Genomic DNA, 63,500 nt, shown 5'->3' on the forward strand with positions numbered 1-63,500 from the left:
GGCTGAGTATCACAGCGGTATCACTTTTAAGGACAGGACAAGTAATAGGCCCAGCTTCAGCTGCTATCACCTTTCATTCGTTTGTAGTCGCCAGTTGGGTAATCATGTCACAATTCTGTTGGAAGCATCAGCCAGAATTCGATATTCCGGTAACCGGTGTTGCAATTGTTGTCATTAGAAGTTACCGACCTCAGGTGATGGAGTGCCGATCGATAAACAGGTAAGCGAATGTAACGTAAATAATAACGAAACACGAATGATAATTGTTCCCGTAGTGAAAACATTACCCTCTCCACTAATCCTCGCAAAGGCGGAGCGATTTGAAGAAGCCAACCGCATCAACACAGCTCATTGACAGACACAAGATGATTTTTTTTCAAAGAGAATTCTTGACCTGATTAGTAAATCATCTGGGCAAGATAAAGATACGCAAACAATCATGTTAATTAATCACCAGCAAAACACATTAAAGTACAAGTGTAGTTTTATAATATTTAGATAGATCGATGCATATTAGGTATTAATCTTTTCGTCTGCTTTTTGACGATGCTTCGAGGACATCGGCCTGGAAAACGGAGAACGGCAGTCTCGGAGTCGGACTGCTCGATATTATTTGGAAGGAATGATATATCTCTGGCTGTCAAGGAATCAGTGCAGTGGTCGTGAGATTCAATTGCGAGGTGACTGATGACTGGGTGGTCCATTTTAAGTTCAATACGTTGCCCACAACAACTTACCGTGGCATCATTATGGCGTCGATATCAATGGGTTTCCACCATCCTCGGAGCCATCTGAACGCTGTATTCAAATCCTCAGTTTGCCTAATTGCTATCAAAGGTAACCCTTGACGGCGTCAGGCTAAATGTGTGGCCTAATTGCTGCATATTTTCGAAAAGGATAGAAATCTCAGATGTCTATACTATAAGTATCTAATGAACGCACCTAGCAACAAGTATTATTGTCATATTGACGGTAATCAAGCGCAGATTAATTTGAATTTTCCCAAACTAGACCTGCAATCTTTCCCTTACTACTTAAATAGCTAGGGATTTCGTACTCAGTAGCGTATACATGTGCAAACAAACTAGTCTTCTTAATAATCTACCCACGCTCAAAATACTTGTTTTTTCAAACACTTTGCTTTCCATCAAGAAGGCGATGTTCTTGATGGAAAAAAGTGTTCTTGTTCAAAACAGAAAAGTTAAAAACGACACGTGCCTCACTCGTATATATATATATATCTATACACACATAATTTATTAAAACTACGCCTCGACATCGGTGTTTTTCCGGCAATACTTTAGATATCGAAATTGAACTACATACTCTCATTAAGCTAGACTTCATAAGGCTACTTCGTGTCGAACATGTGCGAGGCACAGTTTGTTTCGTCCACGGTCCACCCAAAACGTTCTCTTCGACACTGATCAGTTTTTTCTCAGTACCCTCATTCCCACCATTACCATTGCGATATATATATATATATATATATATATAATTTATCAATCACTCAGCTGATCTGCTGGAGCATTCGACCGTGTTTTACGTATTTGGTTTTAATTTGTACACATGACGAGTAATGTGTAATGCCACGCGAGAGGTTACCTCGAGAAGGTACGCAGTGAGTTTGCTCATAGGCAGCAATGTGACCTGTGATGCACGACTCGCAATTTGCTATAATGTCAGTCAAGCACCTATTAGTTCGTCCTTATCGTTTCCGCTGGCTGAAGTACCTTCGCGGCCGTTTGCATCTATACGCCGAGCGGCGTCGACGTATCAGCGCTGCTGGCTGGGCCTGTTGCAGCCACACCAATAACTGCCTACACACACGATTTTTATCATTATAATACCGTATGTGTAATTTTCAAAGTGAAGTCAAACCTACAATGAGAACTCCGCATATGGAAAAAGTCGCTATAGCTTATCATGCTGCCTGTCTATCGCCAGGGCATTTTCTCACCCTCAAAGACATCGAACTGAAGCAGTCCATAAAGGCATATTATAATACACTCAAAATGTGCCACCCTATCAAGTGCCTCGTTGCTATAATAATTAGGTTAAAGGAACCCTGTCATTGTTTTGCTCTTTAAGGTATCATGATTTTTTTGTTTAATTTCCTAAAATTGTCTTAATTACATTAACAGTCGAATTAACCCATCAGTTATTGCGCCTCATCCATAATGTCCTCTATCGTTTTTTTTACAGATACACAGATGGGGACATTGTTTAACGAACAAGCGCCATATCTCGCAATGGCATCGTGTATTTCAAACTTGATATAACCCTTCTCCATCCATCTGTCGACTTCTAAATCACACTTGCTTTCAATCATTAGCTTTGAAATGTAATGTTCTTTTAAGCTGAATTTTAAAATACTCGTCACTCACTCAGATGCCCTTATTCGTTCATCATTTACAAACGTTTAATTAACTCTAATTGTCATTTTTCGCCCTTTCTTATAGTTCTCATGGCACTTCGTAGTACGGACATCGTGTCGCTCATACGATGCTAATCGTCAGTCGATTCCCGGTTATCTTCATAATGTCTTCATTTACATCGATCGCATCGTATCAATTAAATATATAATCATACCGCTACACAATCTGATATATCGTTTTTCTTCATTTATGTTATTCCTTTTTCGTATCAACCTATAACGTATCACTAGGCTCACTACGATGAATATAAATGGTCATCTCTGTCTCGGAGGTCGCCGTTAGTAATATCAACCGGGCGGTTCGCGTTGTCCTCAGGCCGGGGCGGCACCAGCAGTAGGTGATGGTATGCCGAATGGGCATGATGGGTGGGGTGTGAAAGGTGAGGATGTTCAACAATTGCCGAGATTTGATGTGGATGAGTGCTCGCTAGAATGGGCTGAGTCGAGGCTGTTTGTAGCGGAGCATGCGGAGCGACCGCATGTGCCGGTGGAGTCTGTTGCCCATGCGTTAAGGGGGGGAGTTGCTGTGAGGAGCTGCTGTGCGAGGTAAGGAGTCCACTATGGCTTCCAGGACCAACGGTACATAAAGGACCGTTTGTCACAATACCAGCGCCAACCGACTGACCGTGTGTAGATTGAGAACCAAGTTGCAGATGCTGTGAGCCTAGCGCTATGTGTTGCGGGTAGTCGTCCGAATTGATCTGTTGGATACTACCGGGATCGAGGGGTACCGGCTCAGTAAGACCAACATTGACTAGAGGATGGCCGGTTGGAGGTGCTCGCAGGCTATCGAGCGATGGTCGCAAGCTCTGGCCGAGTTCGTCGTAACGTGGCGGATCTGGTGAAGGCGTCAGCGATGAGGCAAGTCCATCGCGGACCCCGGAATCCTCAGAGCCGTCACCTTTTCGCTTTTTCGCCTGTTTACGGTCCTTAGCTCGACGATTTTGGAACCAAATTTTCACCTGTCGCTCGGAAAGGTTGAGCGCGGTGGCAAGCTCAGCCTTGCGCCGGATCGTGATGTACTTCGAATAGCAGAACTCCTTCTCAAGTTCAAGCCTTTGGTGATCGGTGTAGACAACGCGGTATTTGTCTTTTGTTCGTGTTTTACCTGAAAACATTAAGAATCAGATTAAACTACTATCTAGACGCTAGAAGGAAATTAGTTAGCGCTATCGACAGGCTAACATTTGTCTGGTCTCTTCTAGTACGGCACCATGAGCTGTGCGCGGAATTCTATTCTATTCTATTCTATTCTATTTCATTTAACTATAACTAGCAAAACAACTATTATTTATACCACTGTTGTTTACGAAATTTGCTCAGTTTGTTTCCGTAGATGTGTTTATCGCTGTACAGTAAAAGGAGAAAGGGGCGGAAGCCGTGACAACAATCTTAAAGCACCATTTTGCCAGTTTAGCAGCACTCAATAACAAGATTCAAAGGGCGGCATTATCAAACAAGGCCAGCTGCGATCACCTGAGTAGCTTGTTGTTCATCATATTTGTTTATGGTCCGTCTGGACACAGGTCGCTAAATCTCAATGGTTTGTCTGCCTATCGCTCCCACCAAGCATGTTAAACTGCGACCGTTTAGCCAACAACTCCCCGCCCCCACCTCGCCTGTCTACTCATCACATTTCTAATCAGAACCTCGGAAAATCGATCGGGGGTAGGGTCGCGTCGATACAACCATTGTTTACCGTGTCTTCATCTTTTTTGGTTGTGCGACCGCTCATTGATCGCGAATCAGAGCTCAATTGTTTGCGGTTAGGGAATCGTGCGGTCATCCTTTGTCTAGGCGTCAGACACCGCCTCATAAGTAAACTCAAACTACAGAGAAGACTGCTCCAGTTGCTATTGAAGATGTGCGCAAACAACAAACGAGTTTATCCTTAAAAGTGATAGGCTTTCATCGATGCTCTCCTGCTTTTCGACGTTCAGTATCAAGAACTCACGGGGCTCGGTTCGATTCCTTTTTCAAGCCACAGCTCACTCAGCGAACCTTGACCCAAACGCAGGGATCTCTAACCGCCCTGGCCTTTGTGGTCTCCAGCGACGTAATGCTAGCTACATGCTAGGTTCGTCCCAACTGACTTATACGACGACCAGCGCAGTCTTCTTTCTTCTTATGTTGCGCAAGAATAGGGAGGATCCATCAAAACTGAGAGGCTCCTTCCACCGGATGAAGGTCCTCTTTTCTAGAGGCCCGCCCCTCCCTGCCTAGTGGAGTGTTTCGCTCGACACGTGGAACTAATAGCCACAGACGTGCCGGGATCATAGAATAAAAGAGGCCTCCCCGAGTGTGGTGAGTCCCAGCCGTGCGATCGGCCCACGTCAATTGCGGATGTGTGGCAAGAAGCTCTCGCTGACTGGCTCCGTGGTGGGTGTGTCAAAGAACTTTGAGGGTCGGAGTGGTACCGGCGCGGTTCGAGTGAGTTCGCGATCGCCACGCTCGCAGTGGCCGATGGGAGAAGAAGGGCGGCACCGAGCCATGTAACGGGGCCACATAATTTAACGGCCTTTCGACTGCCGGCGTAAGCCGCCATTGCTGTTTCGTTGTGGCCTGCTCAACGCCTATTCGCAGCGTTGCCGCACGTTGGCAAACGCTGCTAACTGTGCCTGTGCCTTGGGGCTGCCTCACCGAAAGTTCTAAATGTTCCTTGTTTTTTTGATTAGTTCCAAGTTGACGCTCGCCAGTTACCGCGCATACGAATGGTATCCACACTAATACTGTTGCTGGTTTTACGGTTCTATAAATAATAGCTGAGTAGTTGTTAGCTGGATGTTTCGATTCGTTCCTTCCCTCGATTCGACTACTACGTGAATCTTCGTTGGAACTATTCGAGCACCGATTATTATCTATCTAGCCGGCGTTTTTTTGTTCGCAACTTTAACCACAACGGAGCTATCGAGAGGCTATCTGTTACATACAGTTGCCTCTACCATAACAGTAGCACCTACCGTTATCAGTGCCAGCTACCAATGTATATCCTGTCATTGTAAATAGCGACATTGACCTGACTAATCGCTCCAATTTAAACGATCGGCGCGCTCGAAAAGTGACGTTCAACTCTATCGTCGTGCATCGGCGAAACGACAATTTCTCTATCGGAGAGCCAGCAGACGGTGCTGCGGCGGGCATAATGCAGCGGTTGCGGAAAGAAAAAAGACCCGCAGTCGTAGTAATAGTTGTTGTTGTTGTTGTTGTGGTAGTAATATCAGAAAAGCTGCCGCAAGCTAAAAGGTATCAGATGCGCGTAACTGGGCCGCTCTCGGCACAAATTGCCGCCCTGTCCGCTACAGCCTAACGTCCAACCGTCGGCTTCTGGCGCTACTACAGCGGTGGTAGCAGCTTACAACAAAAACACCAACAGCAGCAGCAGCGGTGACTCTAGCTTCTACTAATAAGAGCGCTTCTACTGGCTGAATTGATACACGTACCGTTTTGCCGTGTGGAGAAGGGACAGTCTGCTGTATCGGCGAAACGCGGCGGCTCCAGATCCAAACCGTAGTAGTACGCGGCGTCTGACCAAGCTCATTCTCCTATGACTGCCACTCTCCCTCCCGTCTTACTTCGTTAGGTACCTTCTTATCTCTTTTCGTTTGTATGTGTAGGCTGATTCGGGTTCTTTGCAGCTCTAAGCTCTGCTTCTTTTTGTCGGTTTTCCTTCGGATTTTTTCCTTCGGTTTCGCTGTGAGTAAATGCTTGAAGATGGCAATAGTGGCGGTATAGCGGATTCAGTTTTTGCCATATTTGCCTGATCAGTCGAATCAGGATCGCTGCCCTTCTCGTGTCACTGAACTAGAAAACGTCACTTGGTAATTATAACCCATAGTTGTTTGTTCCTGTTGCTTGCTTCGGACGAGCGCGAAAAACGAGCGTGGCCGCGGCCGAAAGGGGACAGGGAAAATTAACCTTAAGCGACGCAGATATGTATGTTTCGCACATATTTCTGTGAAAATACATGTATACGTGACAATGGCTAGATTACCACTGTGGGCGTCGTCATTATCTCCAGTGAACCATATACCGATCATCAACATGCCACCTCGGTGAGAAAGTTACGTTTAGGACAAGCGTTCACTATTAGAACCTAACTAATAGACGATTGACCCTAGAAGTGGCTATTGATAACAAACTCTATCAGTTATATTTGTATCGTCAGAAAGGTGTCTGTACGTCAATTTACAAATTAGTTAACCTCGGCGACGGTGGCGACGCTGACGAGGAGCGGGAGGAGCTCACATGCTAGACCTTCATCTAGTCGCATAGGCGCAGCAGTTTAGCAAATGGATAGAGACCGGGTACAAACTAGTTGTACCTATTTGTATTCACTGTGCTTGTTCCTGTTTGGTATGTACTCGTACAACGAGTTCGTGGTTCATATCAGAGAAACGCTAAAATAGATGAGGGAAAATTCAGTGAGAACAAGAGGAAGCTAAAATAGAGATTCATTGGGGATAGGTTGGGTCTCGGCGACAGCTGAGCGGCGACGTCTACGTAAACCCACAAAACAGCAAAAACTCAAACCGTTTGGCGATCTTACGCTGTTCCTTAAGCCAAGCAGACGGAAAAGAACACAACTATAACTGGTCTATGGGCGATAAATGTGTGGACAATGGACGCGCCATCATCGGCCTCTTGAGCTTTTAAACCGCTGATAAGCGGCAGGCTTAGGCCTAGGCAGGCCTAGGGCAGGCTATACGTGGAGGTAGTGCCGTTAAAGTCATATTGATAGTTACTGTAGCCAGTAGAGGGAGACTACCTCAGACAAGTAAGTCATCGTTACTTTCCTCGATAGCCAACGCTGCCTTTTCACCATCAAGCGCTTGGCATGCTCAACGCTGTCCAGCGGGGCGACGGCTATGTTTACTAGACGCCAAAGTTAAACCTGCTGCCGAAGCATGGTTCACACATACGTTGATTTCAGCAGCCGGGTGTAGATTAGCTATTTGACATCCAGAGTGAAACGTCCCCGCAAAGACAGGTGCGCTGTCGACGCGTGAACAACATGATTACCTACCAACACGCACGCAGACGCATAGGCAAATGAAGCAAAGCAGTAGCGTCGGCATGAGGCGTGGCCAGCGTGCATGAAACTGCGACAACGGCCTGTCTCGACAGGGCCACCGTTTAAATAATGGCAGTCGTACTGGATTGGGAGCGTCCTGGGCCCAAAAGGGAACCACAAAATGTAATCCCTTCGATTACAGATCAGTGTATCAAGACACTTGTAAGCTGCTAAATGAACTATACTCTGGGAGCGTGACTCTGGATGACGTGGTCGATGGGGGTCGCGAGTGCCAACGGACGTTTTATCCAAAACGTAGTTTTTCATTGCATCTGGGAGAACATATTTCATTTAGAGAGATGTCGTCTTAATTTAACACCGTTCTATACACTACCACGACCATTCGATAACAATAATACGCTGTTCTGATCATAGAAAGCCTAAATCGATTTTGCATTGTATAGTTAACGTGTTTTTTTTTTGTCGTTGAAATGGAGCAACTGACCGGATCTACGATCTCAGCTGTTAATATTGTTGTTAAATTTATAGCGGTTATTCACGTCGGAATGATGAAATGATCGCACACACGTCTCACGTCTGAGTCGCTCTGGGAAAGCACGTACTCTCCCCTGTAACTTATGGATATTATACTATGGTTGTCGATCATAGCGGTTCGGTTACCCGCTGCATTTGCTATACATAGTAGGACTTTGAGCGTGTAAACTAGTCGTCGTCTTACCTTCGCAATCGTTCTCAGCTACTTAGGGTAAGTTCTAAGTAATAAGAAAAATTGAACAGAGGCGCATTGATGCCATCCTGCATCTACAAAAATGAACTTTCAAACCAATCTAAAGAGAAGTATCGGAACAAAGGCGTACTTTGTTTCCTCCACCATGAATATACCCACCAATAACACCAGGATAGGGTTTTTTTTCGCGCGCCTGCTTTGCCCAGTTGCCTTTGACATTACTTTGGGACGAAAGGCTCTCACATTCAGATTTGATGCTTTCCGTTTCCAAAGTATCTTCTATTTGGCTTGAGTTCGAACCGCCAGCGCCGGGAGCGCCTGTAAAAACAGATCGAGAATATGGTAAGAATAAAGGAAAGTAATGTTAATCAACAGTTTCACTTATGCCCCCACATATATTGAATATGAGTGCGAAAAAAAAAAAGTAGATGACACCATCATATAATCATCTATAAACTTTCGAGCGTAACCTGCACTCGCTGAAATAGTTCTGGTAACCGGAAAAAACAACAGACCGAACGGGAAAAAGAATACGTGTATGCAAACTATTCTATTTGGGGTGAAATACTCTTACCGACGCAATTACTTACGCCATTACAGCGACTTTTACCCTCGTGTCCACAAAAAGGAAACATTATACTCCAAGTGCTAGTTACCGTTCTAATGTAGTCCTTAAATTCTCGGCAACATATTGAAAGGCCTAAGCTGATAGAAACAGAAGGCATATTCGGTGCGCGGTTTCCCTGGACTAATGTTGAACGTTTTCTCATAAACAACTGACACACAAATATACGAACCGGGTGAGCATGAATTTGGGGGCAGGGGCAAGTTATTTTCCGACACGGGCGGATGGTATGGCTGGAAACCCGATTGTGCCACTGGCGTCCATTGGCGATGGTAACCTGAAAAGTGGGCATTGAAAAGGCGATGTGTCCATAGTCATTGCAACAGTAAAAATAAAAAACAAAAAAACGTTTAGTGAATGAAATTTGTTTGACTGAACAAATCTATGGTTTTATAGAAGAGGCTGAGCCGAGGTCTCTTTTTGAGTATTCGTTAGAAATGTTAGTGGACGAGACTGTGGGTCAGGGTAACCCAGGCGACGACTACCGTACTTTGATTCAATTATGAGAAGCTGAGATGAACGACTTAGCAGAGGATAAGCATCTAAGTGTTATATTTGTAAATGCGCGTCTTATGGTATTTTAACCGAAATAGTAGGACTTATCGAGCCTATACAATTTAACATTGATACACGTTGATATAAAGGCAGATCTTATAGGAATCACTGCATGCTTTTCACCTACATGACGCGCTGATAGGGGAATGCGGCGACAAGGGCGAACTGTTGCTCGCCTGATTGAAACTCTCCGCTGGCGTACTACTTGCCGATAGAAGGCCTGAAAACATGAAACATATTCGAAATTAGTGAAATCCCTTCAGCTCCTGTCTCAATCCCGCTAAACTAGTACAAGCTCACAATATAAGGTTGATGTCTTATTTAAGCTAGCTTATTACTACATTGCGTACCAATCGTGATAGAGTTTATTTATATTACTTTACTATATATTACTACTACATTACATTACAAACCTCTGATCTATCGGAATCATACTTCGAATTTCGTTCAGAATTTTACTAGCTAACTATATTAAGGGGACACAATCCGGCTATGGGTTCCTATTCCGCTCTCTCCAGAACCATGTCTCTCTGAATTATGTCTCCATAGACACTGCATTCGTCCTTCTCCCGTCACTTCGAAATATACAGAATTAAGAAGAGTCTGACTCAGCATAATTTAGTCTTCTAGTTCTCTATTATTGAAGTCAATAACCCTCTTGTGTTGTTTCCTTGTTGAAGACTCGTGTAAATGATTTAACGTGTTGCGCAGTGACGGAAGATTTCTCATTGTATTGTCAGATGCAAAAACTTCAACGAACTTTAAATAAACTACCCTTTCCGTTTTCTCCGATAATTATCTTAATCTTGCCCTTAATTATCGCAGGGAGTCTGACGAGATCAGCTCGTCGAATGAGCGGTTTGTTTCTGATGTCCACTGCGATGCATATATAAGAGACCTGCTTTTTTTTTAGACGGTGCCGATAAACAGAACACATAAAATCATGGAATACGTGTAGTGTTGACAGAAGCATAATAACTGTCTTCTCTTCTATGTGACTATCTTCTAGCGGGGAAGCAGGCTCTTCGAAAAGACACAACTCCCTATTATTATATAGTTCAGAAAACATAGTTCTATGTCAAACAAATAAAAATTTTTCCTTATGCGTACCTCTTCGATGACACAGCGTAGGTAATAAATATTACATTTTTTATTAAAAAAAAAAATCGGTATTCGGGATTTTATTTTTCGGAACATGGCCAAATGAATTACGGTTTTTTTTACCCCCCATAGCCGCCCTCTCCATGAATCTCTGCGTTCACCTAACCGTAAAACGATCACGTGGCCGCGTCAAATGCTAGCGTGGTAAAAACAGTCCCGGATAGACCCTGGACAAACTGAATCTGATCAGGCCCTCGCCCATTCGTTGATATGAGTGACTTTCCCTATCGAGCATTATGCTAGCTGGATGCTCGCTACCTCCACACTGCGACGCATAGAGTTACAGACCGACCCACCATTCGGTGGTTCGATCTCCGTGGCAACAGTCATGGAGGCTTCGTTTTTGTGAGCAGTTCGACAGTTTACCACTAGATAGCTATTCTTGTCGGCGGCTACTATTTGCTGTAAGGAAGACCCGCAGGGAACCATCGTGGGGAGCCCTGCCTGACCTTTGGCTTGAACGCTCAGCGGGGGAGTATTCGAGATGCACGAGATAGTGCCGACGCCGGAGACACTGCACATGTTAAGGGAGACAAAGAGAGGGGAAAAGAAAATGTCTGCTATAGATATCTGTCTGCTAACGGACAGAGCCAAGCCGTTGCCGACTAAGACATGAACTAAAAGAATCGCGCCACGGGGCGGCGTTTTTGTCTTTTCCTTTTTTAACAACGAGGACAGCAGCCACCAGCGTCACCACGGACAATGAAACGCCTCTCGGCGGTTCGCCGTGGGTAATGGCAGAAGCGCTTCGCTTCTGTAAACGTTCCGAACCGCACGCTTACTTAGATCAAGCAGCAATAGCGTCATCGACTTCTGCGATGATTTCTTTGTTCCTCGCTCACGCTCACTCCCAGACGGGTGAGCTAGTTCCCCAGACCTGTGCGTTGCCTCCCTCGCCGTACAAAATGCGTGACTGTCCTCTTTCGACGCAGTCAGCATGTGCGGCTGCTATAGGAGCAGCTATTGCTGCTAAGGAGACGCCAGTGTAGCCTCACCGCTTGCAGCGCACAACGGCTTTCGCTTAAATGGGAACAGTCAATAAGTGTTCGCCCCGCTGCCATCGGTTGCATAAGTTTTGGCCACGTTTAGCCACCACAAACATAATTATTTCAGTCGCTGCGGCGGGGCGCCTGCAGCGATCATGTCGTTGTAATCATGTGGCTCAGACCCGTCACCATCCATTGGTCGGATCCATCTGTTCGTGTGTCCGATCACGGATCAGAGATCACTGATGTACGGCGCTGCTACTGCTGCTGCTGACCTGGGCTGCTCATTCGGCTGCCGTTTCAGCGCCAAGAAGCCGGAGAAATGGTTGCGCGGGCGGCTTGGGGCTGCAGAGCATCAACGTCGCCTTGTCTGCAGTGATCAGATGCGATCCTTGCTAGCCTCATTGATCATCTATGAGGCCACTTTTCAAAGTCTCCCCAACAGGCTTCACTGATAGCACAGCAACGGCGTCAGCAGAAGTAGCGGAAACAAGACTGGCTGCTTCGACTGTGTGATGCTTTTTTGACAACCTCGCGCGTCGGAGACGAAAAAGTAAGAAAGAGAGGGCTGTCGAAGCAGCTAGATATATAGTTCTTCTACATTTATTTACAAGTTTGCTTATGCCCTATCTATTTATTTACAAGAAAACCAAAAACAAGATGCAAATCACTACACAAAGACCGAAAATATATTGCTTATAATTTTTATATACTGAGCGTAATAAGTTGGGCATATGTAATAATGGCAGGTCCCAGTGCGGCGGTAGCAGGGTAGCGCAGTATCTGTAAAACGCCCAATTGATTACTGAGATCGTATGCAAAACCATTTTACTTTACTCGACGCATCGCGGCGTCAATTAGATACGCGATCTGTCCTTAAGGAACCCTCGGACGAATAGGTACAGAACGTTAAGGACATAGAATTAATAACCAGTACGCTGTTACTAACAAAGTTATCCATTAGACAGGCTTATGATAGAACTGTTGTTTGTATAACAGAATCTGGTAGGGGTCAATCGTCCCGTCGGGTTGGATGGCACATGGCAATACCCAGGCGTCAAACAAACAAAGAAGCGCTTGGCTGGACGGCAACGCTATCGATACGTCGGGATTCTTAGCGTCATATCGTGACAGAAAATATACCTCGCAGATCAAATATATCGTGGAACCCTTTTTTCGTATGTTGTGGTAAAAATCGATCTCGTATGCCATCATTGCTCTCAACTCACTGCCTCAAACAAGAACTCGGCTTTCAAACAACTTCCGAAAGTCGAGTAACCTTTTTAGCTTTCTTATGTCCAGGATCTGAAGTCGCCTGCTGCTGTTGATGATACTACCCCATTTATCAATAATATTTTGTGTCTAATATTTTCCTGCCTGTCGCAGACGAAGAATTGAAATCGTGGAGATTCACTGAGATTTCCAATTCGGACCAGCCATTGCATACATGGGTCGATTTTTGCTTAACCCTATCAGTGACCATGTCTTCCACTACAACTACGGCCACCGGTTCGTATAACCATTGACACCTGCTGCCTTTCGTCATTTTCAGCTATAGATAGTTCTCAGCCTGACAGGAACGGTCTCTCTAGAAAGTGCCAAACGGATTCTCCTTCTTCTTTGATTTAGAGCGAATAAAAAAGAAATAGAAAAAGATACAGTCGATATAACGCTCAGGTAGAGGTGGGGTTGAAAACGTTGGCTACATGTTTTCAGGGATTTGTTACTGCCAAATTTTGCCGGACGAAGGACGCGTCCGCCGACGGCTAATTCCTGCCGTTGCCTTGCTTCTGCCTCGCTGTGACAGATATCTTATGTGTCTAGCCCTTATCATCCCGATCGCCACATGTGGGCCTGCCATCACAGCAGACTGAATAAATGATGAATGAGCATTACCGGGCGTTACGTCAGCTTTATAGTCTCTCTGTCGTCGGCGTTACTGCTATGCTTGTTCATTGCTGGATGCTCATTTGCGGCCGCTGAAACTGACTGACCTAGATGGTTCATTTTGCTTTTAGACAGCCGGGCGCAGAAAGGTATAAACAGACACATAAGGACCTTACTTACTATAGCTAAGCTGTGTCCTTATTTGAATAGATAACAACAATATCTAGACGTAATATTGGCTCAAAATAGAGAAAAATACTTAGCCGTTAGGCTACCTGTTTCGAACGTCAGATTTGCGCTCTCGTAGCAATTTAATAAGCGAATGTACATAGAGAAAACACGCAGCAAATAGAATGATTCGATTGGTGAAAACATTTAGTTCTATGCAGTAGTAGCAGGTCATGGCTGATGACGCTCTTTTGGAGTATATATATATATATATATATATATATATATAGGTACATTATTTCCATAGGTACGAACAGGGTTGAAATTTACCACTAAGGGAGATGTCATCATTTAGCTGTTATCTTTCTCAACAACCCGCATATTAAGTAGGCCTCTTAGCCTACTGATTACGTTCTTGAAGTAACGACATAGGTAGCAGTTCATGGCACTGTGAATGAATACACATATATTTGTTTTTGCATTATCTAATAACTACTGCGTTTTTATCTGATTCAAATATATGGCGGTAAACCATGTACGCAAAAAATGAACGGTCACGTCAACAGTGAAAGTTTATGGAAAATCCGCCATCTAGTCAAGCGTGTTTTGGTACGAATCATATATACGTCGAAACTCCACCACTTCACATGTATCATACTTAACAAGGACGAAAACACACTGTACATAGATAAACTGTAACGCTACGAAGTCTTTTGACCGCTCTCAACGCTCGACTAACCTTTTACTAAGACTGGTGCTCTCCGTGACGCAGCCGTCTGCTTATGTCGCCGTATCTCGTTTGTTTTTTTAAACGTTTGGCGCGCATAAGTTTAGCATAGCTTTCCGCTTTCCCTCCTACTTCCCATAAAAGCTAGACACCGTTCAATTTTGAGTTATGCATACGTGATACAATGCGGTGCACACTTAGATATTCGTGCGCCTCTACGTATGTGTCTGCATGTGTGTGTGCATGCACTTATGCTGAATAGCACCGCGATCTCTCTCTCTCTCTCTCTCTCTCTCTATATATATATATATATATATATATAGAGAGACATATATATATATATATATATATATATATAGACAGATAGAGGGAGATAGATAGACAGATAGAAATAGTTACTTAGCCAGTACCGAACAGTTCTCATCAACGAGTCGAATCACCGCTGCCGTCATTGCGCTTGAATAGTTAACCAATGAACTTAACAGGGCAGCAACTGAAAATGAGCTGTCCACTAGCGAAAGAAAAGGTCTGTAGCAAAAAGCGTGGGGCGCCGGCACGATAGCGAACAGGGAATAGCAGTCACACCAACAGCTATGGGGCAGTCGCAGAAGATGGCGATGCCGCTGCGCCAGCAGCAGCAGAAGTCGATGAAGAAAAAAGCTGAAAAAGAAGAAGAGATTGCTATAGAATCCTACCGCGACGATTTTACGAGCTCACTTGAGCGTCGGCCGCGACGACGCCGATCAACGAAAGCCAACAAGACCAGCTTTGTCCATCACCAATGTAGCGATGACTACGTGAAGGCTATCTCACTGACCGATCATGGCAGGTAGTCACTGGTTTCCGAGTGGGGGGAATTCACGAACAGATCCGCGGCGTCGACTCAACTCGAAACAGCGAGAAATTTCGCGTTCGGGATTGACGCGTCGACGCACGCGTGGACGGATGGCCAACGCGGGGCGGGCAAAATTGAAGAACGCAAGCGATTCGAACGGTTACCGCGACCAACCACGTCAATAGAAACAACGGTGTCAGTGGCTAAATTCACTGAGAAGAGAGGTCCTTAGCCATAACAAGCTCCGACTTGTATGCAGCAGCGGTATCTTATTGGGCCTATGATGACAGCTAGGGACGCTTGCTGTCAGGCGAGCTCCGTAGGTAGGTATGCAAAAGAAATAGGCACTGAATAATTAATATATTTATCATAATAACTAATTAAGCATGGTTACAGTAAAAAAAAAAAAAAAAAAGTGAATCTAACCTCGATCATATACGGCAGCTTCGTACATCCCTTTCCAGTAAAGGGCAGTTGTCGACGACACAAAAATTGAGCATTTTAGTCCACCTTTCGTCGGCAATTCAAGGCGAAATCAATGAAAAATTGTATCGACATTGCGTCCCCTGATTTTGGGCCGCAAAAACATGTCAGTCACGTTAAGTTTGTCCGGCCCGTTCTTTAGTTATTTATTTTTGTTTAACAAAGAACTATAAGAATTACACAGCATTACATTTAGATAAAGAAAAGCAATGAGTAGCTTTTTTTAGCATTCTATAGTTTTAACCCAAATGGGCTATGCTTATTTTGGGATCGAAAAATTCAATTTTTCATTACCTAATTTATTCCAGCGCCCCATATGTAATGCCCAAGTTTGAGCTTACATAACGAAGAACATTCTATTTTGATGCACTTATAACAAAACGTATCAATATGTTGGGCTCTGGGCCTTCCGACTTTACATTCGAATGGTCCTGGGTTCTAATCCAACTTTCTTAGGCTCCTCCCAGGCGACATTAAAGCATACTATTATTCAATTATTTGATCACAATCCCAGCCAGCCAATGGCAAAATAGATCAAACCTAATCGGCATCATTGCCTTTGTGTATTATAAATCCGCCATCAGCTAACAATGGCGTGACTACACCGACCTGACGACCGCCGCCACCGCCGCCGCCGCCACCGCTGCTGCTCAACGAAATCAATGCAGATCGTACGTGCGCTTGCGTTTAGGACACAAGGCACCCTGCTACCTTCAACTTATAGCACTGGTGATATCGAACAAACTTTGACAGTGATTCATTGTAAATTTCTTTACAAGAAGAATCATGCAGATGCATGAGAGCAAGAGGCAATTTTAGATACTCGTTTCCTAAACACGACCAAGAGCTACAATGGATACAAGTTTAAAGAGGCGATTTACCTATTTAGTCAGAGATTTTGCTTTATTGGCCTTTTTTCGACGTTTTACACTCGTATAGCTCTTTTCCTACCGTCACTGTCTATCCTTGTATCTATTCGCGCCGCAATGCACCTCGGCCAAATAAGCTGCATTTCCCGTATGCATCTGGCTTAACTATTGCACAATGCCGCCACTTGAGACTCATTCATTAATAACAACAAAGGGATATTTTATACATCTTGGGTATTTGGACGGCTTTACAATGAAGCTTTAGCGCCAACTAGGTGGCTCCATTTTAGATAATTCACCCCAAAAAGTCATTATTTAAACTATGTCCTCTCTAAAAACAGCCAAACTAAACATCTCAGCTCTTGTACGCTGCATGATGACATTGAGCTATGGCCTTTTCTCTGACGATGTAAAATATGGGTCTATGAATGGTTCGCTCCGGTAGTTCACAGAAACTAGGCCTTCCTTCGAGAAGAGTGAGCCAGCTCCGAGCCTTCGCTGTCCCAGGTTCCACATCGCAGTTACCGACGACGAAATGAGCAGCTTGAACGTAAGCGGGAAAGAAGAAAATATCAAGGGAAAGCGAAAGAATGAAGGAGAGTGCGCGACGGCCGAAGGAGTGCCACTCCGGGAGCCCGGGCTTCATTCCATAAGCACACACACACACACACACACACACACACACACACATACATACGCACACACACACACACACAAACACACACACACACACACACACACACACACTAACTCACACGCATTGATAGATACCTAAAGCGTCCTAGAAGACTCACGTTCAGTACATGTAGGGGTGCATAGCCCGAGGCGCTAGCCCCTGTAGCAACGACTAGCCAACCAATACAGCTCAGCTCTGCGCATTATGCTTTCGCCGCTCGCCCCCTAAACCAACTTTCGATCTGCTTGACAGGTTCTGGAGGTGGCGCTCCCTGCCAGCCCATATTTCATAATAGGAGTCGCCGGCTGGGAAGACGGGGCAGCCAAAAGACAAAGGAGCCGGAGACGCGTTCAGGCTGAATAAGGGCAATCGGACGAAATGACAAAACGAATAGTCATCTTGGCCCGTCTGTGCAAGGGCTGCGTACTCAAATACTTCGGACACAATATATCGGTATTAGTTATTCAAGCGATTAGTTAGAAGAAGTACAAACTAATGGAAAGAGGAAAACGCTGTTTGGAGAGTGTCATGCAGCTAATAGAATGTGTATGTACATCTTGTTCGACACATGTAAACGATTTAATATTAGAGCAGTATCTCGAATGATTATGATGTAGAACGACGGCGGAAATTTGTGCCAATGTGCCAAAATGTAAACTTGTCCACAGTTAGAGGAATTTCGCAGTTCATTGAAGCAACAACGGTCTTAGTTTTCTAAGAACTTTTGTAACGACATTTCGATGTTAACGTTTGGGCGAAAAGCAAATTGAAGGTCTCTGGCGTTGTTGAAGCAGTGGCTTTCATGATAGGTGTTCTCGTCCCTCTCGGCTAGCTCAACTCAATTGAGCAACACATTAATCTGCATAGAGTATTCGTTTACGGGAAAAGTCATCTTGTAGAGAAAGGATATTCCGATAAAACAGAAATAAGCACAACCAGAGGCCGAGGTTGAGTTGGAGTGACGCTGCTGCTATGTGTCTGTTAGAGGGCAAACCTGAATTAAGACGACGAACCAATTCGACCGAAGCGAAGTAACGGGAGCTTCGGTGACGGGTTTATGACTGTGCGGAGTGTCAGGCCTGGTTCAACCGGATCGAGAACTCACGACTACTTTCTACTCAGATAGCTGCCTAGCGAGAAAGGTAGGTAGGCGCAGGCTGCATAGGGTAGGCGCAGGCTGCATAGGTCGCTGTCCCTGCACCGCACAGTAGTGGCATTGGAGCGCAATAGTAGCAACTTGGCAGTTCAACCAACGGGTCGGACGCTACCTTGCAGACGACGCGCGTTGCATACGACTAGCAGCGGTGAAGCGACCCGATCTCCCTCCAGCCGGCTACTGCGAGTGGTTACTTGGCGTTGCCTTGTCTTCCTGTTGTAGACATATATAATGCCATGCTATTATTATGGTCGGACCGTATGTGAACGTCGTATTGTGTACACTGTGCTGTCCTCAGATCGCATAGTACGATGGTCTGCATGGCGTTTGGCATAGCTTTATCGACCTTGTATGAGTAATGACCGTGTTAGTGGCACGATGATTTTACTAGTTGTGAGCGAGCGTTCCAACGCGCGCTATAGAGAAATCTATAATACCTTGTCGCACAATCATGAGGATACGGACGTCGTTTTTGTTGCATCTGCTACCAGCACGGCTGGCTGGAGGATCTTGGGCTACAATAGATTATATAGGAAGAACTTTCTTCCATAGCAAACTTATAGCAGCGTCGACACAACCGGGATGCAGTTAGAAGAAAAGGCAGGTCGCATGCGTCTGTTTCATATAGCACCATGAAACTGTTTGAGCTGTAGCTGTTAGGACACCCGGCGTCTTCCTAAGCTACTTCTATAGGTGAATTCGTGGCAATGTCCATTTTAGCGTCGATGGGTACGAAAGCGGTAAAGCAATGAGAAAATCCTCTCGCTGCCGAATAACAAAAAGGCTACGTTGAATATCCACTATGTTGTTAGTCCATTTTGGCGATGCTAGGTCCTATGGGACACGGAGAAGACTCACAGCTTCTGGGTCTGCCGCTGGACTGGTGTCGGGTGAGGCCACAAGTTCTCTAGCTCTAACCAGCCAAATCGACAGGTTACTCGGCGATAGGACCGATCCGTCGAGCGGTACTAAAGCACTTCTATATAAAGACACAACTCGACATGATACCGTGTCGTCAACCAACGATTGCAACTTTTTACTGTGAACATCTATCTGTACGTATGAATATCTGTTTCGCTTGTGGCTCACAATACTCACTAGATGTGGCGCGCAAATTAAGCCAATTTCCAAAGCCAATTATATTGGTAGAGTGGAGAACCACGGTGGCCAAGACCACTTTCGTTTTTAGATGTTTATAACCGGTGCAATAACATGATCCTATGCGCCAATTCTTCTTGCCTACGCGGCCTGTCGGTTCTCCGGAATTGGACAATAAATTGAAGTTATGCTAATTAGAGTGAACCTTCTTGATGTAGGTGTACATATGTGCGCGTGTGTATGTACCGCGTGCGCGGCAGTAGCTATATCGATCTGTTGTCCAGTGCTAATCTTAATTTCGAAAAAATTCGCGCGCATCCACCTTGTGGTTCTTTTTGCCCTTTGCTTCCCTTTACAACCTTAATTCTAGGTCAATGTACAACGAAGTGGCGCACGCAATCGCATGTACACTACTTTCGACACGTTCTAACGCGTTTACCTATATGCTACAAGTAAGATTGTTGATGAAACGTTCGTTATTCAATCAAGATGCATATATTATCGCCTCGCTAAATAACAACAACAATAATAACAATACGAGCTGCAATTTGTGAAGAAATAGAAACTTGTTAGCGACAGAACTTCAAAGAGTCCTCAAACAGACATTGTTGCAAATTCAGTTACACCACGGTATTTATTTCCTCATGAACCATTGCAACATGAACAGTATTGAAATCACTTAGCAACCGACTTTCATGGCGTATTGCTTAGCAGGGACTTTTATCGAAGCGATGAGCATATAAAACATTAAAGCCAGAGACCTTTTCACTAAAGCAGATGGATCAAAGCTTCATCGAACCGATCGGTCCCGTACTTCACTATTCTGTTGAACCGTAACAGTGCAACCGGCGTCGCATAGCGCTTTCCAAATTGCCCTGGAGGTTTTTCAGTGACGGGTACATATATCAACAATATATTTATTATATAAAGTAAACTAGAAAGGGCATGACCTCGTAATAGCGTCGTAATACGTCGCGCCGCGGTATTTGCAAATGAAGTTTGTTTAGTATCAATGACACCTGCTAGATCTATTCCTAAAATAGGGGTCTCTGTGCTTGTGATATGAGAGATGCCCCCTATGGGATATTTGTTCCCTTTTTTGCTGAAGCTTTTTGTGTTATATGCATGCATAGATTTTCGTTGTGGAACTAGGCACTATTAAATAGGTCTTATTCAACAACGACCCAACGGTGTTCATCGCCTGTTCACCTTCGACCATGGCCACAGCTACCAATAGGTCTTCGGATGGATTCTGCTTATGTTGATGCCACCCAAAGCCTTATCAACCGCAGACTAGTATTGGTTAGCCACCAATCAAAGAAACCAAAAAGAGATCAAGATGGAGACGCAAACGGAATCGGCGTGCTATCTGTAGATCGTTGGACCGATCGTTTCGTTAGGAAAATACATCTGACCGGCATGGCCGCATTTCTCGCTCACCGGCCACTACGAGGACATCGAACTGGTAGCTGTTCGCTAGTCGGCTAAACAGGAGATACTCAGGAATCTGTTGTTAGTCTTCCGGGTTCAGTTCTGCGAAGCGCAGTCTTCAACTTGCAGAATGGATCATCGTGGTTGCTCCCGCCGTTCCTGTTGCGCTGATGGTTTCCCTCCATAGAGAGACCCGAGTGTACAAAGGCACACAAACACATTCACCGACAGAAAAATACATACACGCCCACACATACATGCAGAAAGAAAGAACAGGTTCCGCCTTTTGCTGTTACGATGGTGGCGTTCGCATTGTTTTGGTTACGGGATCATCAATGCCCCTAAACGTGTGTTATCCGATCAGCGCGCTGTCGTTCTCTTTTTGTGCTATTATCTTATGTAATATTCGTTTGAACATTTTTAGCTTTTTACATTATCCGTCGGAACCAACAGTCGTACAGGTTCGGAACTCTGTCGAGTCTCCTATGTATAGCGCTAAATCGTAAACAGTCTCGTTTTAAGGTTTCAACAATCGAAGGTATTGAAAAGATCACGACGAGGATTATCACCGTTGCTACATAAATGTTGACACGTATATCCATATGTCAAACAATGCATATTGTTAATTTCGACGGAAGAGAAATTGCCATTAAGAACGTGCGGACTAAAGCAAAATTCTATTTCAGAGAGCTTGTGTGTACTTTCAACGGTGCACTTAGTCTATGTAATATAAGCTGCTGTCTTAATGCTGCTCCCTATAGTCAGTGTTCGTTTTAGAAATAATATGGGAACAGCAGTTCGCAGCACAGATCTCGGTTTACTCATTTCTGGCTTCCTAAGTTTAGCTGGGGTCTGCCTTTATGCTAGGCGTCGATAGTACTAGTGGCGGCAGGCAATAGGTCCTACTTGCATTCATAGTATGATACACACACATATGTACACACGCGTAAAGGAAGGAAGTAAGACAAGGCAAGGCAAGGTAAGGCAAGGAATAAGGGATGAAGACCAGGGTTCCGTCTGGCTGGACCCAATCGTCGACACAGAAGTACCTCTGCTGCCTGGGCTTAGATACATCCATACACCAACGTTGCTCACAGACACAGTGTACTTACATTGCATACGAACACACACACACAAATATATATATATATATATAGTACAAGGATGCATAGTAAATGGGTATCGCATAGGTGCGCAGTGTTCTCCGTGCGCGCGTCTCCATGTTTCTGGTGATGATGGCGACTGTAGGGTGGCGCTGAGAAAGCAGGCATGTGCTGTGTTGAGACATATAATAGCAACGGTGGTAACAATGTTGGTCGAAGTAGGATCAGTGAACTGGTGCTGCTGGGTGGGTACATTAGGAAATCGCATAGCTCATTGCATGTCCGGTACTATCGTAGCCCTATCCTGGCCTGAAGGCCAAGCAGGCGGAACCCGGGTACCTGGCATCCGGTAGGCTAATGCTATTGACGCTGCTGTTGAATCGTCGCTGCAGTCCTGCTTGCTGCTGATGGCAACGCTGAGCCGCTGTCGCGCAGCCCCACCAGGGGACCAAGCGGGACGCCAACGAACAACGGCGAAAGCGACAACAACAACAACAACCCAGAGGCATACTTACACAGCCTGGCTCGCAGGCAGGCAGACTGGTTTGCTTGCTGAGTGTTAGGCAAGTAAGTAAGCAAGCATACGAACTGCCGGCGCGGCAGCAACAAACGACTAGAGGTGAACATGGATGGATCGAGACGCACGAGAGAGCTATGGCTGCTAGCAAGTCGCTAGTCTCGAAGATTTACAACTTTGCTACGGGCAGCAGCGGCAGCCAGAGGATCGGCAGAGCAGCACGGTGCCGCGCCGGTTCACGGGGACGATCGACGGCTTTCTAACAACCAACACCCAAGCAACCGACTGCTGCCTTACTCCTGACTAGTTTTCTTCCATCTACCCAACTGCTACTCATGTCACTACCCAGCAAAACTCAGTCAGCAGCTCCTCATAGCAGCCGCGGTTGTTAGTCTTGCCAGTTTGGCTACGTGTTCTCGACGAAGGCTGCAGCCGAGTCTGCTGAGACAGCCTACGGTGCTAAGACGCAAGCATGTGTCTAGTGTGTGTGCCTCCCTAGTTTGCTTAGGCCTTGGCCTGGACGATGCCGCCGACGGCTGAGCCATTCAGCCGGCTTAGACAGAGCCCGCAGTAGAAGTATCTATGCAACCGCAGCAGAAGTACAAGTTTCGCGCAGAGGACGGAATACTGCATCGACAGAAGGGAATAGGACGCCAAGTAGGGAATTGGAGGCGGCGACTAAGAAGGACAAGAAGAAGAAACGTGAATCGATGTTGCTGTCTTGCCGATTGGTAACACCCAGTAATCATGCATGTAATCTGTGTCCCGGAGGCAGAAACGTACTTCGGCAAGATATGACCGAGTGTACAGATCTGTTGGGTATGCTTCGGTTGTTTACTTCCGACGAAGGTCGACTGAATGTAGTCTCCGGCTTCGTATCCCTGCGGACTCTAACAGTCAGAGGCTCTCTTGAGTTTTTTTTGGAGCCATCTAGAGCGTGGCAGCCGCTTCATAGAGCGCCAGAGCACTAGCCGGAGTCAAGCGTCTCGAACGCTAGAATTTTATTCATTCGTGAAGTTGTGGCTGGACAGTCGTGAGATCGACCCGGTCCTGCTAAATCGTTCATCTATATGATGGCGGAATACAGTTTAATAGCCGTCATCGTAGACGGCATACGATTTAGATAGATTGGCAGATCGTAAGCCGACTCGAGAATGTCGTACCGCCCTTATAGATGTATTTCCAGTGTTGTTTTCTCTTCCTTTGGCTTTGAATCTCTCAAATTGGAGCGCCCAGTAGCCCAGATCCGTAGGCTATCACTGCAAAACTTCATGGACCACTGCTGCCACAATTCATCCACTTATCCTTCTGATACCCAGTAGCAGAGCTTAAGGTATGGTCGTGGCTGTACCCATGGCGGAGACCTCATCGGCATTTCAGAGGTGGGCTGGACGATGCGAGCACCCCACTCACAGCCGTCGACCCGCTGGCGCACCCCTGACGAAGACGATTGGTTGAATAGGCCACATTCTGATCAGGACCAGGATCGCGGCGAATTGCTTTACTAGCATTGTAGTTGCTGCATTGTATGTGTATAGAGCTCTTTAGCGGAACGGTGTTCGGTTTGCTGGGTAGACCGGTGGCGATGGTTAGACCATTACGCCAGTAACAACAGCTTCTGCAACTTCTTCTTTTGCCGCCAGAACTAGCGCCATAGAATGTATATAGAATATACACAGGACACAAAAAGGGGTAAGTACATTCCAATGTACACATGCGTATAATCCTCGCCGTATTTAGCCGCCTCTGGTCAGCAGCAAATGCTCGCTGCACTATCGCACAGGGCCTACCCCATCACTACCTTCCCGTTTGTCGGCCCGTCCTTTGTCATCCTACTGCCACCGTTCCTGCTGTTGCTGTTATAATAGGAGCAGAACACTTACGACGAGATGTGGCCGGTTGCGTCGCGCAATAGATCCACGGCTCCCGCACTCACTCATAGCGGGACTGAGCGCGCGGGCCAACGATGTATTCGCTATTCGTCTATACTTCGAGGAAATAATCGACATAGCAGATGAATTGGACACAGATGATGAACCTTATCAGATAGACTAGTTTACAGAGACGGATCAACAGACAAACATACCTGTCCTGCCAGACACCAGAATACACTGTGTTTGTGCAAGGCTCACAAAGAGCTAGGACGTCGCCGGGTCAGCGAATAACATAGTGGAAAAAGACATCACAGCTTCGAGGGGGTGGCTGGCTGGCTGGCTGGCTGGCTGGCCAGCGATCAGTGGCAACGAAGACCGATACTATATATCATGGTCGATGGACAGTCGATGATCAGCGACCACAGTAATGGAATCGGCTCCGACAACCGGATTCGCCATCATTCAGACTGGAGCAAATGACGTAACAGGCTCATCAGCAGCGTCCACTTTTAAAGCTCGAAGACGTTTGATATGCGGTTGCTTCCAGAAATAACATTTTGTATGTTTTGCATACCTGTTTCTCTATCTGTGTGCCTATCTGTCTCTATTTTCTTGTCGCCAAACGTGACATATCGGCATAATAATGTACCCAACGAACGATATGCGGAACGAATGCGCTTCAGCGGAAGTTAGCAGACATTGGCCCGGCAAGATAGACCTGTAGTAGCGGCCGGTCATAAATAAACATTTTTAAATCAGACAATGGCTGGCCTTCCTTTTCGCCGCTGAGCGCTGGTTGGCGACATCGAGATATGGCGCGGGCAAACAAATACATCACTGACGTTCGACGCTCGTTTACAAAAATAACGAGACAACTGTAGAAGTGTCAGCAGCAATCGTTGTTATGGCCACAACAGCCGTAATACATACATTAATAAATCAATATGTCTACATCTGTGTGTTCGTCGTCTCGACTTTTGCGTAACAGACGCCCACTGATGTAGCAGCAGTTACTGCAACTATGATAGCTACCGCCGATCGATACTACGGAGGAACAGGTCCGACTCTTGAGGTGGGAATAATTCGGATTTTGAGGGAAAAATGTTTCATGTTTGGGATACGATTCGCTTTGGTTGGCCTATCGCCGTTGATCAAGTCAGTGTTTTGTTTACGGCCTGTTACTGTAGTACGTTGAACGCTCCTACAAAGACGCGGCCGTACTGTTGCGTTCGGAAAATCTGCTTCGTCGTCTGCTGAGTTGTGCCGAAAATTTTCAAACGGCGTCGCAATTCTTGTCTTGTCGGATTGTGTTGGCCGTACATAATGAAAATGCACCGATGTGCTAGCCATGGTGGCCATCATGGTTCGAACCGGACCGTAGCAACTGCTGCTGTCTTGGAATGGCTGATGTTGTCGAGGGATCGAAAGGAGGCGGTATTCGAAGAAATTCTTGGCCAGCCTCTTATTTTTGGTTTCATTATAGGTCTTGTGGCCGCTTTGTTCAACAATAATGAATTAGTTAAGCGATAGCCCAACTTTTCTGTTGCATATATATATGTGTGTGTGTAGATATAGCAGGGACAGTGTCGAAATTAATGTGTAGCTCTATACATAACGTCGTGCAATATGTGGACAACAAAAACTAACATCACACCCTTCGATAGATGTCTATCAACGATACAGACTGGAACATGTCGTTCAGTTGCTACGTTGCCTAAAATAAGGACAAATCGAATGACCATCCAAATTACATGAATCCAACCGTTGCGGTGGCTCAGCGTTGAAAATATTGCCGCTGAAGGAAGGATTAACGACAAATCGACAAAGACAGCAATTTTCACTAACAAACAGGGCACCGGTTAAAGGCCGGAAACGAACCTAAAGTAGGGTAAGGGTGCCTGCCACTGTAATTAATAAATAGCTAATTAACGATTCCCCGTCTTGTTGCAACGTTGCTTGCTTTTGTCATACAAGTCTACAGTAGCACAAATCTTCCGGTAGACGGTGAGCCGGGCAAACTAATGTGGGGCATCGAATGCGCAATACTGAAGAAGACGAACGCAGTATATGTTAGGTTTCCAATATGTCGTTATACAGTTAAACCAGTTTTGAAGAATAAGAAACTGAGCTTACGGCTCTGCGAATGTTTCCGGCCAGTCAGCAAAGGACTACTTAGAGGAAACGCAGATGAGATAACCTGTAATAGCTACGATATCATCACTGAGTTACAGGATACCTAATCTCGTGCGTAATTAGCGAGTATAAATGCGTCAAAGACTATAATTATGTGAAAATAACCACAATGATAATCAGATTGCTTCTACATAATCTGCGTGCTGCTCGTCCTAGTGACTGTAGTCATTCGCATGGAGCAGCGGCTCAGCTGTTTCGATAGACTTATCCATCCAAATAACCACTCAAGTACACCAAGTTTCATATATATATACACACACACACACACACACACACACACACTCATATATATATATATAGCAAGAACCTCTATATATGCGGGCTCTCGACCAGAAACTGCTCGTCGGCGCCACTGCGATAGTGCTCTGATGCTATTTCCTGTCCAAATCAATGCGCGTCGTTTTCGTCGTCCACGTTAGACTCATTGATTCAAAACGACAGATGTCGGGGGAGGCGCCGGCTAGTGAGCCAACGGTGACGAACGTCTTAGATTAGAAATGACAAGGTCAGCTCAGACTTGAACCGGGGCCTGGCAAACAGCTTTCGGTCGGTCGCAAGGAGCGAGACCTACTAGAACGCCACCACTGTATCAGTTAGGAGTGCCGAGAAAAGGCCAGGCTGCAGAAGCAGCAGACGAAACAGGCCGTACACTCTTTACAAACAGAGAGTTAGCAAGACGCCGAATAGGGCAATTGTGTAGTGGGTGATCTTTTTTTGGATTCTTTTTTCTTTCAACCACGTGCTATGCTATGGGAAATCTAAAACTCACAACCCTTAGGAGAAGCAACACTGACGATAGGAATCGTCGCTGTCTCTATTAACCCATGGTGTGCGAAAATAGTACCGATACGTTTAAGGCACTTGTCCGAAGGGTCTAAGGCCATATGCATAATTAGATTGTACCTGTGATTCAAGTTACCTTTAAAACCTTGCCAAACAAATAAGTCAAACATGAAATTACATGAGCCAATTTTGCCATTGATCTTCTCAAATAATAAAAGCTAATTTCAAAGGTATCACTTGAAAGGGCGTTTGCTTTCAAGATAGAAGTTGCAATTCCTGGACGTTTCATACTCTGTCCCTTTTCTCGTATGCGACGAAATCGAGGCCATTCATTTTGATTGAACCCGTACCATGACAATATTACAGCATCGAGGGCGTACTTCCACTGAAACCTCGATTTCTTTAGGCCGGACACATCGCTGGCGAGAGCTATACCATCGGCGTCGCACAGGCAAACAACGTGCACAAAGCATTCTCTACACGAATTCAGGCGTTCCATCACTTTTGATGTCAGGAGTCGGTCTCATAGTTCCTCGAAACGCCGTCTCCCAATATTTCGTATTCCGCCAGCCATGTAACTCAATTAGAATCGCATATTTACCATTCACAAATCCAGCAAATATTTGTAGTAGTGAGGGACTAAAAAGAATTGTGATTGTCAAAGATGGACTCCTTGCCGGGGAGTTACCAGAATGAAGGCGGTCGTACACGTCACGAGCTCCAACATTACCTCACTGATACATACTGGAGCATATGCATTTTTGGCTACAAGCAATCGCCAGTGTGAGTCTGAGCTACATAATGACCATAACATCGATTCTATCATAGTCTAAACGAGTTACATACAACTGACGAGCTCAATGTGGTGCACCTCCCCAGTGACTGAATGAACATTCACATCATTTCTCCCGGTCCTATCTTCCTACTGAACCTAAATTACTTCCTTTTTGCAAGTTCAGAAACGAAATTTGCTACTGCGAAGAACTACTGATAGCAAACGATCGCAGGACTCTCCTGCCATATAGCCGTAGAACATCCATTCATACGTGAAGCACCTACACACATATACAACCATAATGTGCTACCTTATGAAGCCATTATGAACGAGTCCGACATTGCCCTCCCCGATAAAGCTGAACCTTAAAAACGCCACATGTTTTAGCAGAATCGACTTTCTATTGCCCGACATGCACACATTTAAAACAGCCACATCGCGCCCCCATTCCCCCTCATCGGTGATCACAATGGTTCTTCTGATCAAACGAATTGTTGTAATAATTATAATAATAATGTTGCATAGCAAGGGGGTATTGCTTTTAAGCATACGTGTCCGTTTATGTTTTTTAAGGCAGTTACTTATAGTACGAGTTCTTCATAAAGTGAAAAGATCGATTTTTCAATCTGGCAGTAGTATACCATGGTGTCTTTTTTTTTTTTAACTTAAACTTTACTTCTTTGCTAACTTAAACTGTAGGGATCAAGTTGTGATTGCAGCCGTAATAGGCGCCAATAATTGAGCCAGTAGCCACTTGTAACGAGGCAAGGTACTTAAAATAGCTGATACGGGCTCGGCTATTGAAGACAACAATGCCTGGTCTGCGAAGAGCCAAATAAAGTTAATCAGTTGGCAAGTGCGTTACTGTTCGATTGTTTTCCCTTTGTTTGGTTGTTTTCGAAAAAAGTGCAGATGTGAGAAAATCAGTTGAAGGTCATATTGTTCCTGTTGACACCTCGACACTTCGCCAGCCGAAGCTTTTGAAGTCTTCAACAGTCCATTGTTCGGAGCATGATAGCGTATCTTTATAGTATGAATATGTAAGCGGATGCTTGAAAAGGAGTTACATGCAATGGGAATGTCTGCCATGACCGCAGCGTATATTGGACGCTTTTATGCAAATCATTTGGTTTCTTTTTTGCAGTATTTAAACGGCAGTTTCGTTACGTCCTATATCTTCCATTAGGATCAGCTAACAATTAAACATTGATTGCTTAGATCGTAATCAAGTAACGATTAGACCTTGCTAATTATGCAGAAGGACAAAAGAGTAGTAGGCTTTTAAGAGCTTTGTAGGTGCTTTGGCTGTAAATCACTATTATTGAAGTTAAATCTCATTTACATCAATATACGTACGTGCCATGTTTCACAATGGCTGTTTTATTCATACCCTCCCTTCCGTTCAGTAACCAGCATGTCGAATACTAGAAGAAATCACATTCTTAGAGAGTGTCGGAGAAGGCAAATGGTCCTAGTAGGAATACCTCAGAAGATGTGAAAGGGTAATAAGGAGTTATGCAGGTTGTGCAAACTGCAGATGTCTCCCGATGTCGGTCTTCACTGCCTTCCGTCACTGGACCACACTGAAAAAGCTGACTCGCACATGCACGGGCCAAGGCTTCATCGACCCTCGTAGACCCCATCGTCGTAGACGGCGGCGATATGGTGGTGTGCATGGACGATTATAACTCCACGAGCCAAAAAAGGAATACAGATATTCCGCATATTATTATCTCTCTCGTTTTGGTTCTGATTCTTCCTCGGACATCAATTGTGAACTTCCCTCACTCAGTAGTACACTTTTCTGTGACCAGTCGCGTTAGCCTTAGGCCTGCAAATACGCGTCCTCTACCCATCCATACCAAAGTCAGATTGGCCTTCCTTTGTATAAGCAGCGGTAGACGCAGTGGTATCGATGTGCCCACAAAGAGTGAGGGACACAGATCAGAGAGACTAGAACGAAGCCCAATATTTGAATTGCATTTCATAATCAGCTCTTCGTCTTGTAGACGCCTGACTGCGAACGAAAGAAAGAGCGGGGCGCTGTAACGGTCCGGGGAATGGAGGCAAAGTTTGCAGGGCCATAAGGAAAAACTGACAGCGTTTCCATCCATCGCTGGTTGCTGTTGCTACTGCCATCGGCGTTGAGCCATGGCACCCGCCGTTCGATGCAGCGAACTGGGTATCCGTGTCTCCGTGTATGTGTGCGTCGTCTGTTGGAGGGGGTGGTGCTTGCGGCCCCCTTTTGTGCCACTCTCTTTCTGTGTTCGCTCATTTTGCTGGCCCCACTTACTGACAGACCCAGAAACCCCCCGAAAATTTCGCCCACACACACGAGCGAACGAACGAGCGATCCTTTGAAGCGACCGACCTAAACCTCCAGTCGGCAGGAACAAGAGCTTTGAAGTGCGCGCCCACCTACCGCTGCCAGCACAAGCAGCAGTAGCAGCCATAGCAGTGCAGCAGAGCAGCCACAGGCTCCCTCAACCCCCGTACTGGCCGGTCTCCCTCTTCAACCCAGTCTACCCTAATTCCTTCATCGTTCCTAGCGTTGGCTGTTCGTTGGTTCGTTCTCGTGCTGCTCGTCGCGTCCGTCCTCGTCAGACTACCAAAACTATGACCCTACCAGACGACTCCCTTATTTCCCATAGCGATTTCCCGCAATGAGTTTAGATGCAGCCTGCGCAAGACTTTGGAGAGCAGGCAGGCAAAACACTGGAGCGCCACCGCGACCACTGCTCACATGTGAGGCAACACATCGTGTGAAGCACATTGGCTGACTCCAGAGTAAGAAGACACATAGATAGTCTGGCTGACTGGCTGGTCGGGGAAAGGGGAAAACGGAGCGCTGGTTGGCAAACGGGCGGGAGCTGTGGAGCAGTAGTCGAAGGGTCGGCTTATGGGGAAATGAGCTACGAGACTATGTGTCTGTCGAGGCTTGTGTCTGTCTGTAGAGGATTGTGCAGAACAGAGAGGTTAGGCGGTGCAAGGGAAAGAGGAGGGCGCTGAAGGTAGGGGCAAAAGGCCTTTTTGCTCCACTCTGTCCATGTAGTAAGCCCCGACGGGCATGCGGATAGTGGTGTGCTAGGTCGGTCACACAGCCACCGAATGGGGTGGCGGCGAGCTGAGGTGGGAGGAAATGGCTGTATGTCTGGGTGGTGATGATTCATCCTGAAGACTCTTCGCCATCCAACTTTCCCCTTCGGCCCCCCTTCTGGAGTTCCTACCGACTACACTTAGAGGCACGCTCGTTCGCCGCCCCACAGTTGCTCCTGTGGGCAAGCCTCTGGTCCCACTACTACTAGCAGTATCCATGTGGGTCTGCGAAGGCAGGCAGCACCACACGAAGCAAACGTCCGCGACTGCCATGCAGGTTCCACTCACAACGCCACCTCGCTTGGTCTGCTTTATGGGCATTTTATCGTCAGAAGAAAGTGCGCGGTGGAACGGAGTGAGCAGGCGAGAGAAAACGAAGATAGAAGATCTCGGTCGGAAGGAAAAGTCTTGTACTGGAGCCACAGGCTGGCGCCTGAAGAAGTTCCTTGCTCATGGTTTGTTCTGCTCCCTTTGCTGCCACGCTACGGGGAAGGACTCATAGCGTGGCGCATCTATGATGAAGGAATGTGATCTACATATAGGGGACCTGACGCTGGCGCGCTAGCACAAAGACGAAGCATGAGGTAGTGGAAGAGTGAACGAACCAGCCATAAGGACTGATAGGAAAAACCCTATAGTCCTCCCGCTAGTCCCTAGCAAACTGCGGCACTCTTTTCCCTAGCCCGCGTTCCACGTACGACAATCTATCTGTATGTGTCTTAAGGCTACACCAAAACTCTAGAAAAGACGAACTGCTGCGCGGGAATGGGCCCGGCAGATCCAGCTCCAGCTGAAGGGGTGGTGGCGCTCCTACCCGATGCCACTCAAAGGGATATATGTAGAGGCCAATCGAAAGAGAGAGGCATGTGTCAGTGTCCTCCGGCGGTGTCACGCTCACCCGAGGCACCGCGTTCCTGACCCAGCCAGCAGACAAGAGACCGAGTCGCGAGGCAATGCTTAGGCTATCGAGAGACGAGTCTCGACCGCTAGAGACTATGTCAGCCGTTCTGAAGCTTCACGGGCTCTAGCGGCGGCGGGCCAGTGGTAGCGGAGCTGATGCCTACGCCACCGTGCTGATGTGTTATTTTACTACCGAATAGCGGTTTACCGCTTTCACCGCCTCTTTTCTACGGCCGCTGCTGTTGCTCCTGCGCCCCGGCGGCTGCTGCTGCATATTGCTATAAAATCGTCGAGCGCCGCCGGCCGATCAGGCGGCGCTGGTGACGAGAACTATAACACAATAACAATAGCAGCAGCGGCGGCCCAGTAGTACAACAAGTAAGTGAGCGAAGTGTCGCGTTCTAGCGATACTATTACGACTTCTACCACAGGCAGTGGGCTTGACAGGCATATTATGGGAGTATTATGGGAGGTTGAAGGTGGCGCAAGCAACTACGTCGTTCGAGGACACCGGTAAGGTGGCAGCCAACTCGTCGGCGATTAATTTCTCAACAAGGTCATTGTGAAGTTGCTGAGGGAATTCACGAGGACCGACGAAGGGCGAGGATCAGGTGGATGGATATTAAACGACGTGGGAATTCTCGAATGCCATAGACATCAGCCTATAAACATATATAGCCAGTCTATATGTAGCTGCTGGATCGGTAAGTAATATTACCTTCGATTTGAGATCATTATGAATAGAAGAGAGGGCCGTTAAACGATGGGGGAGCTGTTTGCAAGGGCGCGTTACGAAATTGTTCCAATCGGGACCGATCGAGGCAAGTAGACAGATTTTACACGGATCAAGTACTCGAAACGGGGGTATGCATTCCGATCCGTGAGCAGGTGGCGGAACCCCATTAAGAGTCTTCTATGATTAGTAACATGCCGTCCAAACTTGTATCTGGAAGAATTTCGTATCTGATATTAGCTATATCACTGGATTTAAATACAATGAGCGCTTCAGATTTTACATCTGGAATTTTAGGCGCTGGTCATTGATTCACACATACCGGCCTTCACCGGACTTACTTTTTGTTCCATAATTCACACATTTTTGCTTAACGAGCTATTAAAATTCCTGCATTGCCGTCTCCAACGCCTCCCAGCTTACAATGTGCTATCACGTTTTGTTTCACAATACTATATAGAAGAGTGCGCTAGTTTGTAACAGGAACTGACTCAGAAGAGTCAGTTCCTAGTTTAGCCTTATAGTACTCAAGATAAAGAAAAGCAAAATATTTAGATTGAGTGTACGCCACTCCTTAAGAATGTTTAAACCACGAAGTCGTTCAGCGAAGATGTTTTTCGAACTTCTAGTGTACACTTGCGTAGTCCTATGACCTTTGCAAAACACTGGGCATCGTCTTGAGACCCCAGCGCATAGCAATTCCAAAAGATGTTTACGAACAGCTACTATCTACTCTTGTGTCATTAGGAATGGGTTCTTCAGCTAGCTTCAGCGCTTGTTTTTGGTGTCGTTCTATAGAGATGATATCAGTAACGGTTTTGATGACTTTGTTTGTCACATTGTATATATATATGTATTCAATATTCTGTTAGAACGAATAGTTTCAATTAAGACAGCAAGGGGCTGTGTTCTATGCAATGAGAGTCTCTCCCTGATATAGTTGGAAATCACGGCACGTGCCCGGAAAGATTTTGCTACACTTCGATTCCAGACGCTGGTCGCCGGCTAGACCGCATAAAAAATGGGATTATCGTCCGATAACGACGTGGTACCAGCCATACGATGCATCGTTTGATGCAAGCTATTTCTACCCGTTCGTAAAGACTACAAATATAGCAGCGTCGGGCCATAGATAAGTCAGACGTATATTTGCTTTTCAGAGCATTTGTAATAATATAGATGTAGAAATGATGTGCAGGATTAATAGATCTTCAACAAAGATTGTCGTTGTCGAAATCGGTGCTATCCTTTGCATTGGCGACCATGTATTACTGAGGCAATCGATAATTAAGACCATATCTCTTAGAGGATATTTATCTATTGTCTCTATATAATTAGGAAAAAAAGGATCCAAGACCTGCCTTCAATCAGTTATGGTCGAATAAAAATTGATTTTTGGGATACTGCAATCTGAACGCAGCGCATAGAACCGCTTCTTCGAAAGTGTCCGCATGTTTTTTTTTAATTTTTTTTTTGTACCCTCGATACAGTCTCGTCATATTTAAATGTTATAGCATTAGGTGACTTTCGACCACCCTCTACCCGTCAGCTCTAAGGTACATGTACATATGTAGGTGTGACCAGCGACCTTGCACTCCAATTAAGAGTGAATCGATCTGCGCGATAAAACAGCTACTGGAGCCTTCACGGAGGTAGCGGATCCTTACTGAACGCTAGTGGATTAAATTGATGATGTCAGCAAAGGGCGAATCGGTACGACGGATAGAGGGAAACAGTTGTAGATATGCTCTATGTGCTCGGTACTACAAGGAAGCAAGTTACAAGGGCGCTGTTTCGTGAACTAATGGCTGAAAGGGAACATGAATCTTTCCCTTTATGTGTGTCACCTCTGGCCGAATGGTTTCTACGCATTTCAATGAATTCAGGCTTGCATCGGTAACAGCTTATCTCTTCGACGATGACTCAGAAGAAATTAGTGAGTTATGCGACTTCTAACCTCGTAGGCCCTCACGTCTGACCTTCACGAGGCTCCCGTCAGTCTGCCAACAGTAGCAACGTACAGAGTGGAACAAATCAAGTAATTTTTTTTGTCTCTCTAAAACTATATGTGCATTGGATGAACCAGGAAGTTTTACAGGTCTGTTCTAAATCTTAAACGAAGTCAGGTGTTTCACTTTTTGGCAAGGACGTCATACTTCAGTTTCTGTTGGCTTGAGCCACTCAAAAACGACCTTGCAGACGTATCGTATATCGTTGTGTTAGAGTAGCGAGCGGACATAATTTACGCGTAGAAGCCTACCTACTCCTAGCATCGCTCTCATTGCAAAGTTGCATAAACTCAACTTTCAAGGTTTGCTTGCACGTGCCTCGATCGCCTGTTTTTAGTCTCTTCGATCCTACGAAAGGCTTCCATAGTCCATGTACTCATGTTCCGCATAGATAATAATAATGTTTGCAATTGTCAGAGAAATATCGAATGGTCGTATTAGTTCTCCTATACCGCACACCTAAGCATTGAATAGTTAGTTCGCTACTCACCGATATGGTTGGGGGAGGGTAGCTCCGTAAAGGTTCCTTCGGTGTGCAAATCGCCGTAAGGGTAGTAGCTATTGTAGGCAAGCGAAGGCAGTTGAGCAGAAGTCGAGCCCGTGGGCGCTGTGGGCCACTCCGGTGTGGGTGCTCCAACATGGGCAGTAGCAGTCTGCCAATAGGGCTCCGGAATTTCGTATGAGTAGTATGATGGATGGTACATGGTTTGCTGTTATTTAACGAAAAAATTGTTCTCCTGTAACGTCCCCAAACTGAATAGCGTCTACGAAGTTATACACACAACAACAAGATCGGAAGCACTCGATGCGTTTTTCATAGGACCAGACACCAAGGAAATGCGATTTTCGTTCCTTTAATCTTTATTGTTTCCGTCGTTATGTTGGATGCGCATCCACAAGTCGATCGCCACATCCTAGCCTAGCGGTGAGAGCTTCAAGAGGCCTTCAGAAGAACAGTGGACCGTTACATGAATTCTTCGATGGACAAGCACGGTGAAGAAGGATGAAAACCGGCTAGCCGTATTTAGTTTACGGACGTCCGCAAAACTTTTCCGAAGTTCTTCGTTCTGTATAGACCGTAATGAGTATCCTTGCAAAAGCGAAGAAAAATATTAGCCCGTATAACAGGCTCACTTTCACAATTGAATATCGTTTTGGCTACTGCTACTGCTGCTGCTGCTGCTGCTGCTATTTCTACTATTGTCTACGGCACTGCTTATCGGTATTGGCTGAAATTTTTTCGTGAAAAAACGTCTCCGTGCAAACTTCATCATCATTTAGTTCTTCTACAGAGAAAAGCTTTCATCGTACACTTATAAGCCACGCTCGGTTCGCGCCACCACGACAAATGCTTACAACATAATCACATATACAGTAGGGCTGACGAAGATTTTTGATATCGAAGGGTCGCTCTCGCAGTTGTTGTTGTTGATAATAACTTAGTGACAACGTTACCCCAACAGTACCTTTCTCTAACTCTAGCCAAATGATCTTTTTCGCCACCACCAGCAACTTCTACTTTACACACACGAACAATCGGATGCTAACCCTGTTTCCAGTGAGCGAGATCTTTAGTTTTTCATTAGTCCCACTGCCGCCCCTCTATCAGAAAGCTACAACACGCACACGTACAGAGAAGACTGTACGTGAATCCCACGTTTTCTGTCTCTTTGCCGGCTGACAACAATATTCATTTGTGATTTCGCCAACTTCTGCCGTTACTCTACAGTCACACAGTTAATGCCACGGAATCAGTCACATGCTGGGCATGCCGAAGTGACAAGCCGGCCCAGCACTGCCAAATAGTCTACGGCAGGTTAAGTTGCTGGGTCTCCATGTAGTCTCACAGCAAGCACACTGATGCAAGGTTCTCCTACTGCCGACTACTCCTCACAATGTACGGGGCGATTGGCACAGTGCGGCATTTAGTCTGTCTAGCCGTAGTTCGTCTCCCGCCGGATGATGATCTCGACTGTCTATCGAGAGCGGCGTGCTCATGTCTCAGTCGCAACCGCTGCGAATCTCTCCGTTTGTCCGCAAACCCCCCCCTCCGCCTGTAAGAGAGGTTTGCGCCGCTCTACGAACCGACGACTGACTACTACTGACAGACAGACAGACAGACGGACAGACAACAGCAGCGCCGCCGACCAGCCGCTTGCTGCCGCCGCCGCCGCCGCCGCCGCGGCGACCGCTCGCTGACTGCCGGCCAAAACGAGGGAAGCGAGTGAAAGAGTACAGGAAAGGAGCAACTTCGAGAGACGACGATGACGAACGTGAATCTATGTAACAGTTGAGGAACGTTGACGCTGATATTAGTTCGAGTAGCTGCTGCTGTCGCCTGTGCTGGTTGATCAAGAAATCCCTTGGCTATCGCGTCGCTGTGCCAGCTATGGCGTAGCCGTGGCGGTCGTACGGGTGAGAGGACAACTGAGCAGCTATTAATCAACGAAACGCAAGACGCTCATTCGCACACCCACAAAGACTCAGAGAATAGCGCGCTCTAGAGACGCACAGATGACTAGAGCGACAACAACACTAGCAGCAGCAGCAGCAGCAGCAGCGGCAGCAGCAGTAGTAGTAAAAGTGACCATTTCCACTGGCGACAACGGCAAACAGGAAGACGAAGAGATTCACGGTTTTACCGGCTGATTTCAGTCGAAGTGAAGCTCGATACAGCAGCAGCGGCCGCAGTCGCAGATGTAGGAGTTCTACTGACGAAGGCTCACGCTGCACAGGGTCCTCTGTTGTGCGTTGTTTTCTTCTTCAATTAGTTGTTGAGTTAGGTTGAAACGAGGCTCTCTCGAAGACAAATCTCGGTTTATTAGTGAGTTCTGCCCAGTGCCGATCCACGCAGCCGCTGCAGGCTTTTGGCTCTTCTTAAGCCACAGTCATCGGCTCCCGGGTACGGTAGACAGACCCAGATTTTCGCTGGGTTTTGATTGGAGCTTTCTTGCGGCCGTTTCTGCTGTTCGTGTGTTTGTACTGTCGGCCTGCCAGTTCCTGCTGCGGCTGCCTCTGACTCCTTGGCCATAGCCAGAGCAGCAGCAGCAGCGACAACGTTGACGAGAGAATAACGAACTGATAGCAGGGAATCAACGACAGATAGAAACTCTTAGGGCACGCTAATACACACAGAGACGCCCTTACACATACACTCGCATACGCGCTCCCATAGACAAATCGACAGACATCTTATCTCTACGATAGAAACTGGCAGCAGGACGAAACACGCGATAGCCAGTCTAACACAGCCAAGGTGACAGCAGGCGCGGCAGCTGCTGCGTACGCCCGGAGCGGCGGCGGCGGCGACTCGAAGGCGGTGCCACGGTGCCGTTCATGAGTCCGCTCGCATCATCGCTGCGGAGGCGGGGCTTGGCGGTCGCAGCGGCGGCGGCGGCGGCGACTGTGGGAAGCGCCAAACTAAGCCGGCCGACGAGCTGTTGCCGGGGGACTCTGTTGTGTTTTGCTGACTATTCGTACAACCGTCGCTATAGCGCGGCCGTGAGCCAAAACAACATTGTTAGCGACACAGAGGCTCTTCACGGCATCGGATTCGCCAAATATTGTGGATTCAAACGTTGCTACTGACTGACTGACTGACTGATTGGCTGTGAAGTCAATGGATAAGCAACTCGAAAGACCGATTCCGCTTGATATCCATCGAGTCATACAAAAGCGGACCCTGTCGCTGTGTTGTTCCGATCCCCTCCGTCTCACTCTCAGCAAGTGCCAATGGCTTCGACAGCGTCAGCGTTCAATGATGGACATCAATGTCGGACGCTGCTCCAGCTGGGCACTGACGTCAAGGTGACCGGCCTCATGTAATACTACCGGAGTCCAGCTTCACTGCCACTATAGCCAAGTTATTGCTCACATGCGCTTAGATCTCCGGCAGCAGCAAGAGGAGAAACAATTGCCGAACCAATCGATCGATGACAGTCAAGATTTTCCTGGTGTCTCATAGTAGCAGCCAAAGCAGCAGCTGCAGTAGCACAGTATTGACGAAGCTACAAACAACTCCTTCCTGAGGAAAGATCTTTTTCTCCGCCTATCTCGTCTTTTTCTTGTTCCTCAACTCCTTTTTCCCGGTTCGTTTCTTTGTCTCGCACGCTGCTTCAGCTCCGCTAATTCTGCTGATGTTGAACTGAGACCGAAGCGACATGACCACGCGGCAACACTTCTACGAGACTAGCGCGTTGTGGAAAACGGACCGCCGCTGTGACGGGGGAGGGCTGTAACGCGGAGCTCTGCAGCCCTCCTCGACGCTCCTGCTGGTGCTGCTGTTATTTCCTCACGCAGATAGACAGGCAGGCAGGCAGGCAGGCAGGCAGGCAGAGTAGCTGTCGTGGCTTTTTTAATTTAACTTTCTTACGCTTGGTTACGAAAAACACAAAAACGCCAGATATGCTGAGGGTAGAAATGGTGAAGCAAGATTCTCCTGTAACGAGACGATGTTACCTCAATGCTGACTCGACCGACAGAGAAAGCGGCGAACCATCCGACAGATGGCGGAGCTGGTAAAGCTAGAACAAATAACGGCATCAGCGGCGAACGAAGTCGTCGACGCTGAAGTCCGCCGCAGTGAGACTGACGACGACCTACGTGGCTGAGTATGCATCCGTTTGTAACAGGGGCTGACCGCTTCACCGAAGATGTAGCTGGGCCAGACGCTGATGACGGCAGCCACGTCAAAGGCGAATCGGGACAACGTTGTTGACGGAGGGCCGAAGCTGATGAAAATGAAGAAAGTACACGAAAGAAAGGCGAGATTCACCGCAGCCGCGATCGCCACACCGGCAACGGCAGGCCGGAATCGTAGCGTAAAGTCACAGCGAAGAAAAAGCAGAGGGGGCAGCGGCAGTAGACCTCATAGCAACAGGCACGAAGCAACAACAACATTAAATTGAATTGACAAAATAGGTACCGCTACGAATTACTTATAGCGAAATCAGCATCACGCATGGTAAGATAGTTAACCACCAAAAATTAGCGTTGATGTCAACGAATCATGGTGAGGTGAAGCGTGATGCAACGTCGCCAAATGATATCAACCAACAGATGACGGTGGCACTGCACGGCCAAATGCCTATGACAGATTCCGGCCGGACCCCCTCGACTTCAATGATCCAACCCGGTTTCGCATGTTTACCAAAAGAAATTAGTCAGAAAGAATCCACTAGCTATCCGGTTCTAGCTACCGGGAAGGGGGGCAAAAGCGTCAGTTAACGAATATGATATACCTAGAAACGGCCAGTTTACCAGAAGACGGTCATAACAGATATGTGATAGAAAAATGACCAAACAGCGAGGTCCGCTGCGGAACGCACTGGAGTACGTATTTGTTGAAGTTGGACTTGTGACGGCGAAGCTTCGGGCGTCAAGTACGCCCGCAATTAGACGAAAACGCAAGTAAGCAATAGAATGAACAAGAACCCGGTTATCTTGAATCGAGCAAAATTGTTGAGGACCCATGACGACATTGTATGGCTGGCATGAAGAACGCATTTCGCTAACGACGTGTACAGAAACGTACGGGGCCCGTGGAGGGTCCCAGGGTAGGAGCGGTGCGAATAACGGCTGCAAACATTATCTATAGAGCGAATTTGATTGGTACCAGATTAGATCAAGAGTTATACGGAGACGCGCACGAAAGCGTTCGGAAATTATCGTCAAAAATTTCGAGACGAATGGAGAAAATTTATGACGGAAATCGACTACTCTACACACGTGACAGTCGGCCGTATTCGATGAAAGAGGATTTGCGTAAAAGTCACAATTGACCTTCTCTCATATTTTTCTGCGACTTCGACTGCAGGGTAACCAGCATCCGACAGTGCAACTATCTATGACAAATAATAGAATATAAACCAATATTTTTATCGACCACGTGTCAAAACCAGCCTGAACGTTTATACCGTCTCATATAAGATGACTGACTACCTGGGCACTCTATGGACCGTACATACCTTTCGAAAACAAACAGGCCTCAACGTTTAGTTAGCAAATGATATTAACACGGAAAGATTTACTTTTCATCCACGGCCGCCGCCGTTATTACGTAGGAACGTTTCTATTTTATATGGCCATCACCCCATGACAATTCTATTTTTACAGTTTTGAGATGCAAACAATTAGCTTTATGCCTGAAGACGTAATGACGATTCCGTTTATGATAGCAATAACAGTACTAATATCTATATATATATCGCATTCGTTACTCTACGACAAGTAACCAATACCAAGCATGAAATTTTGATTTTTTTTTTACCCGTTTTTAGTGTGATCGTTTTGGAATGAAAAACCTTCCTGTAATATAAAGTTTTATCGTATGAAGATGAATGGCGCTCGTACGTTCTGGATGAGATCTTTTGGGTTTCACGTTCAGTGTTATTGCGTCACACACTAAATCAAATCATATCGCTAACGCTGACGAAACAAAGTATCTCCACGACCAGATTCGGGTTCGGATAGGGTTAAAAACCCACGTATGCGGTCTTCTGCTGACGTTGTTCGTTCAAAAGTCCATCGAGGCAAACAAGTTGAGTAGCATCGGGCAGCGCCGACCACCGGTAAATACGTTACAATAACGAAAGAGCCAAGTGTGAGGAACAGTACCGCAGACAAATTGCATTTTCCATACTCTGATCATTGCACGAGTCATTTTAGGCATCGGATAGAGCCACTAAATGCACGACGTCCTTAGCAGTTACGAGTAGTAGCAAGGATTATACCAGAACCCTGTTCAGTATAGTGGTTTCTATTGTTTGGTCTTTCTTTTCCTTTAACCGCCCGCCCAGTAATTACGATTTTCACGTAACCAATCTGAGCTACAGTTGGGTATCACCCAAGTTTTTTACGCCCAAACGTTGTAAAACGTCTGTCTGCTTATACAGGAAGTCTCCGTTGGGACTTTGCAGGAAACGTCCTGTCGAACCATTCGCGCTCATGCAATGCAGGTCCGCCATTGGATGCTTGGACCATTATGTCCTTGTATCACGCATTTGAGGTTTTGAGGTCATGACGTCTATTGCTCTTGGAATGATGTTCACTACAGGGTCTATGGCTAACACGCAATATAACCTAGTTAGACCTGAATTCGGAAGGCCGTCTATGTAGAATAGTGCGAACAGCTTTTGCAACATATTTAATAGATATCTTACTAAATTGTGTTCCCTGTTTTGTTTCTAAGTCGACTTTTAGATAATGCTTGACATTAGCTTACTGTCAGACACTATAGCCTAAATGTGTGCCTAGAGTTATTCTGCTCGAGTTGAGCCTTTCAATTTTCTCAGAATCTAATTGCTAAGGTCTCGCATCCGTAACGAATGAATTCATTTCATTGCTATATATCGCTGCTTACTGTGGGGGATAAAAGAATCTCTCCTTGTTACCGGTATATGGGCTATTTGGCCTGGTACGTTTAGTATCTACGCTAGTTGACTCATCACAAGCCGTGACACTGTCACCTACATATATATATAAACATTTATCTATTATTAGGCTCTGTCAGAAGGCAGCCTCATTGACACTGTTACTATTGTTGTTGTTGATGGGGTTGTTTTTGTTGCTGAGATCGAATGTTGTGCCGAATTGCTTCTGCTCTTTTACTGCTATTGCCGATTCGGTTGTCATCATGTATCAGCCGACAAGTCAATAAGTTCTGCCGCTGCTCTGCCCTTCGTCGTAAACGATGGTCAGTCAGCTCAGCAGACGACCAAGCCCGCAACAGCCCAGCGATACGACAGCGTCTTGAAGTGCGCGGCGTCCGTCTCACTGGCCGGGAACTCGAGAACGAGAAGTTCCTGTTTATCGTAAACCTTTATGCTTGATGATCGAGTAAAATTATTTAGTACATGGCACTCCGAGAGTCATTAAGGCACAGATTCGTTGAGAACTGGTACGGCTCCGTTTCAGTAGGAGAATAGCGCCCTGGTAGGCGCACTAGTGCTGAAACACTTATTAATATTATCATTACATGCTTATAATAACCAGCCAAACTTGAAATAAATTCGTCATAGGTTTCACGGGGCCATTTTGTAGAGTCGAAGCGATTCGAACAAGTACATCGAATGATTTGACCTTATTTTTTGCAGTAAGTAAAAGAAGAAGGGGGGAAAATTAGCACTCGCCACTAAAAAATATTTCTTAACCTGTGAGCTCAAGATTTGTAAAAATGTTCATGGTTCGTTAGAGGGCGCCACCCTGGCACTGAAGTTTTGAAGATTTGCTTTGCTTTCTCTATGGATTTGTGTGCGTAGAATAATGTGCTGGATTTCAAATCGAGTTCTGCAACGAAACTTATTTCTTCTACAATTGAACAAACGGCATCATTCGCATATGCACCCGCAGTACAGCTAGGTCTCACAGCAAAAAGCACTTCATGTACTTTGTGTGCATAAAAGGTGGAACTGTGCAACTAGCAAGCTCCGCGATGTCCTGAGAGAGTTGGACGCCTTTGAAAGGTGGAGGGAGACTCTACCCAGGAGGAGAAGGACGAACTTTAGGTTGTGAGACGGGTTGTTCTATACGACGGTGTTTCGATTTATGTGATATTCCCTGGGTTGCGTAGCAAGGTGTACAGAGCTATGCTATCGAACCGCTCTCGACCGGCTGCCGGAGATCATGCTACTTTATGTTAGCTGTATAGATCAGGCACATCGACAAATACAGAACAGGCTGTTGCTATGACGACATTGAGCCTACAGGCCAAATACAATAGCATTACATCAAGATTCAGGTGAAGAATTAACGGTTAGAGTGATCTAAATTAACTGACTGACTGGCTGACTGACCTATAATATTATGTGAATAGAAGCACTCTCCGTGCTGTGTGGCTGTTTCTTGCTCAAATTATATGACTAATAACGAGAACAGTCGGTAATTATAGACGGGCTTAGGTCGTCCTTCTAGATTCTTGTCGTTATTATATGGGAGAACGCGTGCTAACTTTGGGTCCAGATTCGAATCTGGCCGAACACCCAAACATCTTGTCCTATTGGAAGCACATCAGCAGCGGGAGAAGGCGGATAAGCTTATCCTGCAGTGTGCAGAAGCTTAGCTAGTTTTCGAGAGACAGTCTGAAAAAGAGTCGAGGTAGCCGAGATATGGCCCTAGCAATTTCTGAAGTTAACAGTGCGTCAGAACATCTTGTTCAGTTTAAGTCTGCCGAATACACTCGTTTCCTAACTCAAAGACACAGATTTATTTCGTGTAGACCAAAACTGTGAATTGTAATGTTGTCCTCTAACCCGTTTGCCCGCACTGGCAGCGGCATCTTACCTTGTGACGCGGCTGTGATGAATACTTTGATCTAGATAAAAGGACCTGCTACTGACGAGGTTAAATTGAAGATTCCTAGTATTTTGCATACCTAAATAAATATAAACTGGCTATGTCTATTAATATATTTGCGTTCATCTATTACATCATAGGCTGTCAACAGATTAACGTTTTTTCTCTAAACTAAGCTTTAGTACGCGCTTCTCTCATACCATTGAAGAGAGCATTAATTAAAATGGAGAAAATCCGAAAAGTTGAAAGGACGCAATGGCTGTTTGTGGCCAAACAGGCACGCGCATTACCTCTTAGCGAGACCTTTTGTTGACAATCTAAATATTCGAATGCCATTGTCGATTGGCGACGCCTTTTCAAATGAACGATCTGCGAGCTCTTGCCAGTCGGCCTGATTTGCCTATGCGTTCGTTAACACCGAGTACAGTCATAGTCGATGGCTGCTGGAATAGCATCTACGAGGAATGGGCACTTTTGCTTCGTTTCTATTGCAACACCGCTGCCGCGTAACGTAAAACTACCGCCATTCTAAGCAATCATATGGCAGCTGTGAAGCGTCCGATCAAAAACGAGAAGCCAATTTTGGCGTTAGCGAGCCAGTGCGGGGTCTCAATAGACCACTGAATTGTCGGTATCTTACTAAAAATGTACTTACATTATTCGAATCGATCTATGCACATATATACACCCGTCTCCATATAAAGAACACTGAACTATTGTTGGTCCACAACGATACGTTGTAGTCTGTTCTGTCGAGCCTCTGCTGATGGCGTGGTATTAAATGAACAAAATAGGAAATTAATAACTTCGGGACGATGTTTGACATAATACCCCTTGCCATACGCCGCAATGAGATGGACGCAGATGTTGGGTACGTTTTGCCAAACTTCGGCACAACCTAGAATTTTACCCACCTAAACTGTCTCTTAGTGTTATTCTAAATAGATACACCTGTAACATAACTAACTCGTAAGGCTTAAAGACCGCCGGTAGTTTCTCGTCGTGATTTTTCTTAATACGGCGTAGGTATATGTAGGTAATCAGGCCGAAAGCAGATATGACCTGCGAAATAACTTTAATTGGTTGTCTCCGTCCGACTCTCGTTGGCCGTTTAGGCCTTTTTATAATATTTTTCGAGCGATTCTAGTGATCAAGAATGACGGCTCACGAGCCCGACGATAACACAGTACTAATTAATAATAATAATAATAAGAATAAGAAACAGGACAAGAAGAACGACGCAGCATCGATTGTTTTCTTTCTGCTGGCTTTACCGTTTTTTCTTTTTATCATTACGGTGTATGTAGATAATACGGCTACATAATATATGATTATCTGAAAAGTGTGGAAGGATTTTTAGCTGGATGGTCGCGTTGATGCCATTTGAGAGATAATAGCAGTAGAGTATAGTATAGTACAGTAGAGTAATAGCGGAAGAAGTAGAGTAGAAATAGGAATAGAGTAGCCTTGAATTCTAGCCTGAGATTCTTGAAAAAATTCGTTGTAATTTACATGGCATCCAGACCCATAAAAAATTCCGTTGCTTATGGTCAAAATACCACATGGTTATGGAAAGAAGTGGGCCAAGTATGGTTATATTCCTTTTGTTTCGGAAACCTCGGAGTGTGAGATGCTCTTCGCAGCGGTCGATCAATTACGAGAACATTGTCGAAATCACTGTAAAACTTGGACAATACCGAGACGTAAGTAGCCGTGATATCGTCAATAAACTATAGCAAAGCCGGCTAGAAAAAAAAGCTCGAATTTTGGATGGCACATAAACTGATGCAGAAATATTCACTCATCTGCGAAATTCTACAGGAACGCAACACAGTCGAGGCCTTTCTACGACTGGTGATCTCAAGTAATGAAAATTGGATAATATAGAGCAATAGTCTGCGAAAGAAATGTTCTCGACAATCCGGACCGACTGTGTCTGGGGGTACCGGAGACGGATCAGGCAGTATGAGCTGTTGCTGCCGCTGCCGCCGCATTGAATAGCGATCGATTTGAGTCAATTAAATAAGAAAAAAAGACCGAAATTTGTACACAGAAGGGGCGCTGTCTTCCGCTACGATGCTGACCGGAAAACAATCGAAAAAAAATTTGAACCGTCAGATTGATACAGGTATGATAAAGCCGCTTGTCACAGTTTTTTTTTTTTTTTTCGCTTAAAAAACACAAAACTTCTGCAGTGATGGTATTTTAGTCGTATCAGAAAAATGGCAGAATGTTATCGAATACTTACTTGTACTAGGTGATCTCATTTAAAAACATAAAAAACGTACTTTTTCAAGTTGCAGCTTTACTTTTTTAGCATCGAATATTCTAAATGAGGTGAAGCTCGCTGAATGTTGCATGCGGCGCACACCGGCCACAGATAGATCCGTTGAAAAGAAGATACGTAAGACTCAAGCATGTTAGTAGCCTAAACCCATTTCCGCAGAGAAACTAGATATTCGTAAAGAATTTACGAATCAGAACTTTTTCCAGAACTGGGAATAAGTTTTTTTCATAATTATACGATAAACTGGGTGAACTTAGTGCGGCTACATCACTTGTAACACTGAGATGTAGAGGCTGTTTCCATACTGTTGCGGTTCTATTCTTTTCCTTCGGGCATCGGATGGAAGTATCGACAAATAACAGATTGACTGAAATCTGCTCTTACGCTAACTGTCTATCGAACACCTCATCAGCTGGTGTAGCTGGCCAAGCTTACTGTTAATTTTTTATTTTAGTAATGTAATGGTAACACACTGCATGGATATCGGTCCCGCTTTTTAGATCATAGCTGCAACAGTGCCACAAGCTGCTGCTGCTGCTGCTGCTGCATACGCACGTACGTTCCTGCGTTTAGAAAGTTAGCAATTGAACTTAGAAAAGACGATTTTACTTCTTAACATGTGGGATCACCGTTGTCGTCATGTTCAAAATCAACTCAAGTTCGACCATTCCAAACGTCTCCTGCGCTGTTTCCGTTTTCTGCAAGTTTCTTGGTCGGTGATTGTCGATCGCGCTTGCTCACCGCTACGATTTCTGTATTACTTTAGACGAAACCGTAGCCTGTAGCCGGATCTCCTTTGTTGGCATCATTGTTGTCGGATGCTATCGTGTCTGTTCCACTACCACGGCGGAGCTGTCTCACTGATTTATTTTGTTCTATAAACATGATAAACAGCTAAGTAACAACAACGTGTTGTTTGGCCGAACGAAGGGCGTCGTAGATACAATTATTATCATCATCATCATCATCACTGTTATCGTCAAAGCGTGGCGTTACCAAACATACAAGAAAACAGCGATATATTTCGGGCGCGTTGAAATTCTGGATCTAACCTCACCTAACCTTCTTTGGTTTGTTTTACTCTTAGAAGGTTTAAGACAAATGCATTATGCAGAGCAGATTTCACAGCTGTGGTATTTGCCTGCTATTATGGGTTTTTCGCCATCCAGAAAGACCTCGTAATCTTGAGGCCTGGTTCGGAACTTAGTTTAATACTGAACGATACTTCACGGGACAATTGTGAGCCCTTGCTTTGATCTAACGAGAGGGCTCTGAAAAGAACAGAGAAGTAAAGGGTAATTATATGAGAACAATCACTTTATCCGTATCGTTGCGCTTCTTATGAAGAAAAAAAGTTTACGAAGCAGTCGTGGTAAGCGTTAGTTGAACCTAGACCTAGTCGCTTGCATTGATCTATGTGGAGCACTGCCACTTTTGTGGCTATAGGTGTTAGAACAAAACGTTAATTGTTAGAAGTAGTTGATTCGAATGCATCGTAGGCTATCAGATATCGTGTGCCTGTTTAATAGCTGATTTTTTTTCTCTTGTCAGCCAAAAACAAGTCAGTGGCTAAATCTCCAATTAGGTTCTTCGATGGGAGGGGATGTTCTCTAAAAGATTCCTCCGACAATAGAAACCACCTAATTTTAGTTCTTTCCTTTCTTCTTATTGTTAGCGTTCGTTGCTGCAAAGAGGACAGCCGTGTTGCATAAGACCGGGTGAGTGTCTGTCAGAGCGGGTGTTGGCGATTGCGGTAGGGTCAGTTTTAATACCCCTGGAGTGGGGGGTGTCTTCGTCGAACTCCAGTCAGAAGGAAGCTCAGAACAGAGAAACGCGATGTTGGACGCCAAACAAAACCATTTCCTTTTCAATCTGGTTATCTTCGCTCAATAGTCAGGCCACCAAAAGCCCGAGCAAAGTTTCTACGGTTTAGCTCCCCCGCTTTCTCCCCCCAAAAGCGGCCCTAATGGCTTACGCTACAACCACTACATAAAGCCCATATAGCGCTTACTCTTCGTTGCTGTTGCAAGATTGTTTCGCCCTGTCTAATGCCGACACAGCCGTCCTAGAAATTCGGTCAGAATTTTTCGCATTGCGGTCTGACTACTCTTAATTGAATAACAAGCGTTGGGCACATGCAACACGGGACAAAGTGCTAAAACATGCAACAACAAAAGATTACCCATGAAGATCCTCTTTGAAGGGCAACTGACCTGCGCAGGACGCTTGGTGAATAGAATGTCGACTTTTTATCCAATCAGCTATGCTAATTATCGTCGAGTTCAGCTGGAAGCATCCAAGGGATGATGTGACCTACCACCTCATCTTGAGCAGGATAGGAAATCGATGACGCCGGAGGATGGCTTTTCGCTGCGAGGCCTGTCGCGACAAAAGAAGCTACAGTTGGCCCTTGTCGTCTTCTTACGAAGAACAATTAGATTACAGAGTTGTGTTACGATCCTTTAAAACGATCAAAAAAGGATGCCCCACGACAGATCGTTAAAAATTCAAATGACATCGTCACTTGTGAGATGCCGCTTTTTAACAAGCGAGAATAGTTTGTTGCTACGTCACAGGGGGCAATATAATAAGTTTTATTTAATAGATTTGCAAACTGCTGGTGGCCAGTGAACCTTTGATTGCGAATGTGCCTACTACAACATCACCCAAATTGCTCCTATTCTAGCTATTGCTGCACCCTCAAGAATCTCCTTAAATATGGTACGTCTATTCAGAAAAACTGTTGGCGGCTCGCCTTTAAACATGGCTAAATATTTGGTTACCAGCCAAACCATAACCTCTGTTTCGTCGTCAACTCCTGACCCATCGTTGTTCTTTTTTTTTTTTTGTTGTTCGAAATAAACATTTCATTACTATCGAATTTTCATAATTGGTCATATTTAAATCCATGTCTATCCGGACCAGTTTTAGAGAAATGTAAACCGGATAGTGATTAAATGAATCCTCATTTTTGCCTGCTCTATTTCCAGTTTAACTTTACTATCGCTTCTTACCCTTGATTAGGTAGCGTTAGCTAGCGTTTTTACGAGTGGAGTTATTGAGTCCCGGTCGCCGTTTCGTTGGAACATACAAACGATTATGACTGAATGGTGTTTTGTCTCACTCAGGCAACATTTTCCACCTTCGGCTTTATTGCTCGGTTAAGCGCGAGCCACAGGCCTTCCACACATACCTACTATTCATCTCTCAAAGTTCCCGCGGAACTGAAGCCTTGATACAAACCGAAGAAGACGGTTTTGCTTGGTAGATATTTCGTTTCCGTTCTCTTGGTTGACTCACTGTTCTCAAATGTAAGTGCTATTATTCCCTGTCCTCTATCGCTTATCGACGATCCTTCTCCACAATATGAGTCAATCACGCATTCAATCCTGTACTCCATACTAAGTTCGTAGCCAGCACCGGCCGACGACGACCTTAGCATCATCATTATCACCCGAGTCTCATCACCAGGCCCCTGTTATAATCATCATCATCTATGACACCGCCTCTTGAGGCATTGCCACCAGCATCACCGCTATGTGTATAATAGTTGCTGCTGCTCCATCGGACTTCATTGGCTCGTCATCAGCACAGTTCACTACCGCCGTGTGCTAGCTTGCCTACCCCTTCGTGCCTTAGCGTTGACCCACCTCGGCCCGTGCCGTAGTTCGAGTTCATCGGCAGTTTACAACCCAATCGGCCACTCTGGCTATAGCAGATCGACCGGTAATGCAGTTGATGCCGCCACCGCCATGCGGTCGCATCAGGAGCGAATCAGTTTGGGCCGCTCGTGTAAATAAGCGACTCAGCCTAACCCTATCCATCTCGTTCATCTAACTGTGCTACAGTTACTATCCACAAACAGTGAGAGATCGAAAACGATGTCCTGTCTAAGCCGAGAACTCAGATCGCAGCAGGATCGACCGGCGGCCGCATGATCAGCGTGAACCCTTTACTCCTAGCCAGCCCCAGTTAGGTCGCGAAGGCAGTGCTTTATTCTCATTTTGTGCATCGAGGAAAGGAATGAAAAAGAAGATAGAAAAATGGCAGATTGAAGCGCGTGTGTTGCCAAACCTCATTTGCCACACCGCGTAACGACTACGCAACGAAGGCGTCCGCGAACCAAGTACGAAATAACGACTAGCCGCCATGATCACCCATCGACATGCACGGGAAGTGCGAGACGAGAGCAGCTACAAGAAGAGATGATGATGGAGGCAACTTACGAGGCAAAGCTGAGTCGACTTACGGACATTACCAATCAGAAGGGCTCCACGGAGGGTCGAGGCTGTCAAGTATCCTGGTCAATCTGCATCAACGTGCTAAAACGACAGAAGCCTTAACTGCCATTGCGGTTGGCGCAACCAAATAGGGAACGAGAAACACGAGATGTGTTCCATAGTTAGTAAGGGAGTGTAGGTTTCACTGGATACTCTCCATTGGATGGGGTTGCGATGGGACTGACGGAAGCGCGAGGATGTGACCAGGCCGACGCCGCCGCCTCGAAACATACATACACTTACCAAGCAAGCCATAACCTCACCTCGGTAGTGAAGGTGATACAGATGGAATCGAGGGCCGAGGCAGATCGGGAAAAGACCTATCGAGATAACAAGCTTAGCTCACATCTTGGCCATCAGCCCACTAGTTCGGCATTGCTTTGCTGCCTTGGTACCGGCCGAGTTAGGGTAGAACGAGAATAGTTGTGATTGGACTACAACTGATTTTATTTTCAGCTGATTCTTTCCCTACCGGGACAGGCAAATTGTCAGAAGCGCTATGACTGAATCTTCATAATGCTGCTATCATATCCATGCAAACCCAGTTGTGTCGCATGCAGATTTTATTGCAGGAGCAACGGGTACCTTTTCACACAGTTCGTCACACGTTCAAAATTGACTTTCGTTACTGTTACACCTGTTTGTGATACGCTATTTTGTTGGATACAGGGTCATGTTTGGTTCCAACCAATTTATCGAATCGATAAAAGTGTACCAGGTAAATTGTAGGGAAAAGAGGCTAGGCACTTCTTGATACCGAGTACTCAGTTTGATTATCTACCGCGATGCGTTTTGATTTCAAAGATCATCTACAAAGGAGCAAAACGTTCGAGACCTAGCGGATCGTACGCTCAATTCTATTAGCTGTAAATATAAGTCTAATAGACAAATCCGTCGCGTCCAGATGCACACTTTTATAATTGTAAGGATGACAGGACAGGATAAGGACAACATTATGCGTAAAGCTAGCAGAAGTAACGGCAAAATTAAGTTGCGATTCCTGTGCCTATTTACTATGAAGCATGGCATAACTTAATATACTGCCGTTAGTCTCCATTATCTCAAATACGATAGACGATACTTATCGTTTACTTTCCGTGGACGGCCGACTTTCCAACGGCCGCTTGAGATTATCGAGACTAGATATTACACTGGGTACAGGCGTCATCGGGTGTCTTATCCACTAAGATGCGTTTTGATGTTCCTATCAAGGGCAATTTGCAGAGATAGATACTCAAATCGGCAGAATCTCGCATAACGAGTAAGTGAATTCTGGAATACGTCGTCTATGTGCTACGTTTTGATATAGACCCTATTTTTGGTAACAAGTGAGGCAATTAATCTCTGCATGCATGCTGGAGCCTGATAAAGCTTCCTAAAAGTTGAAAAGTTTGTTTCAACAATGTGCACGACCAAACGACCTCTCCCCAAGCCATTCAGAGCGTCGTTGTTTTTATAAGTTATTATTAGTATTATTATTGTTGTTGTGCTTCATCTTGTTATTAGATTTCAATTAGTCTTCAGAAAATCACCGACGAGAATCTATCTACATGATGGGCGCGTCCTTATGTAGCTGATGGCATCTTGAAGAATACCTCAAAGAAGTACTCAGATCAGGATCTTTTTGTTCCATTCGTTTACTCTATTTCTCGCCATCCCTCCAATCAGCCTTGGCTTCAGAGGTTGCCCGTAAACCTCGGTAAACGAAGCCTTATCGAGTCGCGCGATGTTACGAGCAGCACAAAACCAGTAGAGGACGTCCCTCACTTTTGCGGTTTCACCCTGCTTCTTTTGCGTTGACGACACTCTCGATGATTCTCGTGATGTCGACTATCAGACTCGTGTTCTATGTCTATGTGATCACACACTCGAAGCGGCCGGAGCACTTCAAAGATCAAGTGCTTTCAGACAGGTATCATCGCTGTGTTTATTCCCCCCTCCCCTTGCTTGTAACCCCACAACGCTCAAAAATATCTTTACCTCATGTAGGTACGGTCTTTGGTGGCGGCAAAATCCTATTTAGCAGCTTCAGTTAGGAGAATGAAGTTTCTTTTATTTCTAAACAGCGCCCCCGACACGTTTGATGTGTCCGAACACATCGGCTACACGCATCATATCTTTTCGTCTGAGCTGGCGTGGGGCTGGAAGGGGACGCTTAATGAGTCCGGCTAAAGCTCTCATCATAATACTGCTGCTCGCTCAACTAAATAGGATCTCAATTCGCCATTGGATAGGTCTGTTACCCATTGTGCCTGAACACCTCGCAGATGTATCTGTTACCAGTTAACGGACAGACGTGGCGATGAGTGAAAATTCATCTGATCGAATTGTAGTACCGGTCTGTGCTAAGTACTCACGTAAAATCTTTATGCAGCGCCGTAAACACCGGAAGCTGTTGCATAACAATTGTTGATACCCTTATGAATAATTTCAATCCACAGGTATAGCAAATATAGCACTAAAGAGGACAACGTCGTCGCGTTAGGTACTAATGTTGAACGTAATCTGTTTTTTTTTATTGTAACACGTTAGCTTATGTTTAAATAGACATAAACAGATGTATTTATCTTGTAATCTACGCATCTAAGGGATGAGCTAACGCTGTTTCGTAGTCGCCATTGCCAGAGTGCAACGGTGGTGTGGAATATAGCGCCTGGTTCGTCAATACGAGAAGAATTTTTCTCTATTTACAACCCTATGAATGAGATTTTTGCCTCGGTGTACCCTGGGGCATTGACGAGTTTAGGCCGAGCTTTCATTTGTCGCTCCAGGATGTTTGTCGCTTGACCCGTTTCAGCACAACTTTTTAACACCATTGAACGATGGGGTTTTCTTCGATTGCCACCGCTCTCATCCAACCAATTATAGAGCTAACATGCACACTGTGCTTGTTGCACAACAACCCCCAACATTCAGCTTCGCTGATTTTCATTTGGTAGTATCAAGCTTTTACATCTAGGCCTCACTTCGTGTTCGAATTAAGCCATACAGTTCTGCTGGCAATGTCAGTGTCCTGGGTGCTGGTACTAGTGCACTCAGAGCAGTAGATGTCGGGGTCCTGATTCTCCTGCGGGATAGGCGGACTGTCAGTCGCAGCTGATGGAAATGGCGGTCCGCCGGTGACGTACGGGAGGTTTGACCGAGCGCTGAATGGACAAACACAGCATCCACACGATCGCCTAAACTTTTGATGTTTAGCGAACACTGCGTAGCTGATGGCTGCGTAGCTGAAAAACACCGAGAAGCAGAGGAACGGCCGATCACTCATAAAACAGGATGATGCGACAAAGGGGAATGCATCTTCTTGGCGCAATACAACAAAAGACAAAAAATAGAAGCACTTAAGAGAAAAGCGCTAACTTTGCGTGTTGGACCCCAGCTTGCGGCTATGCCGACCCACCTTTGTGCAGAAGTTGTATGCGTACTTTCGCTCAAGAGTTTCTATATCAGCGGAGCATCATCAGCAAATACAATATGTCTATGGATGAAATAGAGCAGCCTGATGTGGTAAAAACAAATGGGACTGTTTATCTCGTAACAGAGAGAGTATTCTAGGGGATCGACGAAGATACGCACATATTCGGGCGCGATACAAATATGAAATTTAGATATGATGCATGTGTTAGGCAGGATCAGTCATAGCGACAGAAAAAAAAATTAGTAGAAATTTGAATGTGAGTGAACCAGTTCGACCACGTATTCACGTATTTGTACCATGCTGTGACGGCTATGCAAAAACAAAAAAAAAAAATAGAGCATTGTTCCAGTGTGTAAAATGTACTTTACTGAAAATAATTAAAAAGATGGTGCAGCCGATTAGTACAACAATTTTCATACGATAAAGATGTGCCATTCTACTTAGCGGTTACACCTTAGTGTATAGTCCTGATTGTTTCATTCACCTTGCTTTTATTACACGTATTGACACATATTTAGTTGTACCCTGACGTAAACTGTATCTCCTTGACTGTTTACAGACACGTTAGTATACGCGGCGTGGCTTGTTCGTAAACCACCTTGCTCAGACGCATAGGTAAGCCAATATAACGAAGGCGTGCACACCTGGAGGCAATACATCGCAAATACTGGTACACAATGGCAATCACCTTTCTATTGCTAAGCTGTATTGCTCGGTCTCTGAAATGAGCTCGATCTTTTCGATTCGTTTCTCTAGCGGAAGCAAGAAGCTCAAAGATACAGTTGATGGTCCTTGACTGATTGCCGCGTTCAAGATACCAACCTCGGCCACCTCGTTGTATCTAAACAAGCGGACGACAGCAATCGCTATAGTCCAGTGTAGCCCACAATCATTCCACCCACCCACCCATCGTGTAAACTCAGGAGATAGGCCTGCCAGGAGATAGGCCATCTTCCAGCTCCGTTCGCACCGTGTGCTCATCTACAGTATAGAGCTAACTTGGTATAGGGTCTATTGTGCATGCTTGCCTGTGTATCTGTCTCAATACACTTACTAGATAGATCGGTGGTTGAACAATCGAAACTTCGTTGTTGTGTTCTACGGCTCGGAGAACCACTATCAGAGATTGTTATGGAGGCGTTGGAACGGCTGCCCATACCATGCATTTCATCAGCAGCGTAGACGAACCCTGTTTCCACTATTTCTCCCTTGACCTCTGTTCTGAATTCGACACTGCGCGTTGTTGGCCACTGCTGTTCCTCCGCGGTCCGTCTCGTGCCTAGTATTGCTTTATCCTTGGCTCCCAAGGGTCCCTGGACGCCCTAATTCACCAGTTGTCAGTTCTTATTCTACACAATTTTACCGAGTATAGAGAAGCTACTGTTGAATCCTGTCGATTAAATGGCCAGTAATTGTATCGTTAGCGATTTCTGTTGCCTGTGCAATGTTGGGCTAGGTTTATCGATAGGCAGTGCCTATCGATGAACCTTTTCTAGAATTAATAATTTTCTCTTTTGCTAAAAATAAGCGGTGTACGTCATTGCCATTTTTTATAAGGCTCCTGAAGTGTCCGAGCCATATTTTCGTAAGTGCCAATTGGGTCGTCCGGATCAGTGTTTGAGACTTCTCGTTCTTTTTTGTGCCCTCTAACCATTTTGAGCCCATGCATTATTCAGCCATTAGGCCTGCTATTTACCTAAAATTTTACTCCGTTGGAGTTTCCTAACCTAACTGACTAATATCACCTAACGCGCGATTACTATTGTGATGTTATTTGCGGATTAAAGAAAGAATATTTGAATAATAAATAGTAAGTGGTTTAGGTCGGGAATGGGAGACGTAACCGCCCTGAATGATAGTTGTGTTGGATAATTATGAGTGTCAAAGGTGTTTATTTTTGCGCACAAAAAAAAGTTCATCAAAATATGTTTTTATTTAAATTCTGTCTCAAAAAACAGACAGAAGGAAGAGTACGGGCTTACATACTTCACACTATACATATAATATAAACTGGACGTCTAAAAACGTTCGAGTACGAACCATTTATACAAGACGTTTTCTATCAAGAGAAATTGCGTACGTCTTAGCTGATAGGATTACATTATTATGAGTTTATTTTTTTGCAGACCTAATCTCTACTTTCAGTGATTTAATTAATTAAATTAGCTGAATTTAGACTATTTGCTGTAGTGTAATGTATAGCCATCCGTACCGTTAGAAACCTAAGCCAACGTGTATTTCTTCTTACATATTAAGAAAAATGTTTAATTTAGACTTGTTATTATATGTATATATATATATACATATATGTCGAGTACACCCCTAACGCGCCTATAGACAAGCCCTGTTTGAAGCGCGATCTGACAGATTCTCATAGGTCTACAACATAATACCGTCCGATAAGTCGTCTATCTACCTTTATAAATTCAGTCTCATACTAGATATTTGGTAAAACAAGTCAAGATAGAAACTCAAAAAGCAAACATGCTATTTGTATAGAAAAAAAAAATGTAATTCTATCCAAATCCAGCTAACATTATTCGTTCGCCGGACTCACATTAATATCTTCATAACTTCAGATAGATTGCAAAATTGTTTCTGTGCAGCGCGCATTTGCTCCTCCACTTTTGGTAGCACTCAACTCAGTCATGGGGGTTGAACAGGGAATCCGTAACAACAAGTTGTACCTTCTTCGAGCCGTTTGCGGTATACCGTTCCCCGGCAAGAAGATAACCCTCCTTTATCGTGCAGGGCTACCTGTTACAGTAAAGCAAATGTACCGCAAGCAACGCTTTTGAGACAGAAGCTTGCGGCTAAGCACCTTAGCTAGTATTAGTCGTAACGAGTTTCTAGAAACGCCACTGAAAAATAGCGGTATAATACAAAGCTCGGATAGTACTTGTCTCCAAAATGGCGTTGCTAGGTGTGGGCTGATGCTGAAACTACAGAACTAAAGACATATCTTAGGATTTGGCCATTTTTAGATTTTCCATTGGTAAAGTGGCCGGAGTGGTGACCTATGGCAAGCAATGGACCATTAACACTTTGAGTAATGCTGCAGAAGCTTAGTTACGTTTCGAACCCGAATGTCGTAACATTTAATCGAAATGACGATGGTTTGGTAGGTAAAAAACCAAAAAGGTACATATAATATAGTGGAACGTTGCAACATATGCGCATGGCTCGTTACACACATCCATTGACAAAAAAAAAAAAAAAAAAAAAGCATTGGCTTTACATTTCTATGTTCCGAATAGAGTAAAGTAAATTTTCAGACCAGCGGTGACACATCAGAACTTAACGATAGGAATGAATAGCATAGAGAAATCGTCCGACAAATTGTAGCTATGGCACATAATTACAGTTGCTGACAAAAAAAGGCTTGCCGCTATGATTTACTGTGACAAATATCAGTCGAAATATGATGGCAGCACGAACAGAGACCTGTCGGAGTAAAAGTATTCGCCCAACTTACCGTTAAACGTACACAAAAATCAGAGAACGATCCGATCAACGTAAGAAATGCGATAGAAGCAATGTAAGTAACGGCGGATCAATTATACGACGCACGTGGGAATTTCTGATTTCCTATGGAACAAATCGCACCTTGCGATACCACAGAGCAACTAACAACCAGCCAGAAATGTACAGCCGTGTATAGCCCTCACATTAGATGTATCTGCTAATACATATGTGATTTTATTTACTTTTGAATAACTTGAGTAGTGCTTAAAAGGTAATGGACATTTTCCGTAACTGGTCGGTAAGCTTCTGTTTTTTCCCTAAGAAACTCATTCATGTTTTGCTATCTCTCCGATATACCTTTCTTCGTGCTTGACATATTTCTGACAAGACCACATTCATGAGAGGTCCCTGTGCTCACCCCCTCAGCTCGGCAATGTGCCGATCGCTGCCCCCGGTTATCAACTTATATATTCTTCTGAGGAGGTTCTTGTTATCTATAGTTAAAAGTATATAACAACAGCAACGACAACATCGGCGCTATGTTATCTATAGAACTTTTCTGTATTTACCTATCGGCTACAAATATCGTCCAAATCATTCAGATTTATTAGCCTGATTCAAGATGAAAGAAACAATGATCCTACCGATCCATCGTTATAATATAAACCTATGTTGGTCATCGTGTTGTACTTACTTCTACAAACTTTCATTGACCTCGAATCGATAAATACAGGCCGTTATTGCAGTAGAGCAGCTCTAGTGGATGATAATGTGAAACGAGAAGCGAGAAATTAATCCAGAAGCGAGTTATTAAGCAGGCGACCACAAATCAGCACAGAGACTGCTACTGCCCGCGTATCATATCATGGAAACAGCACGTACTCTGACCTGGTCAAATAGTCAAACCGATTTGCCCCTTTTTAAATGATATTGTTAAATTCTAAAGCACTTTAATACCATAGGGGAGGACAACGTTCGTAGCGAGTGATTACGTTTGTTAACAGAGACTGAGGTCGGCCGAAAATGGCTTGGAATGGAAAAACTGAAAAAAAAAAAAAAAAAAAAAAATATAACACTGTTCAGATATTCTGATCGATTGAAGCACACGAAAGCACAGTAAGAAAAACGATTTTGCACAATTCACAGTCGAGATTGTGAGTTTCAGTTTAGCGAAGGTTTGCGTACCTTCGCATTATCGAAAGTATGTTAGCCATATACCAAACTACGAAGTTCAATTGGACTGAATTAGAATTAGCCCCTACCTCTGTGCCCCTGTATCGAATCAGTTTACAGGTACCGTCTCAACTGTTGCTGAATTAGAACTTGCCTGAACTCTCCTATTAATGCTTCAATAGATTTTAGCCTGTCCTATTCCTAATTTAATAATAATAATGATTCCCTTCGTGAGCTACGCAGATATAACTGCATTATCAAAGAATATGTTAACAAGTTATCCTGTCGTAGTCTTTCGACACTCTACGGCGCTGAGCCGCAATGCGTTGGGAGTTACTCTGGCACGCGCGTGCCATGTTATGCGGGAAAGAAAATTGCAAATTTATGAGATCACCTCAAGGACAGAAGAGGCAATGAAGCAGGCGCAAACGTCCGGTAGGCGGCGTCTGCTGTGCAGCTACGCGGCTATCGGATCAATCGCGTTTAGCTACTGTTATGTGGTCGATATAGCGCTTTTAGGCCTTGTATTACAATAGCATCGTATCGGATGGATGAGGCTGATGTTGAGCCTCGTTTTAAAGGCATACGAAGTCCTGTTCAGCGTCACCGCCGCTGCGGCCTTATTTTCATTGAAGCGAGAACGAAGAAACTGAAGAGACAAGAAGCGACAGACACGTACGACAGTAAGTTCAAATGGGAGTGGCCGAACAACGTACCAGTAGTCGTTGTATAGGAATATGCGGTGAACAAGAGATTTGTGCCGAACCATAAAGTACGATACAAGCAGCCTGGTCATGTTGTCGCCATTAACGTACCAATAGTCTGCTTCAAGTAAGTACCCAGTGGGGGCCATTTTTTCGGCTCTGCTTTCTGCACGGTCTGTTCTGAAAAAACTGCCAACGAAGCTTGCAGATGAAGGCTAATCATCACAAAGTGACATGATCAGCTTGAGTTGGCTGGGTTGAACTGTGCAGAACGACATTTTCAAGCGTAACTACCCCCCCCCCCCCCCCTCGAGCTTTTATCATCCAATGAGGATGTCGTGAAAAAAATATTTGAAAAGTTTACCCCCTAGTTGTCACAGATGCTGTCTTGCATCTTGTCGCATGGTGTATTACTCTAGCGGTCCTTTTGCCATTTTTAGAATGGTCGGTCGCTTGAGAGGGTGTCTGAACCCGGTCCGTGATTTATTGTAGCATAAAGTAGACATTTCGCATACTTACGTAAGTGTCATCTAAACGGTGCTTCAATGTAGTTGTTCTGTGTTGGATAGCATTTGAAAAAGTCTATGAAGGTAGAGCCTAATTGGAACAATTCGAGTATGAAAGCTAATTCATTTTGAAAAGATCAATCAGTAAGTGCTACATTTCCCGTCATCTTAACACAGTAGAATGTTGGCTTCTGCAAAACAAATTAAGGCAACAATTTTTGGGATCTTAAGTTAGCTCATCAATGAGTTACCCTAATCAGTGAGTTTCATCTTTTAACCGTCGAGTAAGTAAATCTCGACTCCTATGAAGCTAAGTGATGACGTAGGCGTAAGGCTAGTAGCCAATATTTAGGCGGTATTACCTAGAAAATCGTGTCGTTGGACCGAAGCTGATTTGTAGGATGAGTCTGGTGGGGTATGGTAGGTAGGTAGGTAGGTAGGTAGGTTTGCATTGATGTGGTCGCCCACAATCAGTGTTCATCTATCCACCATCGCGCATAGGACATTGCTACTGAACGAGCTTTTTACATCTCTTTTCATTTTGGGGTGATTTAAGAAGAATTCCACTATTTTTTGGGAGTTCCCTCCTTTTCGCAAAGTTTCGCTTTGGCTGTCGATAGCTTTGTTACCGAACTCGGCCATTTTCCGTTACCCGGTCTAGTAGCGATGTACACGTAGCGGAATCTTCACACGAACAGTAGAATGTCTACAAGCTAGGGATTAGACAAAAACACATTATGATAGTTGGTGATTTCCTGTATCAACGAGACGATAGCATTTAGAGACTTTTTAATAAAGTCATTGCCAGCAATATGTTGTGTGCGGTTCAGCCCTTGGAGAGATTTCCAGCTCAGTGAGATGGCCTGATTTATTATTTTCACACGGCTATCGGCTACGTTATCTCTACTTTTTCTATTGACTTATCTGCTTTGTATTGCGTTTAGATAATTGTTTATACATATCTCCTCCACTTCGTCTGACTTTTTTGCATCGGTTGGTGCGAAACGAAACACTTCCTTGAAACGCGAGATACCTACCAGCGAAATAAACGGCTCGATGGCTGTCTCGTCTTTGTGTTGCTACGCTCCTTGCTTCCCCATGATTGCTACAGTGTGGATTTACATTTTTCCATAATGTACGTTTTCTGAGTGTTGACAATTCGACGCCTTGACGCCAGCCTTCGATATCGGCCAGCTGCACGTGCCCGCATCTCTTTTTGCTGCCTTCTTTGTCTCCGCCGACCTTAGTGATCTCGTTGAAATGATTTTTCGGCATATTTTTTTGCGCGATTTTTTTGCCTATTTTTTCGGCATATTGACCTACACTAATTTTCTATACTTCAATGAATACTTGCTCATTAGATGTTTGCTGGCAGAGCCAGTTTGCACCCTATCATACGGGTAGCTCCCGAAGTGTGTCTATGCCCAAGCCCGAACTCCAACCCACAAAGAGCCTGATATAACATTACTGCACCGCGTCGCATATTTCAGTGCCTGCAATGATACGTCGGATCTATCAAGAACCGAGTAGATCCAAGAAACCCAGGAAACTTTTAAACAAACGCACGCGTTCTTTTCAATAGTAAAAACGATATCCAAAAGGGAGCCACATTGGAGGGCACGATTTTGATTCAATCGTGCCCTCCAATGTGGGGTAAGTGATTAAAACACATCAGTAATTCTGTTCGATAGTGGGCCGTTCGTCCAGCTCATATCTTTCAAGCACCAGTTCCTTCTTTGAGAGACGATTCATAGATTTGCAGTTTGGATTGGGATCTACTTTATAGAATATGGGCTCGATTTTTCAGCATCTGATTTGTGTAGCTAATTACAGTGTTAGTTTTGAGTTGTTTTGTAGATTGATCGAAACCTGGGTCACAATCCTCATCGAAAAAAATAGAAATGAGTTTTAGATATTCAGATTTTTGTTAGGGATATGGCTATCGTAGAGATTGATGAAAGATGAAGAACGTCTACGACATTGGGATTGGCATCTTCTTTTTGAGCCACGGACAAATCGAAAAAGAAAGAAAAAAAAACAAGTAGCGGCACTATCACGCAACAGCTTTGCAATCCAAGCGCCGGGTGGGGGCGTGGGTAGATATAATCAGCGTATTGCTTTGGGGAGGACCAGAAAATCACCGCATGTGTTTATTGCCTATTTCTCTGTGTAGGCGTCTGTCGGTCTAGTCGACCAGACGCCCGTATCTTATAGAAAGCTTGTAATGGATTTTTAGGCTATACTCATTTAGCCGCGAGATTATGTAGTTACAAATATGTAGAGATACCCGGGTTTGTGTTGGCCAATAGTAAGGTCCAAAAATTTTGTGTGTAGTTTTTAATTAAAGTTTGCGGCCTTAGGATCGGTTCTCTCACGTCATTAACAAGTATCGTTAGAATACTAAAGAAATCATACGTTCAAAGGATTTTTGCGAAGCCTCCACTTCTCTTTTTGGTGTTTTACTTTTCCCCTTTTTTTTCATACTGTTAGCCATGTCTACAGACAGCAGAGTGTAGTAATCTTTCATTTTTAGATTACCAGCTAATGCGAAGCGACTTATCGAAAAATAACTTAACAGTCGCATTTAGTTGAAGTTATCTGGGGTAGCATGATAACGTAGGCGGTAGCGCCAGCAACCCACAGGACGGCCGGTTAGAATTCTACAGGTCTCATTCTAATCACTGTTAACGAACCCCGATTTTTTTTATAAATCATTCCTCAGGTTCCAATAAAAATGAAATGCCACGCGCTACAATCTGCAGCATAAATGCTCGATAACGTGTAATTTTGTTAATATTCTATTGCGGCTTTGTGTTTGATTTTTCACTTATTCGATGGTAGGCAGGCAGGCAGGCAGGCAAAGGTAGAGAAGACTGCCGCCAGTAACTTAACCTTTTTCCTTTACTTTCCTACTCCTTGACCAGGTATACAGCCTAGGTAGAGTTGTTACAAAGAGTGTTCGACAGAATACTAACGTCAGACTTGATGTAAATGCAATCAGCAATTTCAAACAATTATCTAATATGGGTTACAGGCGATATTGATTGACCAACGTAACAGCATGTCTATAATAAGTACAAATGGTAAGCACTGGTCCTCTTTTTTCGAAGTCTTCTCTCCGTTCACTTTTGTATTCAACGTAGCAAACCACTGGGAAAGGTTTTACCTCTCTTATCAGTGTGTCTTGTTTACGTAATTATTCATCGAAGTAAGACTTTAAGCTAGGGGTAAAAACAGTCCACCTTCGACATCGGTTTGTTTCAGGTCGCATTTGACGAAGACCAGATTCTGACCAATCAAATGAAGATACCACAAGATTTACTGTTCCACGTAATAATGAGGCTTTAATCTACCGCATATACCGAATTCGTTCAGTTTGGCTTGAGATAGGTTTTATTTACAAATATTGGTTTGCCCCTCTATTTATTTTGCAACTTGAAGTAGATCTCTACCTAAGAAGGCAAACGTCTTTAGCGTCACACAAGAACAAAAGCTGCTTATGTAGACAAGCGTTATATGGCACAACTCGAACTATCGAAA

At 45.0% G+C, this 63,500-nt stretch overlaps 1 protein-coding gene and 1 long non-coding RNA gene across 3 annotated transcripts; one reads left to right on the forward strand and one right to left on the reverse strand.

Annotated features, from left to right (window-relative positions):
* Positions 1-511: 511 nt before the first annotated feature.
* On the forward strand, positions 512-2,607 carry LOC147758144 (uncharacterized). The gene is made up of 2 exons (XR_015327676.1): positions 512-837; positions 2,463-2,607. It is a non-coding gene; the product is annotated as an uncharacterized LOC147758144 (long non-coding RNA).
* On the reverse strand, positions 1,223-37,887 carry LOC111255376 (uncharacterized). 2 transcript variants are annotated; one of them, XM_086989080.1, is made up of 5 exons: positions 35,327-37,887; positions 9,504-9,596; positions 8,994-9,098; positions 8,356-8,514; positions 1,223-3,527 (listed from the first exon to the last, which is right to left on the reverse strand). In XM_086989080.1, the coding sequence occupies exons 1-5, from the start codon at positions 35,538-35,540 to the stop codon at positions 2,674-2,676; spliced, it is 1,425 nt and encodes a 474-aa protein (XP_086845206.1). In that variant the 5' UTR covers positions 35,541-37,887; the 3' UTR covers positions 1,223-2,673. The 2 variants fall into 2 exon arrangements, with proteins under 2 accessions (XP_086845206.1, XP_022673019.1); XM_022817284.2 differs by having other exon boundaries at positions 1,223-3,545; positions 35,327-37,875.
* Positions 37,888-63,500: the final 25,613 nt, after the last annotated feature.

This window comes from Varroa destructor, unplaced genomic scaffold (assembly GCF_002443255.2).
Source record: "Varroa destructor unplaced genomic scaffold, Vdes_3.0 BEIS01000001.1, whole genome shotgun sequence".
NCBI lineage: Eukaryota > Metazoa > Arthropoda > Arachnida > Mesostigmata > Varroidae > Varroa > Varroa destructor.

Bases quoted from the DNA above. Each gene is read 5' to 3' on its own strand.
- LOC111255376 (XM_022817284.2), bottom strand. From the start codon at position 35,540: ATGTACCATCCATCATACTACTCATACGAAATTCCGGAGCCCTATTGG. The intron at 8,515-8,993 runs GTTCGTATATTT...CTGTTTTTACAG, and splicing joins CCCAAATTCATGCTCACCCG to GCGCTCCCGGCGCTGGCGGT. The intron at 3,546-8,355 runs GTGGGTATATTC...TAATGTTTTCAG, and splicing joins ACCCTATCCTGGTGTTATTG to GTAAAACACGAACAAAAGAC.